This window comes from Schistocerca serialis, unplaced genomic scaffold, assembly GCF_023864345.2.
Source record: "Schistocerca serialis cubense isolate TAMUIC-IGC-003099 unplaced genomic scaffold, iqSchSeri2.2 HiC_scaffold_1362, whole genome shotgun sequence".
Taxonomy (NCBI): Eukaryota; Metazoa; Arthropoda; class Insecta; order Orthoptera; family Acrididae; genus Schistocerca; species Schistocerca serialis.
The window spans coordinates 9,108,448-9,180,536 of NW_026047583.1; positions in this window are offsets into that span (position 1 = coordinate 9,108,448).

Sequence of the window (72,089 nt, forward strand, 5' to 3'; positions counted from 1 at the left end):
ATCGGCCAAGTGCGTTTTCGAGTTCCCGCATGGTGAATGGGGCATTATAACTTTCACAATTCGAGGAGCGGAAGTTAGGTGGCCTAGCCTCCTCTGCCTGTTTGCGGGGGAGGAAGGGAGGGTGATAATGAGCGGAGCTCGAAACCTCTGCGAAAAAGTGGCCGAAGGCATTGGAGACAGCCTCAGGGGCCACAAGGACGTCATTCGCGACCCTCAAGCCAGAAACTGGTGAGTGGACCTTAGTGCCAGATATCCGGCGCAGGCTACCCCAGACAACAGAAGAAGGAGTAAAACTGTTGAAGGTGCTTGTGAAAGCAGCCCAGCTGGCTTTCTTGCTTTCTTTGATAATACGACGACACTGAGCACGTAATCGTTTATAATTGATACAATTCGCCACTGTAGGGTGGCGTTTAAAAGTGCGTAAAGCACGTCGACGAGCACGTAAAGCGTCTCTACATGCTGCGGTCCACCATGGGACCGGTACGCGACGTGGAGAAGAAGGAGGGTGAGGGATGGAATATTCAGCAGCAGCGAGAATGACTTCCGTGAGGTGTGCGACCTGACGATCGCAGCTTGTAAAGGTTTGATCCTGAAAGGTCGCCCTGGAAGAGAAGAGCCCCCAGTCTGCCTTGGAGATGGTCCAATTAGAGAAGCACGGAGAGGGGGTATGCTGCAGGAGATGGATAACACACGGGAAGTGGTCGCTCGAATATGTATCAGAAAGTGCATACCACTCAAACCGGCGTGCAAGTTGGGGAGTACATATAGAGAGGTCTAAATGGGAATAGGTGTGAGATGTGTCCGAAAGAAAAGTAGGGGCGCCAGTATTGAGGCAGACAAGATCGAGCTGGTTGAAAAGGTCTGCTAACAAGGACCCCCTCGGGCAGGATGCTGGAGAGCCCCAAAGGGGATGGTGGGCATTGAAGTCTCCAGTTAACAAAAATGGTGCAGGTAGCTGAGCAATAAGTTGCATCACGTCTGCCCTGGTAACGGCAGACGACGATGGAGTGTAAACGGTACAAAAGGAAAACGTAAAAGTGGGGAGAGTAATGCGGATGGCAACTGCCTGCAGGCTGGTGTGCAACGTGATGGGATCGTAGTAAATATCATCCCGGACCAGCAACATAACCCCTCCATGAGCTGGGATACCTACCACAGGGGGTAGGTCAAAACGCACAGAGGTGTAGTGTGCCAAGGCAATTTGTTCGCATGGGCGTAGCTTCGTTTCCTGGAGGGCTACGACAAGCGGACGGTGCAAGCGGAGCAGCAACTTCAAGTCCTCTCGGTTGGAGCGAACGCTGCGAATATTCCAGTGAATTAGTGCCATCGTAAGAAAAGAAAGATGAGAGAAGTGGTCACCTCGAAGGCCGCTTAGGGCCTGGCTTCGAGCGAGCACTGCCGCCGCTATCAGTAGGCGGACAGTCATCGTCCATTGGGTCTATAGGGTCATCGGCCATCTCGGGAGGATGGCCGGGAGGGGGAGCTTCCTCCGCCAGTGAACGGCCAGATGTACGGCGACCAGCGGTGCGGCCAGGCGAAACGGATGACGGCCTGGGGCGGCAGCCGCTGGGTGGCGCAAGAGAAGAAATGCGCCGTGGCGGGGAAGGAGAACTGTGCTTCCTATGCGCCTTTTTGGAAGGACGTGTAGTGGAAGTACCGGTCGAAGGCAGGGAGGTCGAGGTACGGAGGAAGTCTGCACGGGATGGTTCCTTCTTGAAGCCCCGTGCATCTGACTTCGGTGTCTTCGTCTTAGCAGAAGCTGAGGAAAGTGCTCGTGTCTGTGGGGTGATGGGAGGAAGAGGAGACGTCGACCGCGCGATCTTAGCACTGGCCGAACGGACGACCGTGGTGCTGAAGGTCAGATCGCATGTCTGGGTTGCTACCTCCCGGGTAGTCCGAGGAGAGGCGAGGACAGTACTGTATTTCCCCGCTGGGAGCAGCGTGGGCTTCCTACTAGTCAATAGCTTGCGAGCAGCCGAGGTGGACACTTTCTCTTTGACCCGAATTTCCTGGATACAGCGTTCTTCCTTATAGACAGGACAGTCGCGGGAGGATGCGGCATGGTCACCCTGACAGTTCACACAACGAGGAGACGGAGGTGGACAGTCACCCTCATGGGCATCCCTGCCACAGGTGACACATTTAGCCGCATTGGAACAAGACTGTCGAGTGTGATTGAAACGCTGACACTGGTAGCAGCGCATAGGTGTCGGGATATAGGGGCGAACAGAAATAACCTCGTAGCCCGCCTTGATGCGCGATGGCAGCTTAACACTATCGAAGGTCAAGAAAATTGTCCGGGTCGGTACAAGGTCATTGTTGACCTTTTTCATGACCCTATGGACAGCCGTCACGCCCTGCTCAGCGAGGAATGATTGAAGCTCCTCGTCAGTCAATCCGTCGAGGGAGGCAGTATAGACCACACCACGAGACGAATTCAAAGTTCAGTGAGCCTCCACCCGGACGGGGAACGTGTACAGGAGGGTGGCCCGAAGCAGTTTTTGTGCCTGAAAGGCACTCTCAGTTTCTAGTAATAAGGTGCCGTTACGCAACCTGGTACAGGATTTGACAGATCCTGCTATGGCATCTACGCCCTTCTGAATAACGAAAGGGTTGACAGAGGAAAAATCCTTTCCGTCCTCAGATCGAGAAACTACGAGGAACTGTGGGGCAGGCGGTAGTACTTTTGTCACTGTTGGCTGGTCACGTTTCCGTTTTTGGGTCGAAGTCGAAAGAGATGGAGTAGAATCCATTGCGGAGGAATCCCCCATGATTGCCAGCGTCTCCGATGGCGCGCTCCTTCCTTGTGGGGACCCTCTCAGAGGGCACTCCCGCCTTAGGTGAATGTTTACACCTCAGGTCACACCTCCCGAGAAACAGACGGAGGGACCAATCGGCATGGTCAGAAGGTATCAGCTCAGGCAATCACCCCTCACCGGGCCTGGCCTTTACCAGGGGGTACGCGCGTGCCTTACATGTCTACCCAGGGCGGGGACTTACGCGTTACCCCGTCACCGGCTACGCGTGCGAACGCGTGGGTCGGCCTTCAGGCACGCACAGGGAGGAAGGAAGAAGAGGAAAAAGAAGAGAGAGAGGTAGAAAGAGGACGGACTGTCTCAAACGCCGAGGCGGAGACCAGAGAAGGCAAGGAGAAGAAGGCAATGAGAAAGCAAGGGGAAGAAGGCAATGAGAAGGCAAGGAGAAAAAGGCAATGAGAAGGCAAGGAGAAAAAGGCAATGAGAAGGCAAGGAGAAAAAGGCAATGAGAAGGCAAGGAGAAAAAGGCAATGAGAAGGCAAGGAGAAAAAGGCAATGAGAAGGCAAGGAGAAAAAGGCAATGAGAAGGCAAGGAGAAAAAGGCAATGAGAAGGCAAGGAGAAAAAGGCAATGAGAAGGCAAGGAGAAAAAGGCAATGAGAAGGCAAGGAGAAAAAGGCAATGAGAAGGCAAGGAGAAAAAGGCAATGAGAAGGCAAGGAGAAAAAGGCAATGAGAAGGCAAGGAGAAAAAGGCAATGAGAAGGCAAGGAGAAAAAGGCAATGAGAAGGCAAGGAGAAAAAGGCAATGAGAAGGCAAGGAGAAAAAGGCAATGAGAAGGCAAGGAGAAAAAGGCAATGAGAAGGCAAGGAGAAAAAGGCAATGAGAAGGCAAGGAGAAAAAGGCAATGAGAAGGCAAGGAGAAAAAGGCAATGAGAAGGCAAGGAGAAAAAGGCAATGAGAAGGCAAGGAGAAAAAGGCAATGAGAAGGCAAGGAGAAAAAGGCAATGAGAAGGCAAGGAGAAAAAGGCAATGAGAAGGCAAGGAGAAAAAGGCAATGAGAAGGCAAGGAGAAAAAGGCAATGAGAAGGCAAGGAGAAAAAGGCAATGAGAAGGCAAGGAGAAAAAGGCAATGAGAAGGCAAGGAGAAAAAGGCAATGAGAAGGCAAGGAGAAAAAGGCAATGAGAAGGCAAGGAGAAAAAGGCAATGAGAAGGCAAGGGAAAGAGTAAGGAAGACAGTGAGGTGGAGAAGAGCAAAGAAAGGAACCAACAAAAGGAAGGAAGAAACGAGAAGTGAAAAAACCAAAAGGACCACGATGATAGGTCGTGGAACCGTCCGTCTCCGGACGCAGGCGCTAACTACCCCCGTGAGGGGGATGGACTCCTTTTAGTCGCCTCTTACGACAGGCAGGAATACCGCGGGCCTATTCTAATCCCCGGACCCGCAGGGGGGATAAGTGGCTGTGGACAATCCATATTCTTGTATCAGCGCACACGGTGATTCTCACCACAGATTTCTCTGAGAGTTACTACTATCAGGATGGAGAGACAGTTAGTGATACATGGCCTCGTAACTGAATGAGAGAAAGAGCTCGAAAATCTTGATTTTGCAGTAGCAGATTCCGACATCTCATCTCATAACAGGCTTCTGACTTAAGTGTTTCAATAGTATACCTTACCATTTATGTAGTATATCGATGCGAAAAGTACGACAGATCACTGGCGACATCCAATGGGGAGTTACTGGCAATGCTTGAGGGAAGTTCGGTTGAGTGGCTGACCACGATTTCTCGCGGAGGTTTGTTTGTAAGCTCAGGATCGTTCCTTGAAACTAGTATGAAATTATCGAGCAAGGTAACCCAGTAGTTACCACAATGGACTCGCATTCGGGAGGTTGACAGTGCAAACCTGAGTCCGGCCAGTTAGGTATAGGTTTTCCGTGATTTCCTATAACTATTTACTGCGAGTGCCATGAATTTTCTCTTGAAAGGGCACGGCCGAATTCCTACTCCATCCTTCCATATTCCGAGCTTGTGCTCCGCCTCGTTGTCGACAGGACGTTAATCTATGACCTCCTACTCCTCCAGCTACGAAATAGGAGTTAATATTTGCCCAGATCTGAGGGAATTAGATTAGGAAATGAGACGCTTAAAGTAGTAAATGAGGTTTGCTATTTGGGGAGCATAATAACTGATGACGGTCGAAGTAGAGAGGATATAAAGTGTAGACTGGCAATGGCAAGGAATGCGTTTCTGAAGAAGAGGCATTTGTTACGTCAAGTACAGATTTAAGTGTCAGGAAGTCGTTTCTGAAAATATTTGTATGGAGTGTAGCCATGTATGAAAGTGAAACATGGACGATAAATAATTTGGACAGGAAGAGAACAAAAGCTTTCGAAATGTGGTGCTGCAGAAGAATGCTGAAGATTAGATGGGTAGATCACATAACTAATGAGGAAGTATTGAATAGGATTGGGGAGACGATAAGTTTGTGGCACAACTTGACTAGAAGAAGGGATCGGTTGGTAGAACATGTTTTGAGGCATCAAGGGACCACCATTTTCGTATTGGAGGGCAGTGTGGAGTGTAAAAATCGTAGATGGAGACCAAGAGATGAATACATTAAGCAGATTCAGAAGGATGTAGGTTGCAGTATGTACTGGGAGATGAAGCGCACAGGATAGAGTAGCATGGAGAGCTGCATCAAACCAGTCTTAGGACTGAAGACCGCAACAACAACATGGATACCACAATTTGCCCACGGAACGTGGTGTCACTAAAAACCTGTGCGCTATATTTTGCGAACGATTCTCCGCTGTTCATCAGGAAGTAATTAAAGTTTGTGCCAGAATGAAAACATTTATCCGGCTGTGTTGGCTATCATCAGAGACCAGGTAAAAGAAACAGAGGCAGCTCAGCGTCGGAAAGCAGGGAAGTCTCATTTGTCATTGGTTTAAGTATAAACGAGCAACATTTGCGTAAATTGGGGCGTATATAACACCCCTCCACACGCACCAATTTACTGGCTGACAGACGACCAATTCCGTGACAGCCTACACACGTCCCGACCGACTGAACTCCGCGATTACAGTGAAGGCCTGCTGTCGTAATTTGTTTATTTTGTGTTTAGTTCATTGTGTTTGCCCTACGGGATCCCGCTCGGTTCTTCACAAAAGCAAAAACGGCTGAATCGTGCATTACCGAACTGGTGAACATCATAAAACCATTCTTAAGGGAAAATACTGCAGTCCTGGCATAGGTTGTAAACCCGGAGGAGAGAGTGTTAGCTACGTACATTACGATTTCTCGTCAATGCAGCAGACGTAAGGTTCAGTGCTCTTCTGCCGGCACAATTATTAACTAAAATTGTTCCTGAAATGTGCGACTTGATTTATAGTTGACTGAGAAAATACATCGTGGTAAAGCAAATTAAATACAACAAAAGACGTTCGTGAAAATATTTATTTATGGATGTAGCACAACAAGATGACCTGTAAATTTCAGAGACTCATATTCGAAGAAGAAAGATTACACATGGTGGCGGCGCGCGCCATCTAATAAATACAATAGATGCGTAATAAATGAAGCATTTGGCGACTGTTAGAACTGAAAAAACTACATAGCAGGTGGCGTGGATATAGGCTGGAATTTTTCAATACTTACAACAATGAAGGAAGAACATTTTATGAACTAACGTCCATGGGATGTTGATACTTCGGTTTTTAGATTTCATTTCCGAAAAGTGTCGGAAATAAAACCTAAAAACAGAAATAAAGAAGGTCGACAGACTTAACCTCGTGTTGCACATAAAGAAACCATTATGTATTCGGTAAAAATGGAACAGGTGCTTTATTTCTCGAATCTCTGTTAATACTCCTCGCACGACGTGCCGCGAGTACGTCAGCAGTCTTTAAATTTCTGTAAGAACTCTGTCCGTAAAGTTTCATCCGCCTCTGACGTCGACATGCATATTAGAATAGTATTTAATTCCGTTGGCTGTGGCAAAACACGAACTTTTGTCGGGCGGCTGGCACGATCGCGCTACACTCAACACTCCTGTTGGGTCGCCTGTCGGGTGGTGGGACGCGCCCGACAGTGAAAGTTCGTCGGTCGGTCAAAACACGGACACGCAGCCAATTTGTCAGGCGGTCTGTGGTTGAGGCATCACGTGAGGCGCTGCTGCCGAGTCCTGTGATCAGGCTGACGGCTGCGACAGACGAAAGGAAGAGCTGTGAATCATTCTTCCTGCTTTGCTGGTTGCCGAAGTTGTGAAGTGCTATCTCGAGTTGTTTGGAGGAGTTCGTGGAGTAGTTGTTGTCGGAGTAGTTTTCGCTGTTGGAGTTTTTCAATAACGCGACCAAATCTGTGTGTGTAATGATTTACAATCTTTAATTCCTTCTGAACAGAGACCGAAAACCATGAGAAGGTGTTTGCTCGAGACAAATCTTGTGCAGAATTATGCACAATTTGAGATGGCGTGAAGAGCTACCCTGACAGCTCTGAGAAGAGCAAAGAGGAAGTATATCAAGGACACCATTGTGGAGGCAGAAACAGATGAGAGCATACAGTGTCACAGTAATGCTTATAACGGTGAAGGGTTTTATTAAAGAGTCAGAGGCTACAAAGGATTTTGTCAAAGAGGTAGTATAATAGTTGCAAACGACTGAAATCGCAAAGGAGTACTTTTACCATCTCCAATTGTAATGAAACCAAAGTAGGATTCTATTTCCAGTCTAACCACGGCTGACCCACACCACTTTCGCCTCTTCCCTCCCCCCCCCCCCCCCCCCCCCCCCCCACACACACACACACACACACACACACACACACACACACACACACACTCCAAACGAATCAAGTAGCTAAAGAAGCGTGAAAACAATACAAGACAAGATTATCCAGACGCGAGGTGAGAAACTTGCAGCAGACTACACCAGTAGATAATTGTAAGGACCAAAGAAGAAATACCAGAAGGGAAAACGCTGCTAATCTATGCAGTCCATAAATGAGGATGACAGACAAATGTGTGCGTTATTGTTGAGTGGCCCGGCTTAGTCAAAGGCACGTCATCCTGTCCAACTGCCCGTATACAGAATTGAAATCTTGAAAATTAGTAATTTGTGAATTCAGGGAGGTTTGCATCCAGGGTTCTGAACAGTAGATCAGATCTTCGTCCTCTGATAATTCACCGAAAAACAGATGACACAGTTAGGAACCAGTGCTAATCTGTCGATTTCACGAAGTTCTATGATTGCATACACCACAGAAGCCTGTTCATTAGCACTCGTCGACAAGGTCAATATACTGGTCAAGTAGTTACTGTGGGTGGAAGACCGGTCCTGCAACTCCGTTTCTCAATGGGAACCCTTCATATTAAGCAGAGATCAGCTCCATCATCCATGCAGGGAACCACTCCTCCTACAGCCCAATGGAACTGTTTTGGCCGAGGTGAATGTCGAGACCGTGAAGGATTCAGATATAAAAAATATTGATCCTGCAAATAGTACTATATTTGTGAGACAAGTCGAGTATCGACTGGACACAGTGGAGAGGGTAACTTTTAGCCACATGCTGTCCTTTGGATCTAACTGCATGGAACTGAATTAAGGAAGAACATATTCGCATTTTTGCATTGAGAGACAGTAGCAGAGAGACTGTGGAACAGAGGCGACAGTGGCAGTGGTAGACAACAGGTGGAGACAGCTGCAGCGAGTGAGTGGAGCCTAGATTTTTCTCCCGTCATCGTTACCACTTTCAAGTGGGGGGGGGGGAGGTGGTAGGGGAACTATTTTTCTGTTTTCCACATCCCTATAGCCATGTTTTTGTTCCCCATTCTAGCGCAGTATGAATACTTAGATTGGGTGGAAGGATGTACCATGTTCCATGTTACAACAGCGTACGTTCATGTGCCAAAATGTTTTGTGAAGAAACGAGAATGAGACTGAGCAGCTGGTTCCCACTTTTCTGTCATTGTTTTACAGAGAAACATATTCACCTGTTTGTGCTCAGGGGAGCATTTTTAAACTGCTGGTGTGCTACAAAAACATCAGTGTACAGGGGACTCCCTCTTACACGAATGAATACATACCTACATCTTTCTGGGGGGGGGGGGGGGGGGGGGGTGACATCTGTAGCCAGTAGCTGGTGTAATAAAAACATTGAAGTAACAAGTGAAAACGCAGTGGCAGTAATTGAAGATTCAATATGTTAAAGTCACTATGCAGGCAGTCAGGGCATACTGTAAATCTACCTTTGTCTTCTTGTTATGTGAGTACTTTGGTTACAACGATTATAATAACTGTTCCAGTAACTGGTATTCAATCATGTCTTCCATGTCCCTGTATGTCACTAAGATGGTGACACTAATAACCATCCCAGAGCCTGATACCAGTTTCAGGTTGCCTACATTACAGTTTCCAAGGGCAACAGAATTATTATAATTATTATTTCACATTATTGACGAAATTCAGACATTCAGAAAGCCATAATTTACTCATTAAGATGTGTAATATAGTGGAAGTTCAATGGAATAACACAAATAGTTAGGAACTTGAGGAACCGAACGCTTTTCGACTCTCCGTAGATTGCGTGCGTATACCTGGACTTTATCCATTCACTGTTGGCGAAAGAGCGCTTACCAATTTCCATCAAACTTGACAACTTCAAACTTTTCCTTAACTTTTTCTTGATTACATGTTTCAAGTCAACACAATTTACAGAGCGATTAGTCTCCTACTCTCATGCGTAGGAATCTTTAGAAAATCCAATTTTACTGGCACATTTTTAAGACCTGTGTAAGGCACAAAATTTTCAGATACATTACACAAACACGGTAGTATCACTGCAGTAATAAGTTTGCATTCAAAATTACATAAGCCGACATAGTAACTTTTAACAAACTTCTTTGTTCTTTATGAGAGAATTGAAGTGTCTTGCAAACCAGTATTTGCATAACCAATGACACTTAGTATCGGTCTTAACGGCACACTTTCTTTGTGAATTTTGGGCGATTCATAAAGCGTCGGTGGTAGCGCAACCGAATTGCAGAGACCTACTCGTTAGCCAAGTTTTTGACTACGCTGCTAAAACCACACGTGGGCCGTTTGGACTCATATATAAATAATTCGACACACTCCATCAGCAGATTGAATGGCATAGTGGTCCAGCCGGAGGACATCTTGGTCAGCTTCGATGTGGTATCGCTGTTTACCATAGTTCCACTTAATGTTGTATTGGAACAGCTGGATCGAATTTTTCCTGCCGATATTTCAGAACTGTTTAAGTGTTGTTTGACGACCACATACTTCAAGTGGAATGGACAGTTTTATGAGCAAACGGATGGCGTGGCTATGGGAAGCCCCCTAAGTCCCGTAATTGCTAACTTCTTTGTGGAGAAATTCGAAGAACAGGCCTTAGGTACTGCCAGCAAAAAACCAAATGTGTGGTTCCGATACGTGGATGACACGTTTGTGCTGTGGAGACAGTATAAACTCGAGAATTCAGTTTACAATGGAGGAGGAGGTAGACAGCAATTTATATTTCCTCGATGTGCTTGTTTTTAGAAACGAATAAGGTAATTTGGGCCACTCAGTATACCGCAAAACCACGCACACGGACCGTTATTTGCACCGGGATTCGAACCACCACCCACAACAGAAGTGGGGTGTTATGAAGACGACAGCGGACAGAGCTAGAAATATTTGTGAACCTCAGTTGCTCGACGTTGAGATGGAACATCTCCACAATGCACTAATGAACGAGATATTCGTCCGCCGAAATAAAACGTGCGTTGAGGCAGCCACGCAGAAATCATACTGACGTACAGGCTACTGGCAAAAGTCTAAGGTTTTCCTGCCGTTTGTTATGAATGTAACGGAAAGAATAGGGAGGATCTTGACGAAGCGGAATATTACCGTAATTTACAAGCCCACAAGGAAGATACAGGAATACCTTAAGCCAGCCAAGGACGTTCGCAAACCACTGGAAAAAGCTGGAGTGTATAGGATCCCATGCAGCTGTGGTGATGTTTATGTGGGTACCACTAAAGGAACTGTTTCTAAACGTTTGGAAGAGCATAAGGGAAATTGTAAAAGAGGAGAAACGGAACGATCAGCTGTTGCGGAGCATGCTTTCAGCCAGGGAACCACAATATTCGTTTCGAGGAGACGCAAGTGCTAGCGGCCACAAGCGGATGTATTACGAAAGGCTGCTACAGGGAGGCAATGGAAATCGCTAAACACCCCAAATAATTTCAACCGAAAGGAGAGGAGGGTGTGAAATTAAACGGTATATGGATACCGGTGTTAAAGAAGATGTGTACCACCCGTCCACTACTGGGTGATGCAACGGCGATCGACGGCGACGGACAGCGGCCAATTGCACTGACGTTTTCAAAACACGTGACGTCATGCGCGGCGTGGGAACGCGCGGACACGGAATTTAGCGGCAGTCAGTGGGTGTGTTGGACCTTCCATTGAGCTACGGACCCCCTTGAAGGTGTCTCCCGCAGTCTGAGACGAAACGTTGGGAATCGACACAGAATTCATCAACCGACCACGGCATAACAGCCCGGATAATTATAATGGACCTTACAACGCTGCCACTTAACCACCGTTTTGAATTTGTACTATTGTGTTTGAAAGCTTCTTACAAATTTTCCCTAAAATTTAATAGACAGACTGCGTCAGCTTTCTTTCTTACACTCTTGCAGAGAGAGACGAGTAAAGGATGCAGTGTTTTCAGTTAAAAACATTTTGAGGGTCTCGTGATGAAATAAATGCGTCCATGGGAGTTTGATGTAGGCGGCAATACCATGCTTTGCAGCAATAATTTAAATACTAGACATCTTACCATTCCCTTTCGACAACGGTGTCAAGACATTGTCGATAACACCTGACAGGACACACCGAAACATACTTCGCTAGTCAGTTTTATCAATGCCACTTCTTACTGCTTTTTGCTACTTAATTCATGTTACAGATTTCACCATAAACATGCCTATGTTGATTTCAGAACCTACCAACACACTGCATTACTACGAACGTGTGAAATAAGTAAGGCTACTAAATTTTAATCTGAGGAACAACGAAAACACAAGTTATTCCCTGTCATCTTCCAATGACATCCAATGATGGTTTCACATTTATTTTAAACGAATTATGAATTTCTTCTTGTTCTTTGTGTCTTATTCTTCTCTGCTTGCTGCTGGCGCGCAAGACTGTGCTAAGACCAGTATTAGACTGTCATATTTCTTTGACAAATATCAAATATTTGTCAAATTTTTTTGACAAAGATCGTGACGCTAGAAATGGGATTACACTGTCATTTTTCGTCAAATTTCAAGATGGCGGACGGAAACTACTTATGTGCTGTAGTTGCTAATACCACAATTGCATTGTATTTGGAAGAAAAGCGGTAGAGAAAGAGTTGAATGAAACCCTAGGTATTACGTCTACATAGTAAAAGAATTCAGCAAAATTTGTTACGAGAGCTGCAAGAGGAGGAATTCAAGTCTTAACATAGTAAATTACTTACGAATGGATGAGAGTATTTCAGTATCTGCTCAGTAAAGTGGCTTCTCATGTTTACAAAACAGAATATTCTTAGAAATGCTGTACGTCCAGAAGACAAATTGTGTCACTGCGATTTCTTGATACATGACAGCTACTCTGGTTTACTACACAGCACATTAATATCACATTGTAATCAACCAAAATAATTTCAGAAACGTGTGAAGCGATTATAAACCGATGAAGGTGGAATATGTGAAGGTAAATAAACGTTTAGTGCACTTTATGGACTATAAGAACAATTTTTAACTTTAAATAATTTAATTTCTGGAATTAGTGTTCCCACAACGGCAAAATTAATACAAAGTATGAAACAGATAATGCGCTTTTTAATTTGTCGCATCCAGAATCCAAAAACAGACAAAGTAGAAAGGAAAGCTAAGAATTTTTGAGTGTGACCACATCCTCTATTCCGGCTTGCTGCATGTATGCTTTCCAGATGTAGAGGTGGATGGCTGTAGCTGTGATTGTGGACATGAAGTCGCCTGCAGTATATTCCACCTCCCATCAACACACAAGTGATAGCATGCAATATGCCCCTTGCTCCCCCCCCCCCCCCCCCCCCCTGCCATAGCCCAAGCTAGTTTTATTTTAAAAAAAGCTTGACGAAACTAACTTTGAAGCCATGTTTACAAACACACTACAGATACGTCCAACAGCTGTAGCGACGCCAGCGCTCGAAGGTGTTACATTTCACATTGCAGTGAACAGATGATTAACGACTATGACCAAATCTATGGCGAGGCTTTAGAGTTTGATTTTACTTGACGACATGCCAGTTTTGACAAAGTTGCCTATTACACCATCAAATTTCTTTGACAAATGTTTCACATATCAACTTTGACAAAGGAATGGGATAGTGTAATAGCGGCCCAGGTAGCACTGTTAGTGAACTCGTGGAAGACATTACACAGGCGTGTATCCACCTGCTGGCGAGAACCAGAAAAATCAAACGCCAGCTTTTAAAAATGTATCCACGCTGTAGAATCCACCAGTACGCCACGGAAAAGAAACGGGCTTACTGTGCATGCTCATAAGCAGCACAGAATTTTGAGCTGCTATTCGTTACAAAGCTGGGAGTGATACATTCTACCGGCGGGTGCATATAAGAAGTTCTAAAGTGAAACTTTCACAAGTTTACATTGCCCGATCTGATTAAATTCAGTATGGGAGAATTATTTTTTTTGGGTAGGCTTCGCCACCGATTAATTCATGTACGCAGCAAAGTTTAAGACTTATTTGGAAAACACTACACGGAGCAGTGGCGCAAGTCTAACAAATAGAACATACATAAGAAACGAAGAATTCAGCATCTGTTGGAACAGAAAATTATCCCATAGTTTGCTCTTCATTGAGGGCTTGGATATAGGCTGGACTAACGATGAAGGAGGGATATTTCATGAATTAACGTCAACTAGGTGTCGATATTTCGTTTCTTCAGAATCATTTCCGTTAGGTATCTGAACTAAAAGACAAAATCAGAAATACAGAAGATCGGCCGACTTACTCTGTGCTGCAGGAAGTCACTATGGATTCGTTGAAAACTGAGGAAAGCTTATTTATTTCATCTATATTGATATATTCCTCGACGTGCTCCACAAACATCTGCAGAAACACTGACTAAAGACAGACGTCTGGCATGCAGTTGGCACAACGGCCCAATATCCAGACAAGGAAAGTTTGTCGGTCAAAACGCCTACACATGTTCAATTGTGTTCGATTGGTCGTTGCGCGTGCAGGGGCCTTACCACAACCTTTGGCATTTATTCACATCCATTAGCTTCGCCAGTTCACCTTTCAACCTGTAGCCATGCTGCAGATCAATCTGTCACAACCAAGATTCCAGGGGACTTGGCAGAGGGTGGGTGGTGGGCCTCGCAAAATTTCCTGCACTCCATATGTGGTCACAATTTCAAATGTTTCACCGAAACCACGAATCCCGCCCATAGTGCGGACGCCAAAAGTGGCGGAAATGTGAGCTAGTCCTTCCCACAGGTGGTGTGGGTGACACCACGGACCACGGCTCGCCTCCACTTCGTGTCGCTGGCTGCCTACACTCGTGTCCCGTGCTTCTGCGAAAACAGAATGAATCACTGTCCCCGGGACCTCCGATCCCTTGTGCTGACAGTTAAGACCCCCCCCCCCCCCCCCCCATAAACGACAAAACTCTGACGAATCCGCAGCTAGACAAGGGCAAATTAACAAACATACAGGTACGAAGTTTGTCACTTTCACCTCACTTTGAAGCATACCCTGCTCGTATTGACAGAAAGGCCTCTAATACAGATAAAGCAGTTGTGGCTTCGATTTCGACGCTGGTCCAGGGAATGGCTTTCAACGGTAGAGACTTACATACGAAATTCCTCGAAAGGAAATATTGCTCTTAAAACCTGATTACATCAACTTTAGTCGAATTGTCAATGAAACCTGTAATGACTATTAATTTTACTCCGCTCTCGCGGTGTGAAGGCACAGGGACGCGGCGATTTATCCTCGTATTTCGTCCTCTTATGACAGTTCCTTAAATTAAAACGTTGGAACGTACAGCCCACGTTGCGCGTAGAAGAACGGAGAACTTTTATTACTTTTTATTTCGTTACGCTTCCGTCTGTATTATGGGTAGAATATATATTCCCATCTTAACCTATTCCTGAAAGATACAGCACTCATTTTGGTAATTGACAGTACTACCTTGTTTGGGTCGACAGAAGCGTCCGATCCAACGCGTCGGCTTTGACCCGTGACGTAAGGGTGTTGTGTGTGACGTCATGACGGAGCGGAGTTTGGTTTGAGTGTGGCTGTCTCCAGTTCTGTTTTATTTTATTTACTTTTCTGATCTGTTCGTTCTATCTCGTGAGATTTTTTTTTAAGTTTAAAAACACTTATTACTTATTTTAATTATCTGTTTCCTCGAATTTCTGTTTTAGCTTATTATATTTAACTTTCTGATCTGTTCGTTCTATCCTGTGAGATTTTTTTTTTTTACAAAGACAAAAAACACTAATCAGCTACTGAAGCATCGTTATCTTCTATGGGTTGCAGGGGTTACGACCCCTGGGGAGGTGGATGGGTATTCATGCATGGCTGTCATCACTTACACGTTGTAGCTACGCAACGCGTCTAAATTTGTTTATATTTAGTTTGCCCGCCATCCAAAACACCCCATTTCCCGCGCTTGTCCCGTTAGTGTCATTAGGCTTCTTGTGGAAAGTGTGTGTGTTTCCGCCATATTTGTGACGTCATGGGTCAAAGCAGACGGGTGGGATCGGACACTTCCGTATTTCCCTTTGTTTTTACCGTTGATTCTAGTTTCCATACTTGTGGAGACTCACGATACAGTGAGAAATTCTAATCAAACTGTCACTAAACATGTGCGGCGAAACAGACAACATCCCGCATCTTGTCAAGCTTGTCAAAAATTTCTCAAAACACGATGTATGCTTAAAGTTAGACAGCACCGTATAACTACAGTTTACGTTTATTAAATATCTTAAAGTCTTACATCCATAGGTACCGTACGGAGGGGCAGCGTCTTCACGCTACTGTAGTCTAACCAGTATCCCGTCATAGACTGACACGTTCTAGTCGCCACTTCATGGGTATTCGCAGAAGCTGTTAACAGTCAACATGTTGCACATCATCAGTTACTTGCAATTATGGGACACCCTTTGCACCCGACTTCCAAGACTTGCCAGTTGTGGTTGATCTTTTCAGTCAGCAAATTCTACGTAATTTGCCTACAGAGCTGAACTACGAAGCTTACTCTCCCTAAACAGTTATTCCACAAACCGCCATAAACCGCGAATTAACATTTGTTCTAACAATTTTCATTTAGCTACTAACAGTATGCTGAAGCAACTAACTTTTCAACTTTATCAAAAATGTAAGTGAAAATTCTTTAAGCAATTAAAGTGGCCCAAAGTTCGCTACACACAGCACGTACTGACATCACGAATTAGCTTTTTCGTAGCGCGCCAATAAAAAGTCAGTGCTTTGTAACAACTGCACTGTGCGGGATATCACCAAAGAACGTTCCGTACTTACCAAGAACTGCGCCGTCGGACCGTCAGCCGCCACGAAATACAGACACAGGACGCTCCGCTCGCAGAACACGGACAGCCGCCTCCGTAGCTGTCGCTCTCGTCTCCATTTCGTTGTCATCTACACGCAAGTCGCCGGGTCGGGGTCAAATAAAATGATTCGCAGCAGGCGACCGAACACCCAGAAATGGAACTACGGTCCAAAACACGCACTTTTCTCCGTAAACTGTGGTGCTGTTGCTTACACTCCTAAGTGAAAAGAAAGCCTCACGCCACAAACCCAAAGTGCGCCACTCAATGCTACGAGAGTTAATGGGGTAAGATCATGTGACAGATACCACGTGTAATCTACTCTAGCGCCATCCGTACCAGCAATCGACACTGATCACTTCTCGATATCAGACAGACTCACAATCTACAAGTCGACAGAGAACTCTAAGGGGAGACTTTCCAGCAATTCGTTGGGCTAGGGAAAACAGTTTCAGTTAACCTGTCAAGGAAATTTAATAAACGCGATATTCCACTTCAGCAAGAAAGGTGGCAGACTAGCGTCCATTGTAACGTTTCTTTCCTTACTGGTAATTAAAAGTGAGAGAAATATTCAAATTAATGAAAAAATATTCTGCTCATTATTCTGAGTTTGCCACAGGAAGGACACGTTACAAATGCGATGCCTCGGTGTGGTTAGTATCCTTACGCGTATAATATATATATATATATATATATATATATATATATATATATATTTAATCCTTTTAATATGCTGGACCATTACTATAATTTACCCTTGAGGCCAACGCTGTTACATTCTATCAATGTATGAGACCCTGGTGTTGCTGAACACCTTCGTCAACCGCTGTTTGAAGGCTCGTTGACTGCAAGACACTTCTGTCGATAATCGACCGGTCTTCGTAAAAACAGGTCTTCAGGTCCGACCTATGGAGAATAATATACTCAAACGGCATAACGCGATAAGCAGTCGTTCATCTTGCTTTCAAATAACGTGATCACAATTTCGTGATACATCTACCTAAAAAATATAAAATCATTTAAGCAGTTCAGTGTGGTAGTATTAAAAGGTTCACTACAATAACTGCAGAGACCGATATTTCTGAATGATAATCTTATTATTCCATAAAAAATATAAGACATAAGAATTTCGGCAACCTACCTCTTAGTACATCGAATGTCAAAACAGAAGTGAATCATAAGAAGAGAAAGTCTCCGTTTCTTTACAAAATCGCTTGGTTTTTTCGAAAACTTAATTTTGTTTTTCCTACAGAGGCCTCCTTTTACGTTTCATACATACAAGCTCTGAGTTTTCATTAACATCTGTTACTTAATCATTGACATTATAAATATTATTCGTGACACAAGAGTTTTCAAGATTGGATAGCTTCTTTTTTTTTAAGATACACTTCAGTAACCTTCTGAATTCTGGAAGCTACTGTATAACAGTATCTCATTCTAGCATTCAAGTGAAATTGGAGTGGTTACTTGACTAGATTACACACCAATTTCTTCGTTCACACATACTTGCAAGTTAACAAAAAATGATTATTTTGAGCAAAACGTTTGTGCCTTTAGTGATTCGTTCCAGAAGTGTGGAAATATTTTGTCCTTGGTCTGGACTGATATTTTGGTTTGATCACCAATTTGGAAGCATGTTGAGAAAATCAGACCTAAAAACATCAATCTGAACCTTTAGACTTTCTTAATTTCAATGTTTCTGATTACATGACTTTCAGCAACTAGTACATTTTGCAGTTGAAAAACGCCATGGAATAAGCGCTCAGTAATACTGGAACAAAGTATATACCACCTACTCTGCATTGTTGCCAGATGTATCCAGGATTATAGTGATGACGTCATCCAAGATGGCGCCGTGTGGACTTGGCAACAGCACATGACGTCATCCAAGATGGCTGCCATGGCGTCATTCAAGATGGCGGATTTTGGCGGTAAGTTTGAATTTTGGTGGGAAAGTTCCATGCCCCCTTCACCTCAGAAAAATAGTGGGAAGTTCAAATTCCAACAGGATAATGCATCACACCACAGTTATCCCTACTAAGCAAAGAAAATTGCGGGAAGATAGCTCACTCGGGCCACATCCACTAACCTAAGTCACTCGACCACCACTTCCTCCTATGAACTGGCGCGAAGATTGAATTTTGGTGGTAAACAAAGGTCACTTGTGGTTTCTCTACTAAGCTAAGAATATGGAGCCAAAGAAAGGACACTTGTACTAACCTCAGTCGCCCAACAGCCACCTCCTAAGAATTCGTGGGAAAAGGACTTGGACATAAGAATTTATTGAAACAATTACAAGCTGTGCTATGCATCCGTTGTGTTCACCACAAGGTCCAGAGCCCAAGTGACTTAATACACATCGCCACCACTAGAGGGCGCTCTCATCTGTGACGTAATCCAAGATGGCGGCCATACGGTGTGTTGACCACGAGCTCCAGACTCCAACTGACTTAGCACATATTGCCACCGCCAGAGGGTGCTACCATGACGTTAGCTGATAACGCAAGTACCGTTATACAAGATGGCGGCGAACAGTCAGTTCATCATGTAGCCTAGTACCCAGCACTGGCACTAGAGGGCACTGTTGTGACATCAGTGGGAACCAATAGGAACCCTTAATCCAGTCACATGCTCGACTTCAGCCAGTTGGATGGAAGCATCTGATGACGTCATTGTAGGAGATATAGGTGAGGCTAAGCAGCTCAAGGGCCTCAGTCTTGTTCAGTCAGTCAGCAGAAGAACGAAAACCATGAAGTGTCAACAGCAGTCACACTCCAGCACAATCATGCAGAACAGGATTAAACAGAAAAGTAAGTATCCCATATCACATCTTTATCTCTGGTTCGCCTTATTACTATTATTATATGAAGTTTTCACGTCTTGATCCATATCTAATGCTTCTTCATCTTCGTTCAACAGGGTCGAGCGCCAACATGCCTAGCTCTGCTAACACATCCGGTGTGTTGCAACCTGGCCTGCCATCTTGTCGCTACCTACTGACGCAGCCTCCAGCATGTCTGAACCAGTAGAAGCCACGTGGGACTTGGTAGCACACACAGCTCACTTGCTGGATCAAGACAAGAAGTTTCTGCTGTCCATCCCACTCATCGATTTGTGTGATGAGGACATGCGATCTGCCCCCGACACATCGAATGCTGTCGCTGGCGGTGTTAAACAACAAGATGGGTACTGGTTGCCAACATATGACCCATCCCAGCAGAACATCCCTGTGATAGTGCACCCACAGAGTGGAGATACTGTGGATAAGAAGGCATCGAGTGCACCTGCGCTTTTCGCCTCCACATACAATTTAACTGCCAGTGGATCGAAACGTGTGAACATTGCTATAAAAGTGCATCATGTCTGGGGGCTGCATGCTAGAATGGAGATTGAAAATGTATCCAAATGTGTTAAAGTGCCAATTTCCGAGTTCGACTGGGATAAAATATGTCGTGCAGAGCGCTACATCAATCAGCAGATGACTACAGAATATTATCCAACTCATTCTCCCCCAGACATTTGCCTTACTGATGTGACACTTTCTGTTACAACAGTATATGATGACCGTGCATTATGTGTGAAATCGGGTGACAACTGTGTTTATCTGAACATGCCTCAGTTATGAAGTTATACGATCTGGACATTGCCATACGTCTTGCATTGGACAGACTGAATCGTTGGTTGCCTAGCACAGGCTCTGCACACAATGATGTTGTAAACTCCCTACGTGTGCATAGCATACATGTTGATGATCTTAAGCAACCCCTATGTTCGCACATGAACGCTAAACCTAAAGAGAAACAGATGAAATGTGTCTGTGAAGAACCTGAGTACTGTGAGTTATCTATTGGCTTGAGTGAGATATGCGCTGAATTTATTGCTTGCCAAAAAGCTTCATTGGTAAATACTGTATAGGTGCGAAGAAGAAGATACATACAGATTGTAATGATAGTCCTGAAATACTACATCCCATGTATGATTTTTAAATAAATAATTTATGTATAATCTCGAACAGTGTTTGTGAATTATTTCATACCTCTGTCATTATAATCAAAGTATTACAATTTTTTTTTCAGTGCTATACAAGTAACTGAGATGATCATTGATCAAGTTACTCTTCATGTGTAAAATATATAGCTGTTTTTTCTGTGTAGTCAATATAGCTCAGTCGGTTAAGTCATGGAACTATAGTGGCTACACATACTATTGTTACCCTTTCAAGTTTATTTTCTATATATGTCAACAACATGTCTGTACCTGATGCAATTGGTATGATGGCGGGCTGGATGAAGCACCCTTACCACAAAGACTTTGTTGTAGGAGACTGGTCCTGTGAAGATGCAAATGAAGACCTGAAGAAGAACAAGAAGAACGGAATTCTCCTTCCTGATAATATAAGAGCAATTATTGTGGGTCCACCCAATTGTGGGAAGACTAATGCCCTCATGACTCTGCTAACACATGTAGATGGGGCTCGATTTGAACATATTTGTGTATTCTCAAAAATACTGTTTAAACCCAAGTATCAGCTGTTGCATGAGATATTGTGCGGTGTAGATGGTGTTACATACATGACATTCAGTGAAAGCAGTGATATCCCTCCACCTGATAAAGCAAAGCCAAACACAGTCTACATATTCGACGATGTCGCCGTGGTAAACCAAGACGAAATTCGAAAATATTTCTGTTTCGGTCGTCATACGGGTGCTGATGTATTTTATCCAAGTCAAGAATATTCCAGAATCCGCAAACAGTTGTTTACGTATAACGCAAACCTCATTATAGCCTTCAAACAAGACAACCAGAATTTAAAACACATTTACCAGGCACATGTCGGAACGAATATCATGCAATAATTTTGTAAAGATATATGCAGATTGCTGGAATCATTCACAATTTCGGTTTCTCGTTATTGATAAAACAAGAAAACTGGGTGATAGTACGTACAGCCAAACTTTCAAGAGTTTTTGCATATATAGCACTGTAAGAGAGGTTAGTACATCAGTCTAAGCTACACCATGGACAAATTCGCCTGTACACAGACAGAACATTCGCCTGTACTTGGAAGCGGAAATTGAAACTATTGCGCATAAACTTGCAGCTATGCGCACGGAACTAGAGACGTATTACCAGACTTTTCTGAGAATGGTGAGTGCATTAAATGAGTTAGTTAATCAAGTCAGTAAGAAAGTAACCGAATTAATTGAAAAGGTCCAGGCTATTGAGGGGAAAATAGATGTAGACTTCCTTGTTGAGAAGGGTGGTCACGATGACTGGGCATATACAGCCTCACACCGCAGAGATGTCTGATCAGTTTACACCATGATGTCCACGAAGCAGAAAGTGATTCAGGTGCGTAAAGCAGTTTGTAAGAAATCACGGCTGCTGAGGTTAGGTCATATGGATCGACAGCAAACGCTAAGAGAGACCTTTAAGCCGGTTAATGAATCCCTCTGACAGCACTCAGAAAAAAAAAAAAAATAAATAATAAAAAAATAAAACACGATTAGATAGAGCTTTTGGTGTTAGCAGGGGAAGAACGTACATATTGGGTACGCATTCTATAACTGTAACTGAAGACACAATACAGATTGATAATAGACGGTTTGAGAGAACACCAGGCTTAATGAATCTTATTTTCCTAAGACCTACCAAAAATAGCGCGAAGTTCAAATTCCAACATTATAATGTGTCACCCAACACTTACCTCTAATAAGCAAAGAATATGGCGTGGAATAAGGTCTTGTCTTTATTATTTAACCAATTTCAAGCATGTGTGTTCTCCACTGGGTGTGGACTCAAACTGGCTTAGTTCATATCGTCGCCACCAGAGGTTGCTATCCTGACGACCGATCATGAGGCATGTGCTAGTATTCAAGATGACGGCACCCACTGTGATCACCGCGAGTTCCAGAGCCCGACTGACTTATCTCATATTGTGCCCACCAGAGGGCGCTACCGTGAAGTCGCGTGATGACACAAGATCGTCTGCTCTCTCGCGCGCGCGTTATTACGAGACACGCGCCGCGTCAGTTCCTGCGAGCGACTGCTTACGTCACAGCCTCAGTCCGCACCTTTGTACTCATGGCAGACATAGTCTTCTGTAAATATACCAACTAAAGTAACACCCACATCGCGCATCTGACCTATCAATTTCCTAAGTACTTACTTCCATTTAAATTTTAATCATATTCAATACGTAAATTTACAAGTTCAATATTCAATGATCAAATGAGAAGTTCCAGATTTTCTCATTATCAACATGGTGTTCATTAATGACCTAGCACCCCCCACCCCTAGAATGCTGCACTCCTATTGACTACTGTATTAGTCATGTGATTCGACTTCATATAGGTAAGAAAAGGGGTTCACTACACTTTCAACTACCTAGTTTCAACTACTTTTCAAGGTCCAGACCGCCACCTCTTCCTAGGAACCGGCGCCAAGTTTGAATTCTGGCAGTAAAGAAAGGTCACTTGGGTTTTCGCTACCAACATAAGAAAATCGTTGCAAACAAAGCTCACCCCCCCTAACCAAAACCTCCAGGGCGCGACCTCTCCCTAGGGGTTGCTGGTAAAAGGACTCAGCCAACACTAGGCTGATGGAGAGAGAAAGGAGTGTACTTTATTTATTTGGGAGCAGTTTATTTAAGGATGGAGTATATGTATCATAGAACAGACGCTCTGACATACCCCACAGCATACAGACCTGCAAACTACTCCTACATAACTCATGTATAAGGCTCTGCACAAACTCTTGCTAATTGTAAACCGTCAAAAGTAACGCATTGCACAGCTTACAGACATGCGAACCACTCATAAATAATACAACACATTTACGTCCAGACAGACAAATTGTCAAAACAAATTGTCAAAATAATAATCCATCTAAAAGACTCTGCCTGCTAGTCGTCAACTGTCGACATCGTACACCAGTCTTTATTTAAACAATTAGAGGCAGCACCACCACCAAGTGTATTCGCCACTGCGTCCACAGCTCAACTGACTTAGCCCATATCGATACCACTATAGGACGCAGTAGTTATGTCAAGTGATGACGCAAGTACAGTAATCCAAGATGGCGCCACCTAGTGGGTTCACCATGAGCTCCAGACCCCAACTGTTTTGGTACATTTCGTCGCCGCCAGAGGACGCCATCATCACACCAGCTGATGACGCAGGTACAGTTACCCATGATGGCGGCAAACTTCTTTTTAATCACACTCTAGACATCTTGCACTCGCACCCATTTCTACAGCTTTCCACAAGTGCAAGTTCAAATTTAGGTTGGAGAGAGACATATCTAACACCTTATGCAATCCGTTTAGAGAGAGATCGAGCTGAGTTACTGCTACAGGACCGTGTTTTGAGCATTCAGAGGAAATGCGCGCAATGTGGTATGCACCCGAACTAGATACAAGTACTAAAGATCCCTAACATGTTATTTTCGTTGTTCTATACCTATCGCAACATAGAAAAATTACGAACTATAAAAGGACTAATGACCTCAGAAGTTAAGTCCCATAGTGCTCACAGCCATTTGAACCATTTCATAAAAGCTCCTCCTATTTACTAGTCACCTACGCGTCGATGCTGGTGCAATGACGTATAGCTACGGTGTGCCTCCAGCGTGAAGAAAGAGATTTTGCAATACTTCCCCAGAATAGCGTAGAGTGCAGCCATCCAGGCATTCCTAACGGTTCACCAAGTCCGACACCTCAAACTGCAGCTGCCTATGTGCACACGATCATATTAAATATACAAAAACCGAAGAGACCACTTTAAACTTACATCATCTATACTCTAAGCGAATTATCGTATGAGACGCTTCCTCTGGTCCTGATTCAAACACTGTTTTCTAACACACTTTTGCACATGGCCAAACATTTCGTTTTCTGCCACGACTTCGAGGTCTGTGTCAGATTCTAAACTCACATTAAGACGCCCAGGTCCACGACCACTCACAGGAAACTATACATACAGCACACGGTGTAAATCATATTCTTATGTCGGATAGCATAACAGTGGATCATTTTTAAATAAAACACACTTTCAACATAAGGAAACTAGAAGTGTTTGGCAGCGTTGTGGAGAGTTTCCAAACTACCGTCCGAAAGTGACAGAATACATCTGCATTTAAACTCAATGTCACAGTGACAGAATAGATGATGGCTCCGTGTTCCATTTCGAGTTATTCCAAACTTTGCACTCATGTACGCGATCGCTGTTTAGCTCCTAGCAACCCCCAGAAGTTGTCACGCATCTACAAAACTTCTTCCCCAACTCTAACAAGCGATGTGACTCAATCATTATGTGGTAACCATCAGCGCACCAATTCACAGATGTGATGGAAAAGGCACCGCCGATGTACTGTAATATTAAGCAACAGACTTGATAGCGCGAAGAATTTTACACTAATTTCAGCACCGGCCAATAATGTGACAGCATGTTTCCCCAATTTCAGTATCATAGCTAAACCAAACCCTCTCCACGTTGCGAATATCATTGCGAGCATCGACAGGTGACTGAGCAGTACGTCCATTAACTCTTTATTCTAACTCTTAACTCTATACACGTTAATCATCAAAGTATACGAGACAGTGCTCTACATATTTCTATCACCTCGAGCATGGTGTATAATTTACGATCTATCTCTCAGCATATGGGAGTCACAGATCATTCCCGCCGTCTTAAGGTAAAAGACCTTTACACACTGTCATTGACCAACCAGACCCGCACCACAGTTAGCGAATTATTCTAAAACCGACCAAAAGAAGACCTCTACACTCCACATCTAGTGGACGAATTGAGCTTTCCAGGTCGTAACCCGTCAAAGTTAACGAGATTTCTCGAGATGCGACCATGTCGAGGAGCGTAGCACCCCATGTATAGTAACAGATTCCATAGTGCGGTCATATAATAGCGCACAGTTAAGAAGAACAACAAAGGACTGATTTTTATACGCGATGGAGCCCCAGATGGATGGAGCTCGACTTATTTTTACATAAATCAAACAAGCTATCAACACTACAGTATTGTTCTAGAGTCTAGGATCTGCACCTGGAAGTTATTTCTAAGAGAGAGAGAAAGAGAGAGAGAGAGAGAGAGAACATAAACACACGCTCTCCTAAGAAAATAGCGCTTTGCACCTAAAAACTGGCTATAATGTTAGATCGCATACTTTTCCGACCTATCAGACACACATCATTCTTCCCGGTTTCTCTACGCTGAACTATCTTATCGAATCATAAAAATTTGCTTTGCATGATACGAGCACAATATAGCTTTGTGGAGACGTATAACGTCCACTGTTCACATTCGATCATGGGTCAGAAATTATACGATGCCTGCATCAGCCCTATATATAAAATGGTAGTTAGTAGCGCGGAATACATCCTACAAGGAAACAAATAAACGCAAAGCAGCAGCAGCGTCTGACATGTGAAAATTACAAGTCATTCCGTCACTAACTCTGTAAACAGCACATCAGTCGGGCAAATGTGTACACAGGGATTGCACCGCATCACAAGCTCATACCGCTAAGTTAGTTATAACCCTGAAGTCTCGATTTTACACCCAAGATGCGACAGGGGGATCGCATAAAATCAAAATTCGTTTAGAGCAATGTGTCAATTATCATCACACATGAGATGGAAGTCATCTGATGACCGAGAGGTTTGCCGTTAACGACCGCAACTGCTTTAAACCACATACCGGACGTGTAGCTGTATACGACTAGAACGCAGGCTATGTCACGTGACTCATGCATCCGGATAGAACACAGGAAAAAAAATTTACCTGCACCAATTTCTCCTTCTCTAGAATTTATTAGTCAACCTTTAAATCGTACCTCGTTACAGCTCTTTCTCAATCGATCAGCCCCTCCATTCTGTGTTATCCTATAACGCAGATGCAAGTAAGTTTAAAGGTGAAATGATCTCTGCACTCCTCATAAGCACCAAATACAGTAGTCAACTCGCGTGTATCACTGATACCTCAGTAGGCATACAGAATCATACTGACTCAATGGGAAAAAAATTGACTACCTCCCTGATTCCTCTTCGTTTCGATGTCAACGTTTTGTAGCATTCCTCTTGCTGGCGCATACTTGATCCCATGTACAAACCGTCTTTTATCCTAAGACGGCGAGAATGCTCTGTGACTCCCATACACTGAGAGATAGATCGTAATTTAAACACTATACTCGAGGTGATAGAAATATGTAGCGCACTGTTAGGTATAGTTTGATTATTTGTGTGTTCGAGATTTAAGAGTAAATGGACGTACTTCTCAGTCATCTATCGATGTTCGCAATGATACTCGCAACGTGCAGAGGGCATTGTTTAGCTATGATACTGAAACTGGGGAAACATGCCGTCACATCATTGGCTGGTGCTGAAATTAGTGTAAAATTTTTCGCGCTATCAAGTCCGTTGCTTAACATTACAGTACATCAGCGCTGTCTTTTCCATCATATCCGCGCATTGGTTACTATATGATGATTGAGTGAGATCGCTTGTTTGAGTTGGGGAAAAAGTTTCTGCTGCTGCTACTGCCGCCTGTGTGCCACAATCGTATTAAATGTACAGGCACGGCAGAGGCGACTTTTAAGTTTGATCACCTATACCATAGGCGAATGATCGTATCCCACAGACTATACTAAATCGCATGAGACGCTCCCTCTGGTCCTGTTTAGTTGTTTGAAACGCTTTTGTACAATGCCAAACATTTCGTTTTTCTGCAACGACTTCGAGGCCTGTGCCAGATTCTAAACTGACAAGAAGTTCTGATCCATGGCCTTTCGCGGGAAACTAGACGCTGCACGGTGTAAATCACATTCTTACGGCGGATAGCATAACACGCCACACATCGGCTGATTTTAAGAAAAGACAGTTACAACATAAGCAAACTGGAGAGCTGGCACTGGTTTCCAAACTACAGTCCACAGATGATTCACGAGCTCTACACTTAGACTCGTCTCTCACACTGACGGAATAGCTGGTGACTCTGGCTTCCCTTTCGACTGATTCCTCATATTGCACTCATGTACGCGATCAGTGTTTCGGTGCTATCCACCGCAGAACGTGCTGTCTGTCCACGAAAACTCTTTCCTCAAAGCAAACAAGCGATATAAGTCAACCATTATGTGGTAACCAACAGCGTGCCACCGCACATGTGGGATGGAAAAGGCACCATCGATGTACCCTAAGAATAAGCATTACAGTTGATAGCGTGAACAATTTTAGCAATTTTACAGTAGCTTCAGCACCGTCCAGTTATGTGACAGCATGTTTCCCCAATTTCAGTATCATAGCTAAACCACCCTTTCTCCACTTTGCGAGTATCATTGCGTACATGGATAGATGACTGTGCAGTACGTCAATCCAGTGTTAATTCTCGAACACGTAAATCATCAAAGTATACCAGACGGTGCTCCACATATTTCTATCACCTTGAGCATAGTGTTTAATTTACGATCTATCTCTCTGCGTATGGGAGTCACAGAGCATTCTCGCTGTCTTAGGGTAAAATTAGAGAGTGAAAGACCCTCCTCACACTGTCATCGTCGAAAAGATTTATTCCCTTATCACCGCGTGCCAATCGTTTTTGAAGTTTTGTTCCAGGTTGACAGTAACCATATCCAGGAATGTGTAATTAGACTGGCAGTTTGCCGAGAATACCGCCGCCTCCTCTAATGCGTCTTTTATCACGCATGTTATGCTACTGAGGTGCTTGAGGTCTGCGATCCCTGTTACATAACAAATCGTCAGCGTAGATCCAGCCAAACCATTTAACCAACGCTCTATTCCCCCGAAGCCGTATGGCCCTCTCTACGAGATACACATCTGGTTCCGAACACTTCTGTAACTCTCGTGTGTAAAAGCATCCACTAATTTCAGTACTACTGTTGTCCTTTAAGACGTAGGTTCTAGGATTCGTTCTCCGCACTTGGGGAAACTGCATCTCGGTTGACCAGTTTGGCATGTATTTCTCAAATGCTGTCTTGTGTTTTGAAATACGTACTAAACCACCTACATTAAATTGCTGTTTGCTCGGATCTCACATTTTAATACCGTTGTATACTGTATTTAGAAGTCTATCATTACGAACATCCATTGGTCTCATTTTTATTGTACCATGTTTGGTTCGGTTTTACTGTGCAATTATTTGTGAGAAGATATCGATCCATTTGTGTGAGTTACGAATATTGAATTGCATCCACATTTGGGTTTTCACTGTTCTATTCAGACATTCGACGATACTCACCTTCCGGTGGGTGAATGTCTAATAGTGATGTGTTCCATACAGCTCCATCACAGTCTTGAAATACGAGGGCTATTCAGACAGTAGGGAACGTTTTGGCATTAAAAAAAACTAAGTACAAAAAACACATTTTACTATATAGATCTGAAAGAGCGACTGACACACTACTTCTCCACATAGTCACCAAACACATTGAGGAACTTATCGTAGCTGTGGACAAGCCGTAAAAGACCTTCGTCGTAAAATTCTGCCACCTGAGACTTCAGCCAGTGAGTCGCGCCCGCCTTCACTTCCGCGTCGTCAACAAAGCGCTGCGTTGCAGGCCAGTTCATCTTGGGAAACATGTGGAAGTCGCTTGGTGCAAGATCGGGGCTGTAGGGCGGATGAAGGAAAATTTCCCATTTGAATGAATTAAGGAGTTCTTTAATGAGGTTTGCTGTGTGAGGTCGGGCATTCGTGCAAAAACATGATTTTGGACGTCAGCTTTCCTCGGCGTTTTGAACTGCTCTAAGGCAGTGCAAAATTTGACAGTAGCAGGCACAATTTATGGTTGCTCCACGTTCGACAAAATGAATAGGAAGCACACCTTGCCTATCCCAAAAGACTGTCGCCATCAACTTTCCAGATGACAAGGTTTGCAAACATTTTCTTGGGTTTTTGGAGGACATTGTGGGTCCCCTATACAAGGTGTTACAAAAAGGTACGTCCAAACTTTCAGGAAACATTCCTCACACACAAAGAAAGAAAATCTGTTATGTGGACATGTGTTCGGAAACACTTACTTTCCATGTTAAAGCTCATTTTATTTCTTCTCTTCAAATCACATTAATATGGAGTGGAAACACACAGCAACAGAATGTACCAGCGTGACTTCAAACACTTTGTTACAGAAAATGTTCAAAATATCCTCCGTTAGCGAGGATACATGCATCCACCCTCCGTCGCATGGAATCCCTGATGTGCTGATGCAGCCCTGGAGAATGGTGTATTGTATCACAGCCGTCCACAATACGAGCACGAAGAATCTCTACATTTGGTACTGGGGCTGCATAGACAAGAGCTTTCAAATGCCCCCATAAATGAAAGTCAAGAGGGTTGAGGTCAGGAGAGCATGGAGGCCATGGAATTGGTCCGCCTCTACCAATCCATCGGTCACCGAATCTGTTGTTGAGAAGCGTACGAACACTTCGACTGAAATGTGCACGAGCTCCACCGTGCATTAACCACATGTTGTGTAGTACTTGTAAAGGCACATGTTCTAGCACCACAGGTAGAGTATCCCGTATGAAATCATGATAACGTGCTCCATTGAGCGTAGGTGGAAGAACATGGGGTCCAATCAACACATCACCAACAATGCCTGCCCAAACGTTCACAGAAATTCTGTGTTGATGACGTGATTGCACAATTGCGTGCGGATTCTCGTCAGCCCACACATGTTGATTGTGAAAATTTACAATTTGATCACGTTGGAATGAAGCCTCATCTGTAAAGAGAACATTTGCACTGAAATGAGGATTGACACATTGTTGGATGGACCATTCGCAGAAGTGTGCCCGTGGAGGCCAATCAGCTGCTGATAGTGCCTGCACACGCTGTACATGGTACGGAAACAACTGGCTCTCCCGTAGCACTCTCTATACAGTGACGTGGTCAACGTTACCTTGTACAGCAGCAACTTCTCTGACGCTGACATTAGGGTTATCGTCAACTGCACGAAGAATTACCTCGTCCATTGCAGGTGTCCTCGTCGTTCTAGGTCTTCCCCAGTCGCGAGTCATTAGGCTGGAATGTTCCGTGCTCCCTAAGCTGCCGATCAATTGCTTCGAACGTCTTCCTCTCGTGCCACCTTCGTTCTGGAAATCTCTCTTGATACAAACGTACCGCGCCACGGCTATTGCCCCGTGCTAATGCATACATCAAATGGGCATCTGCCAACTCCGCATATGTAAACATTGCACTGACTGCAAAACCACGTTCTTGATGAACACTAACCTGTTGATGCTACATACTGATGTGCTTGATGCTAGTACTGTAGAACAATGAGTCGCATGTCAACACAAGCACCGAAGTCAACATTACCTTCCTTCAATTGGGCCTACTGGCGGTGAATCGAGGAAGTACAGTACATACTGACGAAACTAAAATGAGCTCTAACATGGAAATTAAGCGTTTCCGGACACATGTCCACATAACATCTTTTCTTTATTTGTGTGTGAGGAATGTTTCCTGAAAGTTTGGCCGTACCTTTTTGTAACACCCTGTATATGGACTGTAATTTTGTCTCGCAATTGACGTGTTTCACCCAAGTCTCGTCACCGGTACGATTCGATCCAGTAATGAATCACCATGTTTGTGGTAGGCCTCCAGAAATGTCAACGTTGCCCCCATTCGCTGTTCTTTATGATGCTTTGTAAGCATTTTTGGCACCCATCGTGCACAAAATTTGAGGTAGCCTATCTTTTTAGTGACAATTTCAAACTACAAAGTCTGTGAAACTTGTGGAAAAGAAATCGAAAGCTCCGTTATTGTGAACCGATGGTTTTCACGAATCGTTTTATCAACTTTAGCAACAAGATCGTCAGTCGCAATGCTCAGGCGTCCCCTCTTCTCTTCACCATGAACGTTGGTTCGGCCATTTTTAAACCGAATGGACCATTTCCGGACGTAACATTCACTCATTACGTTGTTTCCGTACACTTCGCACAGTTAACGATAAATTTCTATGGGTTTTAGGTTTTTTGCCAAAAAAAAACCGTATCACAGATCGCACCTCACAACTGGCGGGATTTTAGATTGCAGAGCACATTTCGAATTCGAATGTCGAAAAAATCTGACGTCCAGAGATGTTCCTGCTGTTATGGATGGATGCCGACTGAGCTGCCGAGCACGCACATGCCAAATATACGCGATCGGAGCGCACCTAGCGGCGTCAGACAGATAAGTTCCCTACTTTCTTAATAGCCTGCGAATCTATTGTAAAACTCACCACTGTGACATGTCTGAAGGTTGTCTCGGCTTCGATTCGTTCCCGTCTGCAACAATCCATCAAACACATGCGCAACTTCCTTCCCTGTTTTCCCTTTCACGGGTAATGCTGAGGCATATTTAGAATAATTATCAATGACCATGAAAATGTATTTGAATCATTTATTCACACGTGGATATTCCCTCATGTCGACAAGCTTGGCCGGCCACAGGTCGTCCAAACATTTAATCATAGCTTCGAGGGTATGTTTTGTGTGCTGGTTTGTGCAGTTCTTGAACTACAGTCTCCGTACTTCTTCGATGATGCCTCTCTCTCTCTCTCTCTCTCTCTCTCTCTCTCTCTCTCTCTCTCTCTCTCTCTCTCATGAGCAGTCATAGCCGGTCGTAATACTGTGGGAGTCGATTGCTCCCTCTTATGCTGAATCTCAATACCATCACCACTGCTATTTTCCCCACCATCCAAAATAGGTCTTATAATGGATTGTATTTGTATGAGGATCACTCCAAAAGAAATGCAAACTATTTTTTTTAATCTTTTATTCTACATGTTTGAAATTTTTGCAGCGTGCAGATACATTCTTTAGGAACAATATTTTTGTTTCTCCACAATTTCCATCCCTCTGAACTGCCTCATGCCATCTTGGCACCAGCGCCTGTATACCCAGACGGTAAAATTCTGGACCAACCTGTTGGAGCCACTGTTTGGCAGCGTGCACAAGGGAGTCGGCATCTTCAAACCTTGTTTCACGAATAGAATCTTTCAGTTTCCCGAAGAGATCATAGTCACATGGAGCCAGGTCAGGACTGTAAGGCGGGTGTTTCAGTGTTGTCCATCCGAGTTTTGAGATCGCTTCCATGCTATTTTGACTGACATGTGGCCGTGCATTGTCGTGCAACAGCAAAACATCCTGCTTTTGCTGATGTGGTCGAACACGACTCAGTCGAGCTTGAAGTTTCTTCACTGTCGTCACATATGCATCAGAATTTACGGTGCTTTCAGTTGGCATGATGTCCACAAGCAAGAGTCTTTCGGAATCGAAAAATACTGTAGCCATAACTTTTCCAGCAGAAGGTGTAGTTTTGAATTTTTATTTCTTGGGTGAATTTGCATGATGCCACTCCATTGATTGCCTCTTCATCTCCCGTGAAAAATAATGGAGCCAAGTTTCATCACCTGTCACAATTCTTCCAAGAAATTCATGTCCAACATTCTCGTACTGTTCCAAAAGTTCACTGCATACCGTTTTTCTTGTTTCTTTGTGAGCCACTGTCAACATCCTGGGAACCCACCTGGCACATACTTTTTTTTTAACGCCATCACTTTCAGTATTCTGCCGACACTTACTTCCCCTATCCCAACGTAGCGTGACAATTCGTTCACTGTGAAGCGTCTGTCAGAAGTCACCAATTCGTTAACTCTGCACGTTGTCTGGAGTGTGTGCAGTACGAGGCCTGCCGCTGAGAGGACAATCATCAATATTGCTGTGCCAGCTTTCATCAAGTAACCTGCTTGGCCACCGACTAACTGTACTGAGACCGACAGCAGCATCTCCATGCACCTTTTTCAACCTCTTGTGGATGTTTCCCACTGTCTCGTTTTCACAGCACAGGAAATCTATGCAGCGTGCGATTTGTGCTTTTACCAGTGGCGGTGGTGGGGGGGGGGGGATGTCTTAGGGGGTTTGTATAATTATATATGTTACTAGCTTGGACCGTGGCGTTACCCATGGTTAAACAGTTATTTATAAATAGATGTTAATGCCGAAACTCAATATTCACGCGTATGCACTATCAGAAAAAGCCATCTTTAAAAGTACATTATACGTAAACCTTATTTAGAAACTCATCTACGTACAGGTATACGAGGGGTATTCAGAAAGGAAAGGCACATTTGTTAAAAGCTGTACTTATTCTGATGATAGAAAACAAACATGCGTTATTTTTCTACTTAACCTCCCTGGACTTCAATGGAGCTTTCCCGACGTTTCACGAGTTTTTTTGTATGGTGGATGTTCCAGCACCTCGAATCTCAACTCCTTTATTGCGTCGGATATCCGTTTGGTAGAATGTGGGCGAGCTTTATTGTTGTGTCTAGACAAGACAGCCTAGACACAATGAGAGGAAGCCGAAAGGCACGCGCTTAAACTCACGCAGGCTGGCGTGTAGTCTGAAACAGGATACGTAATGAATGCTATAAAGAAAAGTACGTAGCTTCTGGAATACTTAACTTTAATCCACATTTGTAGAATATCGCTCTTGATGATACATTAATACAATCTCAGTATCAATTGAATACGGCGCCTTGCTAGGTCGTAGCAAATGTAGCTGAAGGCTATGCTAACTATCGTCTCGGCAAATGAGAGCGTATTTTTCAGTAATCCATCTCAGGCAAAGTCGGCTGTACAACTGGGGCGAGTGCCAGTGTGGTGGCGCTCGGTCCGCAATTACTGACAGTGGCGACACGCGGGTCCGACGTAAACTAATGGACCGCGGCCGATTTAAAAGCTACCACCTAGCAAGTGTGGTGTCTGGCGGTGACACCACAATTATCTTGCTGCAGGATGACACCTCTTCGCAGTTTGGATCTGATTGCGGGTTTTAGTTTCGTACGCAACACATCACATCCACCATACAATACAGCAGACCTGGCTCTAAAGCCTCGGTTACGCTGGGACGACGTCTCGCAACACTGTGGCATGCTACGGAAATGTGGCGTGCGTGGTCTTGTAGCATGCTACAGCAGGCAACATCTTGGGGCGTATGTCGCATGCGGCAGGTTAATTTATACCAAAGCAACAGAATTTGTGCCACGCGTGTGTCGGTCTTGCAGTATAATGGGTGATAATGCGATCGCAGTGGCGGCCTACTTGTTACTTGCACATGCAGCTAACAACGGAAATGAAAACCAAAGGAAAAGAAAACGATGGTGGAAGAGAAGAGTATTTAAAGAAGGTCCATTAGAAGCAGACGATGGTGCGTTATTTAATAATTTTACGAGAATGTCGACTGAAGACTTTAATTACTTACTGCAGTTAACCACACCTCTTATTGTAAAGAAATATAACAACTGCCAAGACAGTATTTCACCAAGAATTCGATGGGCCATCACATTACGATTTTTAGCCACTGGCGATTCATACAAGTCACTAATGTACTTGTTTAAGGTATCATATTCTGCTGTTTCCCTCATAGTTCCAGAAGCATGTGATGCTTTTTCATTGGTGTTGAATTACATCAAGGTAAGCACGCAACATTCAGTACTGATTTCATTTAAGTAATGTTTTTATTGGCATTTTCAAGCAAATTAAAATGGATATTAAAGAACTGTTAAAAATACTTATTTCCAAAATCGAATTAATTCGAGGTGTTCTGTTCCTGTTTTAACAAATTCGTCACAATTATTATTGTCCACAAATACAATTTCACAGTTATGTTATGCAACCAATGTTTCGATGCTCGGAGTTTGCTGTTCATACTCCCCCCAAGGTCGCTTTAAAGAGAACATTTGAAAATATGTGTTGACATATGTTACTAGCTTGGACCGTGGCGTTACCCATGGTTAAACAGTTATTTATAAGTAGATGTTAATGCCGAAACTCAATGTTCTTCAAGAGCTACATCGCCGTCATCTTTTGATACTGTGTCCCCTGTGTCATCAGTCTTAAAAAACAGGAAAAGTAATGAGTATGATTTACTTTTCAGATTCCAAAGGATACTGAAGAATGGCAGAAGGTAGCAAGAAATTTCGAAGTGAAGTGCAATTTCCCTCGCTGCATAGGAGCCATATATGGCAAACATGTGCAAATTATGTGTCCTCCGAATACTGGAAGTAAATACATCAACTACAAAAAATTCAGCATTGTCCTTATGACAATTGTAGACACAAATTAGTGCTTTCAATATGTAAAAGCTGGATGTCACAAGGACAGAAAGAGAGGGGAGGAGGAAATTGACCTTAGCGAAGGGGAGAATGATGGAGGGGGTAATAGGTGATAGAGGAGAAAAGCAGATGGACAGAGGGAAGGGCAGGAGAAGATGGGGAGTGGAAAAAGAAAGAGATGGACGTAAGGGCAAGGTACAGACATCCGGGCAAAGCCGAATTTATTTATCTCATTTATAAAATTAATAAATCTTCATATGTTGTTAATTAACAACTTTGTAAATGATTCATGTAATATATGGTACTCAAACTATACTAAAATATGAGATGAATAAAATGTAAAATTAAAATTTGTGTTGATTTGTGCTTAATTTTAACACTCTGAAATTATAAGTGAATGTTAATTTGTTAAATCATCGTATTATGACAAAGCCACAGCAAAGTGTGGCCGGTTCAGCTAGTAATACAGTACATAATTGTCATTTTAACTGACAGAGTATAGTTGAAGAGACGAAATGAATGAGAGTGCTCCTGAAGATTTGAGGGTTTGTCTGTTGGTTTGTCAAGGGTGCTATGGTGCTAAGACTTGATCCACCTTGCTGCAAATTTTTCTGCGTCGAAGCAATGCAGTGGAAGTCCATTTATTGAAATGAAAAGTAAATTTGAAAGTGTCGGATTTTGTAAGTGATTTCTCTTATTAGTCAGTGTTAAATTCATGGCATTAAATCCGCGTTCACATTCAGTCGTAGATATAGGTATAACTTCGACTGCTTTCACAAGTTCCTTCACAGAATTGGGCATGTGTTGAGGATTTTCTTTATAGATTCGAAAATCTTTAACTAGTGACGCACACGTGCTTTCAAGCAATTTAAAATCCACCTTATTACTCAAGCGAGAAATTGACATGTCACCATAAAACACACGTTCATAATCATCTGAAGGCCATGTATCTGAATTTAATACGGCTACACCCGAAAAGAAATCCAGGTCCTCAAAGCGGTTTTTTATATTGTCTACCAAAAACTGAAAAAATTTCTTCCGAAATGTCTGAAATCTGTTATATTCATCACAAGATGGTTCTTTAATACGCCTTTCCTTCAACTCTTGCACTATCATCCTAATCCATGGTGAGTCATTTGTTTTCAGTGGTTCAAGAGTTCTTATAGCCACATCAATTTCCTGTTTTGCTTTAAGGACTGAAGAATTTTTGTTCTGCATAAAGAATGGTAATAATTGCAGAACTTCTAGGGCCTCATAAAGCATAACTAATTCCATTACAAGCAACCACTTTGTGAGCTGTTTTAGTAAACCTTCAAATTTAGGTCTCTCCTGAGTTGATCGGGAACCATCGTGTCTCAGTTTTTCAAAAAGACGGACAAGAGAACTGTGACTTTCAAGAAGAGCTCGAACAGCATTAAATGAGGAAGCAATGCAACGTAAGCGAAAAATACGGCCTAGTTTTAATAGCTGCGAGTGAAACACTTTGTAGTAGTCTCTGATTTTTGGGACTTCGAGAAAACACAGAATATAAGGAGTCTAAAAAAAAAACCTGTATATGGTACATATATGCTACATCATTCATAACATCGTGGACAGCTAATCCCATTTTGTGGTTCCTACAATGAACGACAGTTAAATCCTTATGTAAATGACTACGCAATAGAGCGGCTACGTCTTTGTAAGGTGCAAGCATTGTTAAGGCACCATCTGTTGCGATACCTACAAGGTGGTTTTTTTAGTACATCATTTGTAATGCCATACTTTTCAAGAGTTGCTAACAGTGTGCTGAAAATGCATTCTCCTGTCCCACTTTCTAATTCAACAATGTCAAAAAAATAATTGCAAACAACTCCCTCAAAGGACAAACGTAAGTATATTATTAAACAAGTTTTATTGGAAACCGTTGTACTTTCGTCCATCATGATACTAAAGTTTGTACCCGACTCTACAAGGAAGTGAGCAAGATTCTTTTTCATTTCTTCTCCTACAAACATGATATTTCGGCATGCATGGTCAGAATGAAGCATATTACCAACTGATAAACCATTAAGCTTTTGCAGTTCGGTTACTGCAGGATACGATTTGAATGATAATTTCTGTTTAACTATTATATATGCAGATCTGAATGACGAAGCAGTTGCGATTACTTTTTCTTACTGCTTCTTTCCCCACAACTTTTCACTTTCACTCACACATTTTTCTAAACTTTTCTTTTATACTCATGATTTCTACGCACTTCATGTGTGATTTGCACTTTGCATATTCCCGGTTTTATCATTTAGTTTTTTGGCGTTATTAGCAGAAACACCAGCTAAAAAAGCGTCATCGATGCGCACACGTTCACTGCTTTCCCCCTTAAGTTCACGAACTTGTGAACACACTGTGCATATTACTAAGTTTTTCTCATTTACGGACAGCCACGGCTTCGTCTTTTGCCAGTTTTGAAAACGTGATTAGGCAACACCATTTCCTACTATTATCTCAAGAGTACTGTTACTCCCATTCCTACGTTGAGACGTGTCACAGTTTTCAGTCACCGGAGATTCAGTCTCTATCCCTGTATTAGCACCATCATTACCGCTTTCATTTTTACATTCACTATTTTAACTGTTTTAGCACCACTGTTAGTATCCTGACTGTCAGAGTTTGTACACGTATCAGGTAATGCACTGCTCTTAAGGAAATCAGAAATTTTGCTTTGTTTGAATGACATCCTGAAATTCCGCAGTTCTTACAGGCATTCAACTCTCTAATGAAGCTACTGAAGCGGGATCGTGTGAAGATTGCCGTGTGTTTGGCGGACGCGAGGCAACGAACGAACGGCACCAATTAATTTGGAGTACGCGATGTTGGGGAGCCTGTGTTAAGCTCCACCCAAGTGGTTCGCGGCTCGCGACGTCAGACTGTCCGATCCCGTCTGACAGGCACCGTCGCTCACTTCGCACCACTTTGTGCTTTCGTCCCAGGCGCGATAGTTGCCACAAGGTGAATGTTCGCACAGGTAACGGGCCGGTCACCACCCTGTGTCAGGGCCCGGGACGGGAATTTCAGCCTCCAGCTCACCTAACTCTGCGGTGCGACTGCTGCGGAATGACTGCCACACTACTACTCTCGCAAGCTCGCAAGTAAACGGATGACACACCTTAGGCGAAAGAAAAAATGACAACATGATAATGATGATTTAGTTGTAAATGTTTTGAAATGCTTAACTACTACATAACACTTTTTTCAAAATTAATAAGCAAACATATTAAAAGTATTAATAGTAAGACTGTATTAAAAACTTTCAGTGTTCGACTTCACAAATTTAAATTATATGTAAAGTTTTACTCCAGTGCGTGGGAAATAAACATCCCAGATTGGGACGCATAAACTAAAACCAGAAGAGGGGATGGTCTGATGCAGAGGAGAGCGGGGGGGGGGGGGGGGGGAGGGGGGGGGGAATTTTCCCCCCCCCACCATCGCCCCCTGCAAATCACACGCTGATTGTATGACAGCTCGTTGCTTCTGACGAACGTCAATTGTAGCAGCCATCTTGAAGACGTGCTGTGACGGAGCCACTCACGGGAACAGGTTGAACTAAGTTTGAAAACAAGCGGGAAGGATGTATCTACAAACTAAAACTTTCAGACATGCAGAATGAAAACTGTATTTTTACAAAAATAGTCTGCATTTTTTTTGGAGTGACCCTCGTATTTCACATTGCTTCCACTTTTTGCATTCTTATGCAGGTCAGTTGAAAGCAATATTTCACGATACAATTCCACATCTTTAGGCGAATAATTTACAGTTTTTGGGGTCTTAGGAAAACAAGGTTCAGTAGACCAGGTGGTCTTTGAATCTGTTTACCGCCGATCTCTATCGTTTTTTCATTTAAAGTTATAGGCTGTGTGCGCAACATGTATGGCTTCTCACCACTGACACCAAATGTCTTGTCTACCCTAGCACCGCTCTGACGGTTAATGAAATTGGCAGTAGCGTCATCTCGTCGTCGCGGAATATCACTGAGAGTTCATCTGGAGATCCAGTAACTGGTTTGAAGGTTTCTCGCAGTCTCTGCTCCCGCTTGAAATGCCCTAACCTACACAACAGTAACTTCTCACGAACGAGCTTCCGTGATTCGATGACTTGATGTTCACTGGACATCTCGTTGTATACTAACTGGACTTCTGTGCAGCGTGAGGTTTTTATATATCCGCTCTTCTTCTTATGCTCTGGGTGTATACAACCCGGGACAACGGGGAGATCTGGGAAAAACCGGGAAATTTTTTCATCCGGGAGAAAATCGGGAAAAATCCGGGAATTTTTTAGAATCCCGGGAATTCTTTTTTTTTCATTGTTTTAGTTTTCAGTTAATTTTTTGTAATTTTGAATGGTAAGAACTGATACTCTAACAAAGAATATTACTGTATCACGCTATCGCAGAATAATACTGCAGCAATAAAACATGAACTAGGGAAAAAAACTGGAAATAAACCTTAAATTGCATAGAAAATGCGCCATATACAAAAACAAAACACAGTGCTCATACAAGCATCTGCCAGCAGCAAAATGTGTCAAAGGCTTTAGGGAGACTGTGCAATGCTTCTTAACAACAAATTGCCTCCGATGAGCGTGACGTCACAACTTTACATTTAGATTCATTTTAGCTGTCACGAGCAGACTCATGCGCATGCGCAGCTGAGTCGTGGATGAGTAGTGCTTCCTCCCGCTTCTGGCCACAGAAATGTGATTGTTGGCTGTGTAAGCAGTCGCAGCGTCAGCTAGATGCAACCGGGAAAAAAATTTTACTCCCGCGCCCAACCTGACAGATTCACGCATGCTCATCAGGCCCGGATCTATAGGGGAGGATGGAAGGGGGAGGGGGGAGGGGGGAGGGGGGAGCGCAATTCATATTCTCGATGAAAAAGATCTCGTTTCACAAAGCGCCTAGCATCCAGCGCACGTTGGTCTATGGATTACTCATATGATTTTGAACCCCCCATGAACCATGGACCTTGCCGTTGGTGGGGAGGCTTGCGTGCCTCAGCGATACAGATGGCCGTACCGTAGGTGCAACCACAACGGAGGGGTATCTGTTGAGAGGCCAGACAAACATGTGGTTCCTCAAGAGGGGCAGCAGCCTTTTCAGTAGTTGCAGGGGCAACAGTCTGGATGATTGACTGATTTGGCCTTGTATCATTAACCAAAACGGCCTTGCTGTGCTGGTACTGCGAACGGCTGAAAGCAAGGGGAAACTACAGCCGTAACTTTTCCCGAGGACATGCAGCTTTACTGTATGATTAAATGATAATGGCGGCCTCTTGGGTAAAATATTCCGACGGTAAAATAGTCCCCCACTCGGATCTCCGGGCGGGGACTACTCAAGAGGACGTCGTTATCAGGAGAAAGAAAACTGGCGTTCTACGGATCGGAGCGTGGAATGTCAGATCCCTTAACCGGGCAGGTACGTTAGAAAATTTAAAAAGGGAAATGGATAGGTTAAAGTTAGATATAGTGGGAATTAGTGATGTTCGGTGGCAGGAGGAACAAGACTTTAGTTCAGGTGAATACAGGGTTATAAACACAAAATCAAATAGGGGTAATGCAGGAGTAGGTTTAATAATGAATAAAAAAATAGGAGTGCGGGTTAGCTACTACAAACAGCATAGTGAACGCATTATTGTAGCCAAGATAGACACAAAGCCCATGCCTACTACAGTAGTACAAGTTTATATGCCAACTAGCTCTGCAGATGATGAAGAAATTGAGGAAATGTATGACGAGATAAAAGAAATTATTCAGGGAGTGATGGGAGACGAAAATTTAATAGTCATGGGTGACTGGAATTCGTCAGTAGGAAAAGGGAGAGAAGTAAACATAGTAGGTGAATATGGATTGCGGGAAGAAATGAAAGAGGAAGCCGCCTTGTAGAATTTTGCAGAGAGCATAACCTAATCATAGCTAACACTTGGTTCAAGAATCATAAAAGAAGGTTGTATACCTGGAAGAATCCTGGAGATACTAAAAGATATCAGATAGATTATATAATGGTAAGACAGAGATTTAGGAACCAGGTTTTAAATTGTAAGACATTTTCAGGGGCAGATGTGGATTCTGACCACAATCTGTTGGTTATGATCTGCAGATTGAAACTGAAGGAACTGCCAAAAGGTGGGAATTTAAGGATATGGGACCTGGATAAAATGAAAGAACGAGAGGTTGTAGAGAGTTTCAGGGAGAGCATAAGGGAACAATTGACAGGAATGGGGGAAAGAAATACAGTAGAAGAAGAATGGGTAGCTCTGAGGGATGAAATAGTGAAGGCAGCAGAGGATCAAGCAGGTAAAAAGACGAGGGCTAATAGAAATCCTTGGGTAACAGAAGAAATATTGAATTTAGTTGATGAAAAGAGAAAATATAAAAATGCAGTAAATGAAGCAGCCAAAAAGGAATACAAACGTCTCAAAAATGAAATCGACAGGAAGTGCAAAATGGCTAAGCAGGGATGGCTAGAGGACAAATGTAAGGATGTAGAGGCTTGTCTCACTAGGGGTAAGATAGATACCGCCTACAGTAAAATTAAAGAGACCTTTGGAGAAAAGAGAACCACTTGTATGAATATCAATAGCTCAGGTGGCAACCCAGTTCTAAGCAAAGAAGGGAAGGCAGAAAGGTGGAAAGAGTGTATAGAGTGTTTATACAAGGGCGAAGTACTTGAGGACAATATTATGGAAATGGAAGAGGATGTAGATGAAGACGAAATGGGAGATAAGATACTGCGTGAAGGGTTTGACAGAGCACTGAAAGACCTGAGTCGAAACAAGGCCGCGGGACTAGGTAACATTCCATTAGAACTACTGATGGCCTTGGGAGAGCCAGTCATGACAAAACTCTACCATCTGGTGAGCAAGATGTATGAGACAGGCGAGATACCCTCAGACTTCAAGAAGAATATAATAATTCCAATCCCAACAAAAGCAGGTGTTGACAGATGTGAAAATTACCGAACTATCAGTTTAATAAGTAACAGCTGCAAAATACTAACGCGAATTCTTTACAGACGAATGGAAAAACTGGTAGAAGCGGATCTCGGGGAAGATCAGTTTGGATTCCGTAAAAATGTTGGAACACGTGAGGCAATACCAACCTTACGACTTATCTTAGAAGAAAGATTAAGAAAAGGCAAACCTACGTTTCTAGCATTTGTAGACTTAGAGAAAGCTTTTGACAATGTTAACTGGAATACTCGCTTTCAAATTCTGAAGGTGGCAGGGGTAAAATACAGGGAGCGAAAGGCTATTTACAATTTGTACAGAAACCAGATGGCAGTTGTAAGAGTCGAGGGGCATGAAATGGAAGCAGTGGTTGGGAAAGGAGTGAGACAGGGTTGTAGCCTCTCCCCGATGTTATTCAATCTGTATACTGAGCAAGCAGTAATGGAAACAAAAGAAAAATTCGGAGTAGGCATTAAAATTCATGGAGAAGAAGTAAAAACTTTAAGGTTCACCGATGACATTGTAATTCTGTCAGAGACAACAAAAGACTTGGAAGAACAGTTGAACGGAATGGACAGTGTCTTGAAAGGAGGATACAAGATGAACATCAACAAAAGCAAAACGAGGATAATGGAATGTAGTCAAATTATATCGGGTGATGCTGAGGGAATTAGATTAGGAAATGAGGCACTTAAAGTAGTAAAGGAGCTTTGCTATTTAGGGAGTAAAGTAACTGATGATGGTCGAAGTAGAGAGGATATAAAATGTAGACTGGCAATGGCAAGAAAATCGTTTCTGGAGAAGAGAAATTTGTTAACATCGAGTATAGATTTAAGTGTCAGGAAGTCGTTTCTGAAAGTAGTTGTATGGAGTGTAGCCACATATCGAGCACATATGTTCTATATATCAGACTCATCAGAATGATGAGCGCTACAAATGAACATGTTTTTGAAAATTCAATTTTTTTTTATTTTTGTCGTCCTATCTCAAACGATCGATGTAGGAGGGTGGGGAGGGCTCCACTATCTAGTATTGCCGAGGTGCGGAAATATCGTAGATCCGGAGCTGATACGCAGAGCAGTCTGAATTATAGTGGGGAAGTGTGTAGTCTCCACGTGACTCATGTTTACATTTAGTGATTTTGCTGTTTCCTCTTCGTTTACTGCTCTCTCGTCAAATGAAAGCAAAGTGGATTTCTGTGGCCGGGAGCTATCGAGTGAATTAAAATAGATTCACATAATTACGGAACGCTAATGTAATTAGTTTCAAATTTTATTTCCACCTTTCTGACAGTCAAGCATTAATCGCCTTGGAGAACAATGAAGTTATTTTTGTCCGTTTGCTAAAGAAATTTGTCTTTTACTAATCTTTCCTGTTGAGGACTGGCAAGACAGCCAATCCACAATGGACGGGAGACCGAAAGGCACGCGTCTAGCTCACGCAGGCTGGCGTGAGGTCTGGAACAGGACACGTAATGGAGAATAGGAAATAAAGTACGTAGCTGCTGGAATACTTAAGTTTAATCCATAATTGGTGAACATCGGTCTGACGGTACATGCATCACAAGATTAATAGCAAATGATAATGGCGCCTTGCTAGGTCGTAGCAAATGACGTAGCTGAAGGTTACGCTAACTATCGTCTCAGCTAATGAGAGCGTAATTTGTCATCGAACCATCGCTAGCAAAGTCGGCTGTACAACTGGGACGAGTGCTAGGAAGTCTCTCTAGACCTGCCGTGTGGCGGCGCTCGGTCTGCAATCACTGATAGTGGCGACACGCGGGTCCGACGTATACTAGCGGACCGCGGTCGATTTAAAGGCTACCACCTAGCAAGTGTGGTGTCTGGCGGTGACACCACATTTCCTCCTGAGGCAGTCAATGTATTTTAAACTAAGTGCTTAATTCCACACTATTGGCTAGTTTCAAATGCCGGCCGAAGTGGCCGTGCGGTTACAGGCGCTGCAGTCTGGAACCGCAAGACCGCTACGGTCGCAGGTTCGAATCCTGCCTCGGGCATGGATGTTTGTGATGTCCTTAGGTTAGTTAGGTTTAACTAGTTCTAAGTTCTAGGGGACTAATGACCTCAGAAGTTGAGTCCCATAGTGCTCAGAGCCATTTGAACCATTTTTAGTTTCAAATGCTCGCTGCATTTCAAGTGCATGTTTTCATCTTCTAGCACGTATGGCATGATGCCATAATAAAGAACCAAACGTGAGACAATACAGTACTGGTAATCCAAGAAAATTTACATCCCTAAAATCACACTGAAAAGCTTAATATCAGGCCGAGGCCTACTTCATTGGGAATCTGGACATACGAATGTGCACTTAAAGTAAGCAATTTAAATGTGCACATTTTAGTATGGTTAACGAAATTACGATGCTTTTTGGAGTATCCTCTGATGTATTGTTTCTTTTATAACCTAATGTACGATCTTTCAATGTTTCACACGTACTTACATACGGGCTTCCTGCGCCATCGTAGTTGCGCAAGCATGGTGGCACCTGTTATCTGGCGCTCTCTGGCAACTGCTGAAACGAACCTATTTCTAACAAGTCGGGGGTAAATATTTCGAATGCTCGTTTGAAAAGCGTTACTTTAAAAGTAAATTTCCATTTATGTAAGTTGGACTATGTGCACAAATTTACGATGAATTTTTTAAATCACACAGCGTCTGACACTCTTTTAAAAATCAACTATTTGGTGACGAGCCATTTAGAGGAATTTCGAGCCCAGAAGGTCAGACATCTATGTCGTTATTATGAGCAAAGTGATGTAGTACTGCGGGATGCCCTCTCTCCTCTCTGGTAACTAATTTATTTGTGGGATTCTTCGAGGACAAGTCACTGGACTCGGCTAAAAGCTTTGCTGGCACATTTTCGTGATATACTCTGAAGCATAACACGCGCAAAAACATCGACACTACATATGAAAGTTTAGCTTCTCTTGCAGTATGTGAAAGCTTTGCTTTTCTTGTAGCAACACCGCGTGTATTAAAACATTAACTTTTACTGTTTGTGTATTCGCGCTACTTAACAGTGATGTTGCTATTGGCTAAGTACATGACGTGTCCTATGGTCTGAACATCCACTTTCATCCGCTGGCGAGATCACGTGACATGATCTATGACGCTTACAAAAGCACATCGCTATCTCGATTTCAATGGTTCGGAAAGTAACATGCGGTGTTTGGTGGAATTCGAATTTATTCTTTCGTAATACGAAAATATGCAGCGTACGTGTTGCTGCCCATCGAAGATCTTTCAGAAACATGTTTTTCCGTGAGTTTCGTTTTCTAAAGTGCTGGGAAATTCTACGCCCATGTCTAAAAACATAATCATACAAAGGATTGATGATTTTTACAATTCCGAGGGAAAATCTACTGTCATTCAACATGGAAAACATGTGTTTTCACCTGAGAGAAACGTATTTTTAACCGGGAAATCCGGGAATTTTTCTTTCCTTGTCCGTCTATACACCCCGTATGGAGCTCCCCTTCCCGGTAATAGCTATTTTCTTTTCACTTGCGTTAACCCGTTCGTACAATGTCCCGTTCTCAGTGACAGCTATTCCCCTTCAGTTAAACCGTTTACTTTCCTCTCAGTTGCATTAAACCGATCATTCAGTGTATTGTTCAGACTCAGAAGGGTTTGACAACATGTTTCTAGTTCTTTACGTACATCTCCAACTTCATGTTTGAGAGTTTGAAATTTCGCGTCCACGTATATGGGAATGTTTGGCCCACGTACACCAATCCTGTCTAACTGAGCTCCTGTCATGCATGCGAATTTATCCATGGTGATGCGTATGCTGATGGACTCACCTCTCTGCATGGTTTATATATGCGTAAACTCCTGGAAGTTCCGTCTGTGCCTGCCATCATTCAGTTCTCTTGTTTTATCAATAATGAGAAACCCATACTGTGATTGATTGATTCCAACTACCTGCACATATCTTTACAAAGTTATTGAATGACATGTCTGTTCCTACATGAGCCTGGTAAATGTGTTTTAAATTCGTATTGTCCTGATTGAATGCTACAATTTGGTTTGCATTATCCCTAACTGTTTTTTACATGTACATATACACTCCGGTAGCTACCAAGCGGTGTGTGGCGGAGGGCACAATTCGCGCCAAAGTCATATTCCCCCTCTCCCCCCCCCCCCCCCCCGCCCAACCATCTTCCACTCGCGGATCGCACGAGGGAAAAAATGACTGTCTGAACGCCTCAGTACGAGCTCTTATTTCCCTTATCATTGAATGATGATCATTACGCGATTTGAAAGATTGGATTTCGGAATTTAGTGAGCAGCCCCTTCTGTTTAGCGCGTCGTCTATCTGCAAGTGTGTCCCACTTCAAACTTTCTGACATTTGTAATGCTCTCGCGATGGCTAAATATACCAGTCACGAATCTTGCCGCTCTTTTTTAGACCTTCTCAATTTCTTGAATCAGACCCAACTGGTAAGGGTCCCATACAGTCGAACAATACTCTAAGACTGGACGAACTAACATATTTTAAGCTATTTCCTTTGTTGAAGGATTGCATCGCTTCAGGATTCTACCAATAAACCGCAATCTAGAGTTCGCCTTACCCTTTACTTGTGTAATCTGATCAGTCCATTTGAGCTCATTTCGAGTAGTCACACCCAGATACTGATCGTTTATTTTGTACTCTTACATTAATGGGAATTTTCGCCTTGTAATACGTAGTAGGTTACGCTTACTAATATTGAGAGATAACTGCCAGTCATTACACGACCCATTTATTTTCTGCAAATCCTCACTGGGATTCTGGAATATGTCTGACTCATAAGATACATCAACAGCTATATGGCGACCGAAACAGAAATATCGCTTGATTTGATCTTGGTTTTCCACAGCAACATCGTCAGATATAAACAGTGTGTTTGACTTCACTTTTTCCGGTCGTGGGATATCGCTGCTCTCACTGAATGTCGTATATGTCGCACCATCTACACCGTGCAGAATCTCCTGTAATAGTCGGTATTTGGGCTGAAACAGTGCTTTGCAAATACACATACATACTCAAAGCGGACTCCATACTGATGTAACAGCAACGACATGAGAACATTTGTCTTTCGGCAGTTGGATGGACCTACAATTATTTCACGTATGTTGTCGGCAAGGAGTGCGCCATTCTTCTTTTTCCGGTTTTCTTGCGCAGCGTCACAGCTTCAGTCGCTTACAACAAAGTCTTGATGCTTCACCCACCCTGCAATGATACATGCTACATGAGGTACTGGCGTGCAATGGGTTTTTGTAGAGAACAATGAACACAATGCTGTTTCAATTATACCGACCATTTCAGGTACTGGCGTGCAATGGGCTTTTATGGAGAATTTACGTAAATGGCATAATTTTCTGCTGTTGCTTGTTTCCAGTGAAAATACTGGGGCAGTAACTGTAGTACTTGCATTATAATAAGAGGTAACAAGTAAGAAACACATACATGGTCATATACATTTTTTATTCAGTAATCGTACATCATCTGGTTCTTTCTTTATCTTAACGCCTTTACAGAATATAGAAAATAGAGCCTTCTTGTAAGCACAGAATTCAGTACATATTTCTATCAAACTTATTGGTAGTACACTAGTTATCGCCGGCACCATACTGAGCCACTCTTCCAAGTCTTCTACGGCACAGTGTTCATTCTCAGATACTCTGCAACGTCGCTATACACAGCTTTAACACAAGGCTGCCGTCTGTTCAGTCTTTATAACACAATGGATAGCACCATCTGTAGATCGAAAAAGTTTTTAACGGTGGAGTGCTGTAGGTAAAGGGATGTGTCACCTGATTTCACACGGGGTGCAGAGCGATTGCACACTGTTGTAATGGATAGGGTTAGAGCAGCACAGTAAATGTCCGGAGGAGGATGGCGGTCAACTGCTGCTTGATATACGCTTTAGCACGACAAAGTTCATCCCATTCCACCTCCGTAAACCGCACTTGAGACTTTTAGCTGCATTCTCGATCTGTATCACAATACGCCACTCTTGTTGCTTCTATACCAATATGGAAACGTTTCGAGCCACTAGCGGTTAAATTATACACTGAAGAGAAGAATAGTGGTGCACAGGACTTGTATGGTATCTTCTCGTCCACTTCATTCGTCCTCTGTCCACGCAGTATCACTGGAATATTCTGCGATGGCGCGTACTGTGGAACCCAGTACCGAACAGCGTCATGCTGATTAGGACCCCCAGTGCTCTTCAGCGAGCCAGGGGCTGGCTGGGTGTCTTCAGCCGACAACGGCAGCTGACTGCCCTGCCCCACCAGGCTGACCAGATGCGGGACAGGATCCCAGGACGCTGCCGCTGCTGCGAGTCCCGACGGGCTGCGACACGTCGCTGTTGCAGACCCCGACAGGCTGCAGGACGTCGCATCCGCTGGTGAGCGAAGAAGCAAAACCGTTACAAGCCGTGATAGAATAACAAAGACCCTCACGCGCCAGTAAACACTGACATTAAGCAGGGGGTACTCACTTTTCTGCGGCTTCTTCGTATTCCGTTGCTGCTGCGGCTGATCGATCTCGAGTGGCGCTTCATTCCGAATGACTGACTGTAACCGAGGCTGCAGAGCTGCTGGGCCCGCCTTACATCCCCCTTGTGATCGGATGCTGCGTTCTTATTGGCTACTGCCAATTTCCGACGCCTCCGGTGGTCTAAATGTGAACTAGACGAGTTGTTTGGTCCACTTCATCGGAGGTAGATGTCTTTAGAGTTGGAAAACTAACTGAATGTCAGAAATGTCTGGCAGTTATAACAACGGCATTGGTCCGCCTGACTTACAGAATGCACCTTGGTACCATTCTGCTGCATAGCCATTATCTCTTCACCAAGCACTCATCCAACGTAACTCCTTTCCATTCCGCTATGGATGCAGCCCTCGGCTGTATGCTTACAGGCAACATGGCTGTTAAACTGCTTCCGGCCAGACACCAATAGCTCTTTGATAGAACACATTCCACACAGCTGCGAGGATGGGTTGGTGGAGAGAAACTGGATGCGGATGAGTATCTGCTCCTCAGTGGTATATTGCACGTACTCGAATATGCTTCCACTAACGGGAATTTAACATCAACCGCCCGCCTCTTCCGTTTTGGAAGAGTGAATACGTCATGTGGAATATCTCGGCAGTTTGCACACGACCATGAGCACGTATCGGTTACAACACTCATCGTGGCTCCATTCTTCTGCACTGTCGCAATCTGCTGAACTGAAGTCTTCTGCTTCTTTCTCCTACACTTTTCCATAATCATAGCCTTCCAGTCCACATGTAGTGAACTGTGGCTGCAAAAAACAAAAAAAAAACAAAAAAAACAAAAAAAAAAAAGTTCAAATGGCTCTGAGCACTATGGGACTTAACGTCTATGGTCATCAGTCCCCTACAACTTAGAACTACTTAAACCTAATTAACCTAAGGACATCACACAACACCCAGTCATCACGAGGCAGAGAAAATCCCTGACCCCGCCGGGAATCGAACCCGGGCGTGGGAAGCGGGAACGCTACCGCACGACCACGAGCTGCGGACGAACTGTGGCTGCAGTCCTGCTTGGAATGTGTACCTGTAATACAACTATTTAAAGCTGCTCTAACCTTCACACTCATCTCGTTGATCGAACATATCACAATGCTTCCCCAACGACAGCCCACCATAGACTGAACGTATTCCACCAATTCTGGTCAAATTAGTGGAGAAAGAAGTTCCTACTCAAATATGTATTTCTCACCAAGGATGGTCGCGTCAGCGCAGCCCTGGGACAATGAAATTCCCACCAATATTCGAAATAATATTGAAACATTAAAGAAATTGTAAACGCCTTTGCTAAAATACATGGACACTGAACTTTACTGTAAAACAAACAATACTATGAAGACATTTTACCCCCTGAGACTACCTCGATACGACAACAAAATCAATTTCAGTCACATTAAACTGTTTACAAAATTGAAACAGATTTCCACTTGAGAAGACTTTTTATCATAATTTCGACCCTCGAGACGACTGTGCCATCTCTAAGCACTCTCTACAAAACTGTATCTAATTCAATTAATTTGCGGTGCAACGCTTTGCACTTGACTTGGAGACTTTTCCTCTTCCACTTTGCTAACCTTTGAGTCACTAACCTCTTTTTATGGCCGTCACTGACAGCGATGCACCAGTCTGACACTGGTTCTACCCGGCACTTGTCCCATTTCGTGCCCTTTCTCCGCCGGTTTCACTTACCGTCGGCGGGGCCGCCAGTTGTGTCTGGTTGCGGCGTTGCTCTCGTCCAGGGCGCTGGGGAATATCCTCACAGGCGGGCAGCCCCCGCCCGAAACAGGTTCCAAGTTGCTCAGCTAGAACTACTGACATTTATTTTTAAATATCGGTAATCTGATATACTGATATTTAAACATGCATCGTTGTCGACACTCAGCACTACGAAGAAGTATCGAAATATCGACGGAGAGAATACCGACGTACCAAGCTATAAACATACCGGCTGCACACGGTCTGCCGCTCTAGAGCTGCATATTTAAGTATTGATTTATTATTTGATATTCTGTACATCATGAAGCTAGCAGCCTGCTGATCATCCCGTAGAGCAAGAATTGGAAGGAAATCAATGAACGTTCAAACTTGGTAATAAGCACTATGCTAACAGTTGCAACTGCATGTAAGTGGCACAATCCAAGGTGTCTGACGCGTCCGTTGTTCGGTTTCGTCACTTGTCTGATTTGTCCGGAACACTTCATGTCGACTTCCCTATTTTGTCATTTCTGCAAACGCCAGCGACCTAACAGTTTTAGTGTCAAAATTGGGTGGTTGAAGTCAAATGTTGCTGTTTCTTTTAGTAGCGGAGAGCGTAGATTACGTCGGCATTTCCCCTCACAATACTCCGTCCACCGCTACACCAGTCTTGCCATTTAGATTTTTGTTCATCACTTTCATCACTCGTTCTTGAAGATGGCCGATGTGAAGAAATAGCACATTAGTTGCGTTAAAAATCTTTTTTTTTTTTTTAAAGAAGACTAAAGTGCTCTTTTTTCACATCGGAAATCTTGTTATTCCATTCACACCACCCCTCCCCCAGTGCAATCGGACTACAACTTTGTGCCAGCTATACTGGACGTGATTAAAGCTCAAAAATAATAGACTCCGTCACATAGTTAAAGAAAAATTATGTTCAACCGCAATTTCAAAAGAACAGTTTCAAATATTTACCGAAAAACGCGAAAAAATATAATTTAAAATAAAAATATCGGCATTCGATATTCCCATTTCATTATCGATTTATCGGGAATAAAATTTTCGGCGATGAATATCGATACTTTTTGGAAGAACTATAGATAAATGGATATCTTATCAGTAGCTCTAGTTTGAGTCCACAGTTCAATATTCGCCACAGACCTTGATGAGCTACCGCTTTAGCAGCCAGCTATTGTTGCTCGAGCATCAGGTTGGCAAAGCTATTACTTCAAGTCATCAAGACAAACAAAACTGGCTTTCTACGGATTGGAGTGTGGAAATCTTAATTTGGCACGTAGGTTAGAAAATTGTTTGTTGTTGTTGTTGTTGTGGTCTTCAGTCCTGAGACTGGTTTGATGCAGCTCTCCATGCTACTCTATCCTGTGCAAGCTTTTTCATCTCCCAGTACCTACTGCAACCTACATCCTTCTGAATCTGCTTAGTGTATTCATCTCTTGGTCTCCCTCTATGATTTTTACCCTCCACGCTGCCCTCCAATACTAAATTGGTGATCCCTTGATGCCTCAGAACATGTCCTACCAACCGATCCCTTCTTCTGGTCAAGTTGTGCCACAAACTTCTCTTCTCCCCAATCCTATTCAATACTTCCTCATTAGTTATGTGATCTACCCATCTAATCTTCAGCATTCTTCTGTAGCACCACATTTCGAAAGCTTCTATTCTCTTCTTGTCCAAACTATTTATCGTCCATGTTTCACTTCCATACATGGCTACACTCAATACGAATACTTTCAGAAATGACTTCCTGACATTTAAATCAATACTGGATGTTAACAAATTTCTCTTCTTCAGAAAAGCTTTCCTTGCCATTGCCAGCCTACATTTTATATCCTCTCTACTTCGACCATCATCAGTTATTTTGCTCCCCAAATAGCAAAACTCCTTTACTACTTTAAGTGCCTCATTTCCTAATCTAATTCCCTCAGCATCACCCGACTTAATTAGACTACATTCCATTATCCTTGTTTTGCTTTTGTTGATGTTCATCTTATATCCTCCTTTCAAGACACTGTCCATTCCATTCAACTGCTCTTCCAAGTCCTTTGCTGTCTCTGACAGAATTACAATGTCATCGGCGAACCTCAACGTTTTTATTTCTTCTCCATGAATTTTAATACCTACTCCGAATTTTTCTTTTGTTTGCTTCACTGCTTGCTCAATATACAGATTGAACAACATCGGGGAGAGGCTACAACCCTGTCTTACTCCCTTCGCAACCACTGCTTCCCTTTCATGTCCCTCGACTCTTATAACTGCCATCTGGTTTCTGTACAAATTGTAAATAGCCTTTCGCTCCCTGAATTTTACCACTACCACCTTTAGAATTTGAAAGAGAGTATTCCAGTCAACATTGTCAAAAGCTTTCTCTAAGTCTACAAATGCTAGAAACGTAGGTTTGCCTTTCCTTAATCTTTCTTCTAAGATAAGTCGTAAGGTCAGTATTGCCTCACGTGTTCCAGTGTTTCTGCGGAATCCAAACTGATCTTCCCCGAGGTCGGCTTCTACTAGTTTTTCCATTCGTCTGTAAAGAATTATGAGAAGAAAATGGATAGGTTGAAGATATAGTGAAAATTATTGAGATTCGGTGGCAGGAGGAACAGAACCTCTGGTCAGTTGAATAGAGTGTTATAGATACAAAGTCAAATATGGGTAATGCAGAAGTAGGTTTAATAATGAATAAGAAAATAGGAGTGCGGGTAAGCTACTGTCAACAGCATAGGGAATGCATTGTCGCAGCCAAGATAGAGTAGATTGAAAAACGTCGTGGTATAGCAATATGAATATATAGAGATGGCTGTATTATCGCTTACGTAAAGTATAAAAGGGCAGTGCATTGGTGGAGCTGTCATGTGTTTACAGGTGATTCCTGTGAAAAGGTTTCTGACTTCATTATTGTCGCACAACGGGAATTAACTGACACCGAGCGCGTAATTTTACTTTGAGCTAGATGCATGGGGAATCCATTCCAGAAAGCGTTAGGAAATTCGGTATTCCGCTATCCGCAGTGTCAAGAGTGTGCCGGGAACACCACATTTCAGTCATTACCTCTTACCGCGCACAATGTGGTGGACGACGGCCTTCACGGCATCATTTCCGCCATTATGGACGGCTATAGAGACAGCATGGCTAACTATTTCAGCAGGGGACTTCCAACACCATTTTGAGCCCACGTCACACCGAATATATGCATTACGTCAGGCGAAAGGAGACCCGACACCGTATTAGGAGGTATCTCAGGACTTTTGTCACCCCCGTGTACTGACGAAACCCAAACCTGCAACAACAAAATGGTACATATGGCTCTGAGCGCTATGGGACTTAACTTCTGAGGTCATCAGTCCCCTAGAACCTAGAACTCCTTAAACGTAACTAACCGAAGGACATCACACGCACATCCATGCCCGAGGAAGGATTCGAACCTGCGACTGTAGCTGCCGCGCGGTTCCAGACTGAAGCGCCTAGAACCGCTCGGCCACCACGGCCGGCCCTACCACAACAGTACAAATCTGTGCCAACTAGCTCCACAGATGATGAAAAGACTGAAGTGGAAACGTTTCTCTCAGTGTCTATGAATTTATAGTGAATGAAATGATTCTGGGTGTTCTTTTCCAGTGTGTCACGGTAAAGAAAACTATCGGCTGTTGTAAACGTCCGCGAGGGGCGGGAGGAATGTCCATAGACGACAAACGGAAGCAAAAAGATATGAGAAAATGAAATTAATCATTTCTGACAACAGATGCGAAATAAGCATCCGTTTACGTCACCGACCAACAATATCTTGAGTCAGAAGACCGTCAGGTCACTGAAACGACTGCCAATGTCATTGTACGACGGTCATCGACCGATCACCTGGACGTTATTCTTGTGTATAGATATACGCATCAAATGAAAAGAAATGGTCGGCAGTTTGATCGCTGAGTGGTTCGACGTTGAGATATTCAAATAAGTGACGAAAGAACACGCAATATATCCGGTCGTTGTAACCTCGAACAATCCGTCAGTAATCCTTTTTCTACTGGCTGTGAACAGAGACACAAATATTCCTACATAGTAACAGTTATCACAGGAATCAGTGAGGTGTGCATTTGTAAATAAACTCGACTCTCACATTTGCGTTAAATATCGTAAGTTGAACTAAATACAGATGAACGTAGCAGCAGATGGTTACACTTTGTGGTATCCAACAGAAGAAAGCGCCACCATCAGGCGAGGATAAATGAAGGGCATGATGACCGCTGATTTCTTTACCGTCGCTATACATTTTGAATTTTCGCTTTGCGCACTTAGCAAATGTCTCTTGTAATTAAAATCGTTTGGCAAAACATATTTCCTTGTATAGAAATCAGTAAAAAGTACTTTACTATACATTACAGTATTGATAGATTTCTATAAATGCGTTTTTGAAATCACTTTAGGCACTCGGTATAAATGTCTTTCACAAATAACGATGATATACAAATTTTTATAGGCCCCTTGAATGCGTGAAGTTATGTGATGAACAGAACATACTTCATGCATTCAGCCATTTACGAACTAGTACAAAAGTTTTCGATTAAATATTTCACAAATAATTTTACTCTTTTTTGAATTATTAGCTTTGATTTTCCAATAAGAAAACATTTTCGGAAGCGTTCTCATTTGTTTTAGTCATGTAATAAACTTTTAGTTATTTGGGCGCTGATCGATAAATTACCTGTCATTATTACAGTGTTTAGTTTGCTCCTGGATTGGGTGACAACTTTTTACAATATTACATTTGACTTTATGAGGCGCAAGTGAATAGTTGTGTTCACATGGTATTACACTTTGATTCAATTCCTCCCCAGCTAGGCGCAACCGACAGGAAGGAAAGCCCCGCCCCTTTCCCAAGACGTGGCCCACCCATTTGTTTGACACCTTTATGAGCCAAAATTCTCTCGGGCTTTTGTACAGTATTTATGCCCGTTTCATCGACGTTGAACACTCGCCCCTCTTTAAATTTATATTTATCAAAGACATGTTCTAAATTTTTAAAACATGCATTAACCGCTTCTTCATTAAATGCCTGTGTTCTATTAATGCTAGTTACTTCAGGTTTCCTCATGCTAATACTTGGGTTTCTTTTTGAAAATAGAGCTAGCCAATCATTGCCTGCTACTCTAGATGACTTATCAAAATTGTTTGCAATGTTGTTAGCCTCTTCACACTCAAATGCAATCTTTCGCAGCTGGATGCATGTAATGCCATAGAACAGCTTGGCCATTGTAATAACATGATCCCTAATCTCATTTTCCTGTTCTGTCGAAAATTATGGGTTTCTTCCAAGTTTTGGACCCTCGGTATTTTTGATGTTCATTCTCGTTCGCAGAGTAGCTTCATGAATCCCGAAAGCTCTTGATACTTCTCTTATTTTTCTTCCAGATTTGATGGTATCAAGAGCCTTACAAAGTTCCTCTTGTGGCCATTTTACTTTCTGGGTTTTTCTTTTGTAATATCTACCCATCTGAAATTAAAAAAAAAAACCTCGTTAGTATTGAAAATATAACCTGCAACGGGGAATACCACGTACTTCAACAGCTGCGTGGTATTACCCCACTGTAAGTTCGATGACTAACCTAAGCATAGCTCGGCACCTAATTCAAATAGCGGGACAAATCTACAATTAAATTAAATGTTTCATCTAGGGTTAGTAGTTGATACGCAAGAATTGCATTAAAGCAACTAATAGTAGCACTTACCTTGCAAAATACAGCTGACCAAAATTACATGAGACACGCAGAAAATAAACAATACGTCACTGCTCCAACAATGCCACTGGAAAATGGCTGGCATAAGCCGCGTAGTAGTTGTTACTCCTGCCGGCAGGGTGTACCACCAACTGGGAACAGCTTGCGCCATTCAAACTGCGTAAATCAGCCTGCGTGGGGTTACCCACATTCGTGTAATTCCCCCACCTTCCCCTAATTTTAAAACAACATAACTACAATAACATTTCAATAGGCAGAAGGCCCAAGCTTTATCTTCAGGCAATGTACGACTTGTCCAATATAGAAAAACATTTAAAGCAGATGAAGGCCTTTGATTTTAGAAACAATTACAAGCATACAAATTGAGCCATTAAAATACACAATTAAAAACCAACAAGAAAGGTAGTATAGGCAATAGCGCTCAGAAATTTCCAGGCGGCTTGGTCTGCCCTTGAAATCTTCACGTTCGTTTAGGTGAGACAAGAAGTCAGCCCAACTATACTTGATCCACCGGCAACAACCAAGAGAAAGTCAGAGACCCACCGACAAGACAACTTGCTAACCACTGACCAGTATAAGAGAATTCCAAAGTCAAAACGTTACAGACATAGCCGCCCACAACAAAAAATACATTAGGCTGTCAAAAACTACACACCATGTTGGACAGCAACAACAGGTGAGGAAAGCACACTGCCTGAATTTACGTCAGCGACCAAGGCGGGTAATCTGAACACTAATGGCCACAAGGCAGAAAATTCTGCTGGTGCACTTTAATTTCAAACCGACAAATTTAGTTAAATCCACCACATGGAAGCTGAACCTTCACCAACTCTAGCACTCGCTGCTGCTCCCAGGAATACCGCCAACAGCGGACCACCAAGCGAGGGGACAAGGTGAACAGACGTGGCATCGGTAACTAAATCACCGCTGAACTTTATGTCCTGAGTCGGTGAGCCACGAACCTCGTAGCACTCTGAACAGCCCCCACATGCTCCGACACTGCATAGAGACCAACAGCGGGCCCGGCCAACTGCGCCGTGCAGAGACTTGCTTGCTGATCCGCTCCAACCGACTGACTGGCTGCACGCCGCCAAGCCGGAACTATAAACACCATCCACAGATGGTAAACAGTGATACAGTGCAAATATCGATACACAGCGCTGCTGCCACGTGTAAAAAGAGGAAGAACCATGGCATAACCTCAATAATCGCGTGAAACCAAACGCAGAGTAACAGCCAAGTTTTAAAACAACGCATAAGTCAGGGTCAGCACACCTCTAACTGCCCCCCCGCCCCCCCCCCCCCCACACAATCGTAACCCAGGGAGGAGGTAATCCAAACTCTGAGCTACTTGAACTTAACCTGACTAAGGTGAACCCGAGATTGCTTACCAGAGCTGTTCTCCTTGACCAACAGATTTGCTGGGCCTAATATACACGTGATAGTGTACGACCGATAATCACGAGGAGTAAATTTACTAAGATTCCCACCGCGCACCTGCCTGCCTTGGAAATTGCGGACATAAACCTGGTCCCCCGGCCTGCCCTTAAAGGTTTCCCGAATACGATTATAACGCCCCGCTTGCTTATTATAAGCTCTGAGTAGATTACGCCTGGCCCAGTTCCTGTTTTCCTTGATAACATGCGGATTAACGTCGGCTCGAATAAGATCTTGAATTGCCCCACAAGTTCGTAAGAGGGGAGTTAACTGGGTAGGAAAAGACCAAGGATGCAGGCATAGCTCGCAAGGCTTCATGAATGGCGGCATTAAAGCCAAAACCAAGTCACGGAAGACTTGAGTCCCATTTACTGGGGGTTTTCTGATGATAAATAAACAGAGCGGACTTAAGATTCCGATTAACTCTCTCCGCAAAGGACCCCTGGGGATAACACGCAGTGGTGGTGACATGCTTGACACCGCACTGAGAACAGAATGCCTTGGAAGGGCCCGAAAGAAAGGCAGGAGCGTTATTGCTAACTAACTGCTTGGGTGGCCCAAAAGCACTGAAGATACTAGTTACATGATTAATGGTGGTGGTAGCAGTAACGTTACGTCTAGTAAGGAGCAAAGTAAATCTAGAGAATGCATCGATAATAACTAGTACATATCGATGACCTCTTTTAGTACGAGGTAAAGACCCCAAATAATCAATATAGAGCTTGTGCATGGGAGAGGACTCTCGTTCAAAACTCAACCAACCTTGTTGAAGAGCATTGCTTGGTTTGGCTACATTACACAAACAGCATTGGGATACCATTTGTCTCATATCCTGGGCCATGGAGGGCCAAGTTAAATGCTCCGTGATTTTTTGGAGAGTCTTGTAAGTCCCTAAACGGCCACCCACCATCGAATCATGAACATAACGAAAGACCGGACATACCAAGGTTACAGGCAAACAGATCTTAGACTGCTTAGCATTGCCGACATTCCTGCAATGAGTACCCCTCTTGACCTCATACTCGTCCGACAACTCTCCTGCCAACACACGTTGCTTAATACCAGCCCAAACTGGGTCCCAATCCTGATGCTGAGCAACGTCTTAGAAGAAAAGGGGACTTTCACCCAACACCAAGCAATTAAGATTGTCAGGTGCCACCCGCTCCCTTCTCTCACTAATCGTAGCTTCGGTAAACATCTGGCTGAGAACATCCGTAAAGACATTTTCAGAGCACTTCACATGTTTGCCTTCAAACTGAAATGCCGAAATACGCACTGTCGACCTGGCAATATGACCAATTTTACGTGGCTTAGCCAATACCCAGCCGAACACCTGATTGTCGGTTTCCAATTGGAAAACCTGATGTTCAGGGTAGAAACGGGTGTTCTCCAAGGCAAATAAAACAGCCAAGGCCTCGCACTCGTCGACAAGAGTACTTAAGCTCGGCATCAGTTTACTGACGAGACGGGGAAGCTAATGGCTGTCTCTGCCCCTCAAACTCGTGGAGGAGAACAGCAGAAATCCCCGCATTAGAAGCGTTACTCTGCACAATAAACTTTTTATTGAAATCGGGTACACGAGGAATTGGCGGGTTAGCTATCACTGTCTTAATGTGCTCAAAGGCAGCCTCCTGGGTGGGACCCCATTCAAAACGCACACCCTTCCGGCGTAACTGATTTAAGGGCGCCGCCAACTGAGCAAAATTAGAACAAAGCGCCAAAGTAATTTGCCATGCCTATAAATTTAGTAATTCCCCACTTATCAGTGGGAGGAGGCAATGCCTGCAGGGCTTTCGTTTGCCCTTGGTCAATGCGTATACTCTGACCCGACACTATATGGCCTAAGAAAGACACCTCCTGCGTAGCTAGCGTGATTTTACTAGGCTTAATAGTTAGACTGGCTCCCTGTTACCTTAAGAGATCTGGCCAGATATGCTCCAAATGATCCACAAAAGAACGACTGTAGATAACCAAGTCGTCCAAATAATTACAGACACACACTAACTTCAAGTCACCAAGGATATTATCCAACAAACTAGTAAGCTCCGCCGCTCCGGTAGCTAGTCCAAAAGGAACTCAAACTCGAGCAAGTTCCAAACAGTACAAATGTCAGTAACATGTTTACATTCCTACGCCAAAGGAATTTGATAATAGGCCTGATTCAAATCAAGGACGTAAACCAGTTAGCGCCGGCAAACCAAGTAAAAGAATTATGCAGATCCAGCAGGGGTACTGATTCAAGTACAACCTTTAGTTCAAATGGCAGCAGTCAGTCACAGGCCTGTAATCGCGCCCCTGGTCTTTAGGTACCAAAAATATTGGAGAAGCGTAAGCCAAAGCAGAGGACCTAATCATTCCTTGTTAGAGTTTCTGAGAGATCTTAGCCCTGAGTACCTTCACCTTCGGGGGTGAGAGACGATATGGAGACTGCCTAACTGGAATATCATCGGAGAGACATATGATATTCGAGAACGCTAGTGACACCGAGGCTATCACTAAGAAGTTGGGGAAAACCGCGCAACAGCTGGCGCAACTGGGAGGCCTGATTGGCCAAGAGATGGGCCAAATCAATTTCATTAGCTGCAAACTCCACGGCGAAGATCCTGGCAATCTGCCGTACCCTAGATTTAGCGCTTTCGCAAAGACCAAACTTCTCGCTAGGAGAAAACTTACAAGGTGTGTCCGGAATAATCCAAGATCAACCCGGTTTTATAGATGAAATCACACCCCAATATTAGATTAACAGGCAGTTCTATAACCAAGGCCAAAGATATAAGCCAGGAAAAATCGGTGACGGATATACTCCCCCGGACCCACCCCTCCAGAGGTAACGCCTGACCATTGGCCACCCAACATCTCTGCACTGGCGAAGGGACCGAACGAAGTTTCGTAAGATGCCCAAATTCCAAAAACCACTCAAAACTTGATAATGAAAAGCAACTACCACAATCGAAGAGAGCACAAACGGGCTCACCAGCTACCCGAGAACAAACTATAAGGTCAAAGGGGTGATGAGGAAGCGACAACCCGGGTACACCAAGGCCTGAAGGTTCGAACCCGAGTTCGAGGGCGAACCTGGCGTCATCTACTTGCCCTAGGAGCATGAGGCTGAACTCGAGAGCGTAGCATATGAGCTGTACTGCCGCATCTGAAACACTGGGGTCCCCTTTTGATAACTTAAATGGATGCAGATAATCCGGAATCGGCTCCTACGTCGCCCTCCTTGTTCTCGTGACGTACATGGCTCTCACAGGGTGATGCAGATGCTGCTATAAGCGCATCACAGAGCTCTCTCCATGTTTCAGGCTGCTTATGGACAACAAAATGCGACGTATCTGCCTTAAGAACGAGAGACACTAATTATTGTTCAGGTAAATCAATCAATAGGCTCCTCACCCTGCTGCACTTCCCAAATATAACGACACTCGAGTTGTTTCCGAAGCCCGGTGGTTAACCTTTGGCTAATTACGAGCTACCTTATTTGCTGCAAGGAAAGCTCATCCCCCATGGCACGTGAGAGGAGATTCTGCAACTCGCCTCTAGGTAGCAGGTACAACAATGACAAAATTACTTACTGCGGAACGCGAAAGGCGGCCGCGTGTTGCTCTAGACGGACCAGCAACCACAACGATTCTCCACCTGATCAAGTCGCTCTACAACCAATTCAGTAATATCCCGAAAGAAATAGGCCAGATGATTAGGCAACTTGGCGAACACAGTATCTAACTTAACAGAAAATGGAACAGTGCCATCGCCGGGCTGACTCTCGTGCTCTTGCTGATACCACACCATCTCCAAACTTCCTCTCATCCAACTCCAAACACGTAAAGTGTAATACGCTTACCTGGTTCCCCAATTCAAGGGTCAAATTTTCTTGTGATGATCCCCAAATGTAACATACTTACATCGGCTACCCGATTAGTTAAATGCATCACTTCTGCCCGCACCCGATCCAGCTGAATGTCACTAGCTTAGGTTCCCTCTAGGAGACAAATAGTGTCTTCAAGGCCTTTAACAGCCTCATACAGAAATTTAATCGCCGCTCCTGTCACCGACCACCGCCGACGTGACAACCGGCTGCAGCACGGCAGCCCGCAAATGGACCACCAATTCCGGAACACTTCCCTCAATCTGTTGGCACCTTATTGCCAACTCATAGACAAGGTGGTCTTTCCTGAGCAGACCGATCGCCGGACACACTGACTGCTATTTTAACACGCACCTGAAACAAGTTACACAGGGAGCAGTACGGTACGACCAAATACAAACAGAAACAAAGAGTGAAACTGACAGCAACTAGAATGGCAAGCATAAGCGTAACCACGCTCTGCTACCAGTGAAACGCCCTGCTGAACCTGCAGGACAGGACAAGTAGTAGGAATTGTGGAAGGAGGCCAGAATGAGCGGCTGTCAGTTACACTCAAAACATAACACTTTATTTAGCTGTCCAAACATTGCAGCGCAACTTGGACTATCGACAGGAAACGACTTTAATTCTGAAACAGCTGAAAGCCCATAAATTAATTACAACTCCTATAAATATATATATATATTCTTTTTTTTTTTGAGACAGAAGGCTCTATGCTTTAACCTTATTTAAGGCCAAGCGATGTAAGATAACTAGTCCCATAGATTTTTTTAAAAGCAGCTGAAGGCCGACAAATTTGAAACGTAACTGCAATAACCTGCAGTGGGCAGAAAGCTCAAGCTTTATGACCAATAAGAGATCTTACTCCAAAACATCCGAAGGGCTTTGCTTAAAAAAATGAACTGTAACCAATTTTCCAAGGCAGAAGGCCCAATGCTTTTAACCTAAAATAGTATTTAAGCCCAAGTGATGTAAGACTTGATAAGTAAGAATCCAATATTTTAAAGTGCCTGAGGACCCATGCTATTAAAAATCAATACAACTACAATAAATCTTAAACAGGCAGAAAGCCCACAGCTTTATCTTCAGACAATGTAAGACTTGCCCAATATAGAAAAACATTTAAAACAGATGAAGCCCTTTGATTTTAGAAACAATTACAAGCCAACTAATACGAATCATCGGCTATGACTCACTTAAAATACACAATTAAAAGCCAACAAGTAAGGCAATATAGGCAACAGCTCTCAGAAGTTTCCAGGGGGGCTTGGTCTCCCCTTGAAATCTTAACGTTTGCTTAGGTGAGACAAGAAGTCGGCCCAACTATACTTTATCCGCCGGCAACAACCAAGAGACAGTCAGAGACCCACCGACAAGACGACTTGCTAACCACTGATCAGTATAAGAGAATTCCAAAGTCAAAACGTTACAGACATAGCCGCCCACAACCAAAAATAGTTTAAGCTGTCAAAAACTACACGCCATGTTGGACAGCAACAACAGGTGAGGAAAGCACACTGCCCGAATTTACGTCAGCGACCAAGGCAGGTAACCGGAACACTAATGGCCACAAGGCAGAAAATTCTGCTGGTGCACTTTAATTTCAAACCGACAAATTTAGTTAAATCCACCACACGGAAGCTGTACCTTCAACTCTAACACTTCCTGTTGCGCCCTGGAATACTGCCAACAGCGAACCACCAAGAGAGGGGACAAGGTGAACAGACGTGGCATCTGTAACTAAATCGCCGCTGAACTGCATGTCCTGGGTCGGTGAGCCACGAACCTCGTAGCACTCCGAACAGCCCCCACATGCTGCGACACTGCATAGAGACCACCAGCGGGCCCGGCCAACTGCGCCGTCCAGAGACTTACTTGCTGATCCGCTGACTGGCTGCACGCCGTCAAGCCCGAACTATAAACACCAGACCAAAGACGGTATACGGTTCAAATATCGATACACAACGCTGCTGCCACGCGTAGAAAGAGAAAGAACCAAGGCATAACCGTGGGAAACCAAACGCAGAGTAGCAGCCAAGTTTTAAAGCAACGCATAAGCATGGGCCTCGTTTTGCTTTTTTTGATGTTCATCTTATATCCTCCTTTCAAGACGCTGTCCATTCCGTTCAGCTGCCTTCCACGTCCTTGGCTGTCTGTCAAAATTACAATGTTGTCAGCAAACTTCAAAGTATTTATTTCTTCTCCATGGATTTTAATTCCTACTGCAAATTATTTTGGTTACTTTACTGCTTGGCCAATATACAGATTGAATAACATTGGGGATAGGCTACAACCCTGTCTCACTCCGTTCTCAACCACTGGTTCACTTTCGTGCCCCTTGACTTGTGACTGCCATCTGGTTTCTATACGAATTGTAAATAGGCTTTCGCTCCCTGTAGTTGACCCCTGCCGCCTTCAAAATTTGAAAGAGAATATTCCAGTCAACATTGACGAAAACTTTCTCTAAGTCTACAAATGCTAGAGACGTAGGCTTGTCATTCCTTATCTTCTAAGATAAGTCGTTGGGTCTGTATTGCCTCTCGTGTCCCAACAGTTCTACGGAATCCAAGCTGATCTTCCCCGATGTCGGCTTCTACCAATTTTAGCATTCATCTGTAATGAATTTGTGTTAATATTTTTCAACCAGGACTTATTAAACTGGTCGATCGGTAATTTTCAGACCTGTCAACACCATCTTTCTTTGGGACTGGAATTTTATTCTTCTTTAAGTCTGACGGTATTTCACCTCATGCATCTTGCTTACGAGATGGTAGAGTTTTGTCATGGGTAGTTCGCGAAAAGCTATCAGTAGTTGTAATGGAATGTTGTCTACTCCCGGGGCCTTGTTTTGACTTTCAGTGCTGTCTCAAATTCTTCATGCAATACCATAGCTCCTATTTGATAATCTACGTTCCCGTCCATTTCTTCAACATTTCCTCAACTACATCACCCTTGTACAGACCCTCTGTATACTCCTTCCACATTTCTGCTTTCCCTTCTTTTTCAGGACTGTTATTCCATCTGAGCTCTTTGTATTTATTGAGGTGATGCTCTTGTCCTTTTAATTTTCGTGTAGGCTGTATCTCTATCTTACCTTGGTGATACATACTTCAACATCCTTACATTTGTCCTCTAGCCATCCCTGCTCAGCCAATTCGCACATCCTTCGACCTCTTTTCAGACGTTTGTGTTGCCTTCCGCCTGCTTCATTGACTGCGTATTTACATTTTCTACTTTCATGATTCAAATTCAATACCTCCTCTGTTATCCATGGGTTTCTACTAGCCCTCTTTTTGCCTCCTTGAAGCTCTCCAGCTTTCACTACGTTATCTCTTAAGGTATCTCTCAAAGTTTGAATGTATTATAAAATCCCCATGTCATCTTCCATATTCTTACACTCCAGTGCGTTATGAGCACAGTACTGCCCACCACTAGAGTACAGCACCTTAGTTTTTGTCATTTTGAGATTGAGCTTCAATTTCTCACAGTACCAGCCATGATGCGCTTTTTTCCTTAATAAACTTAAAACTAATTTCCTACGACCTGCTAGTAAATGAGATGCTCCGTTCGGAAGGTCGATCTTTGCATTCACTCCTGGCAGAAATTCCAAGCCTGACAGACAAATTCCTTACTGTGAGAAACGTTGAGTCTGCGCAGGAAAACGTGGCCGGTAGATGCGCGATCGGCAGGGCACTTACGGGCACTCGCTGTAGGGGAATTTTCCAGCGTTGGAGGGGTAATGCTGTTCTAAAATGAAGCGTACGGTCATAATTTTTGTTAAGTGGTAAGTGGAACCCATACCTGTATGGTGATCATTCGAAAAGATCTGTCACTTCTGCTTTCGTTGGTATCTAAAACGAATTGCGCTGAATTGGTTTTCGCCTGGCTTATAACCATTGGTGATTTTTGTAAAACCTGCACATTCAACTTTTTGCCATGTTAACATTTGCTTCCATTGTCAAAACACAGCCGAGTTTACCGTTTCATCTCACTAACATATTGAGCAGACTCATTTGCGAGACGATTCTGAAACAGTGGTTTATGAAATTTGTTAACTAAGGAACTGAGGAACAGTAAAGTCAATAGCTTATGAAAAAGCACACAATCTGTACAAAAATAAACTTGTAATATCTTCACTTACATTGCTTCAAAACCTATAGCATTTCTCGTTTCACCAGCTATCGATGGCTCTTAAAAATTACGTCTGTAGTTAGTGGAATCACTCGGTAAATGATGAAGTTCTGCATAATAATGATATGGAAAAATAGTCTCCTCTTTGCGTGCCAAAATCTTATTTCAATATCACGAACTGTCAAGGAAATGTGAGGAATGTTGTGGATATTACACTCTGGCTTTAGTGCTGGCGGGTCACAAGTCAGTTGGTCTCCATCCGTCATTGATCTCGAAAAAGTTGATCTACGTCTAAAGAAGAATTCAATATGTTAGCTACATGTAATACAGCGAAACATATAGTGTAATATGTCCCAACGTAAAATCATAGTGACCCCTGTTTTTCATTGCAACTTTTTCGAAATTCTCGCTGTGTCTTCCATGCAAATATCACCATAACTATGACCATTAACGAAATGATGTGCACATTATCATGAAGCTGACATATAAAGCTGTAAGTAACGCAAGAATGATTTTTTTTACCTAATCGTGTGTGTAAAATCGTTTCAGAAAGATTGCCGGTCTTGCTCCTCGATTTTGTTACCGCCGACGGAAAGAGGCAAACATTGTCGGCATCCCCTCCTGAACAAACGAACGAACGAACTCGCCTATCGCTTTGGTGGCATTGGCCATCGTATTCTGTGCTGACTGCTACTGTTCCGACTTCACATTTCATTTCACAGTCGCCTAACTAATTGCCCCTTGGCGCCAACAGCACGGGACTATACAGTTTTGGAGTGGCATTCTTGGTAAGCGAGTTTTACTGATTATACTTTTAAAACAATTCCCGTGAAGGACGTTAATATCTTCACCTCTGTCCGACAACTGTCGTGGGTATGCCTCCCACTACAGCCTTCACTGCTGCCTGAACTATTTCTTCTTTAAGTTGCATGCGCGATTTAAAATCTCCGCCGATTTCTTCTCGAATGTCTGTATCTTCACTGTATCGTAGGCTCGTAGTTATATATTCTGGGTGTTCACAAATTTAATTCAGATAAATATGTGAGTGCGAAAATGATAGTGTCTGCTGTGCAACAGTTATGCTTAACATATTTGTACAACTTCTGTCCTTGCCAATAATAATAATAATAATATAGACCCCGTGGAGCCCCGGGAAAAGAATAGGCCTCCGGTATGTTCTGCCAGTCGTAAAAGGCGACGAAAAGAACAAACCACTAATAGGGCTAACCCCCCTTTTGGTGTGATTAGTTGGTTCAGGACAGAACTAAAGAAGCCTCGGACAAGCGCCGTCATGGTCGGGGACGACGCTTGAACCCTATGCCCGCCCACAATGGAAAATGATTTAAATCCAAATAGAGGTGTTTTGCAGGATATGCTTCCTGCAACCACCCTAGAAGGAAAACAAAGACAGAGGATGAGATGGTCTGATGAAGTTAATCGACACCTCATGTTCTGTTATTACCTAGCAACAAACCTAGGAACCAACACAACTGGATACAGATCACAAGTATACACAACATTTTTTACGAAATACCCAGAATTAAATTTTTTAACAGAACAACGACTACCTGATCAGATCCGTGTAATAATCAAAAATAACAGGATACCCCAGTCAGAATTAGAAAACATCAAACAACAAGTACAACAAATACTGGAACAAAATAATGTGCAATCCGAAGATGAAGAAAAAACAGTAATGGACTCAAACATCCCAGAGCAAACAAACAAAGAACAACACACATCAATTAAACGATCAGAGGAAAACAAAATCTTAAGACAGCCACCAGAACAAGCACAAATAGAACACGAAGTGACACACATGTTAGATATAGAAGAAAAATTTCAGCTGACATATATAGAATACAAAGACACAAATACAGACATTAGACCATTCTTGCATAGACCGCCAAATAACCTAAAAGTCGAAACAACAATAAAAACTATCAACACAATCATACACAACAAAATAAATGAAAACACAACTATGGAAGAGTTACAACTACTGGTTTATATAGGAGCACTCACTACAATAAATATACACACTAGGCAGAGATCAGAACCAACCAACACACAGAAGAAACCCACAAAACCAGCATGGCAACACAAGCTACAGATCAGAATAGAAAAACTGAGAAAAGACATTGGACAGCTAACACAATTTATACGAAATGAAATGTCAGAAAAAAAACACAAAAGGTTAGGTAAAATCTCACAACAAGAAGCGATAGAGTAATTAGATGAAAAGAAGCAGAAATAACAAGCATTGGCCAAACGACTTAGAAGATACAAAAAAGGTGAAAATAGAAGGAAGCAAAACCAAACATTCAACACAAACCAAAAGAAATTTTACCAGACAATAGATAACACACACATTAAAATAGACAATCCACCAAACATAACAGACATGGAACACTTCTGAAGCAACATGTGGTGTCACCGCCAGAAACCACACTTGCTAGGTGGTAGCTTAAATCGGCCGCGGTCCATTTAGTACATGTCGGACCCGCGTGTCGCCACTGTGTGATCGCAGACCTAGCGCCACCACAAGGCAGGTCTCGAGATACGGACGAGCACTCGCCCGAGTTGTACGGACGACATTGCTAGCGACAATACGGACGAAGCCTTCCTCTTATTTGCCGAGAGACAGTTAGAATAGCCTTCTGCTAAGTCCATGGCTACGACCTAGCAAGGCGCCATTAGCCTTACCTACTTTGAGAGTTATCGTAAAAATGTCTCACGAAGAACGTTGTAAACAAACCAAGATTGAAAGTTAAGTATAAAGCAGCTACGTACTTTTCTTGCTACCATTCAATAGTTATCCTGTTCCAGACTTGACGCCAGTCGGCGTGTGTGTACGCGTGCCCTTCTTTCGGCTACCTTCCCAGTGTGGCGAAGCAGGCTTGTTACGCCACAACAGATTGGCGACGAAGGAAAAGGGTTCTTTCTAATTGCTTACAATTACTTGTGTCATGGCTTCGCCACAATCTCCAGATGTACTGTCCGAATTTTATCGCTTGCAGAATCAGCAGACGCAGGCGTTATTAGATGCCCTTGGACAGCTCGTCCAGGGTCAACGTGCCATTCAAACCGATGCGGCAGCCGCCGCTTCACCGCTACCGCAGCCACAACATGCAGTTGCACCGCAGTTTCGCCAGTTTGACCAAACCCACGAGACTTGGGCGGAATGGTCCCGCCAGTTTGCATTTCATCTAGCCGCCTACAGAATTCAAGGTAATGAGCGGCAGCCATTTTTGCTTTCTTGTGTCGGTGTGTCCACCTACCGTGTGATAGTGAAATTGTTTCCCTGACGCGACGCAGCAACTCTGTCCTATGAAGAAATTTTGTCTGCTTTAGATACCTATTTCAAAGAAACAGTTAATGTAGTTGCAAAGAGGTATACGTTCTTTCGTACAAAACGTACGGCCGGTCAGACTAATAGGGAGTGGGTTGCAACTTTGCAAGGACTTACTAGGGAGTGTTCTTTTGAATGTGACCGTGGCCTTCCTTATTCAGATACAATGGTACGTGATGCAATTGCACAGAACGTTTCTGATGTTCGCATACGGGAGCAAATTTTGAAACTAGTTAATCCCTCCCTTCAACAAGTGATAGACGTATTAGATAGACAAGACACACTTGACTGTGCTCAGGAATCTTTTGAAACTTCGCCAGCCGTGTGTAACATTAACCGGCCCGCTGGACGCGCTGCGCGGCCCGGTCACCGGCCCTCGCGCTGTCGACGCAGCTGCCGCCGCGCTCTAAACCAGGTGTGCCGCGCCAGCACACAAATGCAGTGAAATCATGCCCGCGGTGTGCTACTAGACATTCGCGTGAACGTTGCCCGTCACGCCAAGCTATTTGCTTTTTCTGTAATAAGAAAGGACATGTTCAAAGTGTTTGCCAGAAAAAGCTCAGATCAGACAATCACAATCATTCCAGGCCCTTTGCTTCGCGCCGGAATCGAACCAAGGACACTCAGGATTGTGGACCTTCGCCCATGGACATTCATGTCGTTACTTCCACCCCGTCCAGTGCCACTTTCTCTAACAGTGACTGTGTTCGTCCCACAAAAACTGTGCGTTGACGTCGCCGGAAAACACGTCAATTAGCAAGTGATGCTGTACCTGTATCAGTTCACATTGCACGAGACAGTCGCTCTTGTCGTCAGCAGGACAATAAACTTTTTATAGATTTGGACTTTAATGGCAAGATCATACCATTCCAGCTCGATACCGGAGCTGCAGTTTCATTGCTCAATCACGACACGTACAAACAACTGGGCAAACCTCCGTTGCGTGCCGCAAATGTTCAGTTAAAAAGTTATTCAGGACAGCTTATCCCTGTGTTAGGACAGTGCACTCTTCTTGCAACATATAAAGGACAAACAAAACTTGTGTCATTTTACGTTCTTCGTTCGTCTACTGCAGTGAACTTGTTTGGTTTAGATTTATTTCAGTTGTTTAACATGTCTATAGCAAATCAGGTCCTATCAGTGAATCAAACTGTGTCTTCAGACAGTGTTTCTCGCTTATGTGAAGAATTTGCAGACATTTTTGCACCGGGCCTGGGTTGCGCTACAAATTATGCAGCACGTTTGGAACTGAAAGTAAACGCGCAACCGAAATTTTTCAGAGCGCGCAATGTTCCCCACGCATTGTGTGATGAAGTCGCAAGAACATTAAACGATTTAGCATCACAAGGTGTGTGTGAATGTGCGCAATGCCTCTTCCATTTCGGCTCCGCTTCATCGCTTACGCCGTACAGGTGTTCCGTTTCTCTGGACGACGGAATGCGAACGCGCCTTTCGCCAGTTGCCATCGGCGTTGCTTTCTAATACTTGCCTTACGCCATTCGATCCCCAGAAACCCCTTTTGTTGATGGTAGATGCATCGGATTTCGGGATCGGTGCTGTGCTTGCGCACAAAGTTGGCTCCCATGATCGCCCTATTGCCTTTGCGTCCAAATTGCTCTTGTCTGCGCAAAGAAATTATTCCCAGATAGAGAAAGAAGCTTTGGCTCTCGTGTTTGGTGTTACTAAGTTCCATGATTTCTTGTATGGTCGTCACTTCACCATCATCACAGACCACAAACCATTGATATCGCTTTTTCATCCGACCAAGCCTGTACCTCCACGTACAGTGCAGAAATTCATTCGTTGGTCTATTTTCCTCTCGCAGTACCGCTACGATATCTTGTATCGGTCCACTGCTAAGCACGGAAACGCCGATGCGTTGTCCCGTTTGCCTGTTGCTGAGGATAAAGCATTCGATTCTTCCGAACTTGCTTGCCTATTCATTGATTCGGAAACCGATGAAGTGGTCGAATCGTTTCCGATTGATTTTCGTCGTGTAGCTACAGACACAGCTGCTGACCCTGTCCTTGCTACCGTTTTGCGTTTTGTTGCTACGCAATGGCCTTTGTCAACGTCTCAGATCGAGGATCCGTTGGTTCACAGATTTTTTGCTCACAGGGAGAGACTTTTTGTTCGACGTGGTGGTTTGTTGTTGCGTTCTGATAATGATCAGTCCAGAGTCGTGGTCCCACGTTCGTTACAGTCCTCTGTCTTATGGCTTCTTCACCAAGGACATTGGGGTATCGTGCGAACGAAACAACTTGCTCGTCAGCACTGTACTTGGTTCGGAATCGATGCTGCGATTACGAATATGTGTTCTTCTTGCATGGCGTGTGCCGAACAACAATCCGCACCGCCGCGGAAAGTCTTTGCATCGCCAAAAGCCACTTCCCCTTGGCAACGCTTGCACATTGATTTTGCTGGTCCATTCTGGAATGCTCGATGGTTGGTTCTGGTAGATGTCTTCAGTAATTTTCCTTTTGTTGTCCGGATGTCTTCCACGACGTCTTCCGCCACCATCCAAGCGTTGTCTGCTATCTTTTGCATTGAAGGTCTTCTGCAGTCTATTGTTTCCGACAATGGCCCACAATTCATGTCCGCAGACTTTCAGTCATTCTGCCAGGCCAATGGTATTCAACATCTGACATCCGCGCCGTTTTCGCCTCAGTCAAACGGTGCCGCTGAACGATTGGTCCGGACTTTCAAGTCACAGATGTTGAAGTTGAAAGAGTCGCATTCTCGGGAGGACGCGTTGTTGCTCTTTTTGTCGTCATATCGCTCTCAGCCCC